The sequence below is a fragment of the Hydra vulgaris genome, chromosome 12 (assembly GCF_038396675.1).
Source record: "Hydra vulgaris chromosome 12, alternate assembly HydraT2T_AEP".
Taxonomy (NCBI): Eukaryota; Metazoa; Cnidaria; class Hydrozoa; order Anthoathecata; family Hydridae; genus Hydra; species Hydra vulgaris.
Window position 1 is genome coordinate 74,738,856 of NC_088931.1, and position 72,089 is coordinate 74,810,944.

The 72,089-nt window shown below is 28.1% G+C and overlaps 3 protein-coding genes across 3 annotated transcripts; all 3 read right to left on the reverse strand.

Moving 5' to 3' along the window:
- Positions 1-3,670: 3,670 nt before the first annotated feature.
- On the reverse strand, positions 3,671-35,902 carry LOC100197345 (N-acetylgalactosaminyltransferase 7). Its single transcript, XM_065814421.1, has 6 exons — positions 35,574-35,902; positions 27,614-27,800; positions 8,470-8,654; positions 8,186-8,359; positions 5,158-5,319; positions 3,671-4,975 (listed from the first exon to the last, which is right to left on the reverse strand). The coding sequence occupies exons 1-6, from the start codon at positions 35,851-35,853 to the stop codon at positions 4,164-4,166; spliced, it is 1,800 nt and encodes a 599-aa protein (XP_065670493.1). The 5' UTR covers positions 35,854-35,902; the 3' UTR covers positions 3,671-4,163.
- Positions 35,903-37,383: 1,481 nt separating this feature from the next.
- Positions 37,384-54,991, reverse strand: LOC100200892 (eukaryotic translation initiation factor 3 subunit E). The gene is made up of 10 exons (XM_065814422.1): positions 54,803-54,991; positions 54,514-54,573; positions 52,202-52,259; positions 52,003-52,120; positions 45,185-45,458; positions 38,932-39,056; positions 38,202-38,421; positions 37,775-37,987; positions 37,543-37,692; positions 37,384-37,447 (listed from the first exon to the last, which is right to left on the reverse strand). The coding sequence occupies exons 1-10, from the start codon at positions 54,893-54,895 to the stop codon at positions 37,421-37,423; spliced, it is 1,338 nt and encodes a 445-aa protein (XP_065670494.1). The 5' UTR covers positions 54,896-54,991; the 3' UTR covers positions 37,384-37,420.
- Positions 54,992-67,448: 12,457 nt separating this feature from the next.
- LOC136088349 (uncharacterized) lies at positions 67,449-71,437 on the reverse strand. The gene is made up of 8 exons (XM_065812047.1): positions 71,413-71,437; positions 71,212-71,295; positions 70,845-71,092; positions 70,436-70,794; positions 70,186-70,352; positions 70,048-70,122; positions 69,545-69,996; positions 67,449-67,811 (listed from the first exon to the last, which is right to left on the reverse strand). Exons 1-8 carry the CDS (start codon positions 71,435-71,437, stop codon positions 67,449-67,451), a joined length of 1,773 nt encoding a protein of 590 aa, XP_065668119.1.
- Positions 71,438-72,089: the final 652 nt, after the last annotated feature.

Here is a 72,089-nt window from a genome sequence, read left to right on the forward strand (position 1 = left end):
CTGCATCAAATTTTACAGCATAGTTTTTCTTAACAATATGTTGTGAAGTTGACTGATTAATTGTAGCAGCTAGTCTCTTGATGCCATTGTTTGAAAGCCCTGTGTTTGCCTGAACTTGAACAAGTTCTTTTATACTAATTGATGGGTTTGGAGGAAATAGTTTTCTAGCTGATGAGGAACCTAAAATAAATGCAGATATTGTTTAATTTCGAAATTTCTAAAATATCTTTTCATGAAAGTTAAACTTTTACCTGCCATTATTGGAAGCATTCTTCCACCTTGTGGTTGACTCAATCGAACAGTGCCATGTGGAGAAGAATCCTTACTTGAAACAACAAGAGCAGCAACTCGTTCAGATGCAACAGGATCCTTGGTTGCAACAGCAACAAGGTTATTTCGCAAAGTGCCCTTTGTGCAATGATGAGGTAATCCTCTTCCAATAATTGAAAAACAGTCAGAGCATCGTTTTTGGACAGTTGAAGATGGAGTATTTTGTGCTGAGCTCTGCAAAAGCTGAGTTTTCTGTTGACCATTATTTCTCAGTTTTCCAACAGAACAAATCAAACAGTCACATTGTGTGTCTTTAGTTTGAGGTCGAATTTTTATAGTCTCAAAATTGTAAAGTGATGGGAGATTGATGTGTTCTCCAGAATCCTTTCTTCTTAAACAAGAACGATACTTTTCACAAATTCCAAGTGGAACTTTGTCATTACTAAAATCGATCCTCTCATTGAGTATTGTTTGGTATTTTTCTTTTAGGAAAGGTGTCAGTTCCCTCTGACATTTACTGAAGCAAAGAAAACAGACAGTTTTCCTGCAGTCTTGGTGGTTTTTTGCTGTATTCGGCATTTTTTTGTAAAATTAGATGTGCGCAGTTTTGCTCTCAGGAATAAAGTAAATAAATCATGCCTTTTCCCGAAATTTTCCCGAAATTCAAAAACTTTCTTATTTTCACAGTTAAAAATAATTTTTATGAAAAGTTAAACAGAAAAACAGAAGAATAAAAAAATATTATTTTTGTTTGGTAATAAAGGAAGCTTATCTTCTTGATATCTTTTAATTTTTCAACTTTTTTTTATGTTTTCATAAAACATAATGCTCTTTATGCTACAGTATGTTTGTTTACTTGAATTTAAAATTATATCTTACTGTAAAAATGCAAAACAAGCTGTCATTTCGAATGTGTGTGTAATCAATAAATTCAGAAAATTTAAACATCAATAACTTGCCAGGACGTTGTAATCTGATTTTAATACTTATATCCAAGTGATCCCCATAGTGTGGGCTATCATTCCACAAAAGGGTTTTCTCGGGTCAGAAAGTCAAGGTTAGAACCCATTTTATAACACTGTGTGGTACAAATGAGGTACAATTATAATTAGTGTTTAATTTTTGTAATATTTTTCCCGCAAATATCAATTTGATGTTATGTTACCAATGTGAAAGTATAATCTTAGGATATATTTTTTTTTGTTATAAAAAAAAAAAATAAGTATATACAATTTTTAAATTTACATTATCTCAGCTTACATTAATAATGTATTACAATATATGAGTTTACAAATGTTTGTGAATATATATATATATATTTTTTATTTATTTATGTTATTTTGTATTTTTATGTGTTTTTTGATTTAAATTCATCTCAGGATATAATTTAAAAAATGGTAGGATGAGATACATAAACATACGCTTTGTTTTCTTATAAATAAAACTCAAGTTTAGCGCAAAATGTCTGACCGATAGAAACCACTCGCAAAAACTTTTGATATTGATTGGTCTATTAAAATTTTACTGTTATTTTCACAATTTAAACAAAAATTAACGCCGTGCAATGCCACTTTTAAAAAAATAATTAAATCATGTTAATATTCGCTTCAAAAGAAGATAACACATCATAAGACAACGAATGTCAATTTCATAATATGAAAGAAATTAACTCGATTAACTGTTTCATCTACAGAAAAATTCATCTCCTCATTGCAAACAGGATCCCTTTGAATTTTATTGTTTTCGCGAACAGCGTCATGTAAACGGGGAATTTCATTAGTAAGATTTAAAAAAAAACTTATGTTAAATACCTATCTTTAATCGTTGGAACGAAAACATTTCGTAAAATAAAAAAAACTATAATAAAAAAATAATACAGTAGAATCTCTATAATTCGAATTCTATGGGGAAAAATAAGATTTCGAATTTGAGAGATTTCCGAATAATAGAAAGTTTATTTTTCTTAAACGCATTTCACGGTGACTTTGCATTTAATCGAAATAGGAGGTTTTCGAATTAAGGAAACATGTTCATATTACTTGATTTAAAAATTTCGTTCATTGATTAGTCTTTTAACTTGTAAAATTACAGAAAACTTTGAGTTTCGCGGGACGATTTTAGCTGTCAAACGACACACAACAAACGTTATATTTTTAAAAGTCATAGACACGTGAAATGTTTACAGGCAATGATAATAAGCAGAGTTAAAGCTTTTTGCCAGAAATAAGTTGGGTGATGCATCCATAGACAGGTTACACTAAATCGATTTAACGTTTTTTTCCAGTACAAAAATATTCACCACAACTTTGAAAAATATTAAGTAATTTAAAGCTTTTAGCCTGAATAAAAAACCCTTTTTATGACTTAACGTTCAATGTAATTTTAAAATCAGAGAAAAAGGAAAACCTTGACCATTATACTAAAATTCAATTTTTTGAAAATTAGTCCAACACAAGAAAAGTATTGCTAAGGGCCAATGCTATGCAAAATGTTTAACCACCTAGCTTTAATCTTGAATTAAACCTTTTGTGTTTATTTTACTAAAAAACAGATGTTAAATGAATTCAGGGATAATTATCTTTTAACAATCTTAACTGAAAATTTGAAAAATTTCAACTTCATTTCGTGGTAAAACACCTTAAACAATAAGTATTTTAAAAACTAATCACCGGACTGAGAAACATTACTTAGATCTTTATAATTTTCAAATCAAGTGGGCTCTTGGTACACGAACTTCCCCTATAGTACAATTACTTCGTTCTTGTTCATTAAACCCTTTTTATCTTATCGCCTGTTTTTCTATCCTTAATGAGAAGAAACACAGCAGTCTTTTATCAGCTTGCTCCATCATTTTTTTGCACCAATTTATAACAGGTTTTTATTGCTGATTTCTCTTATTAGTTTGTTTTTTTGGTATCAATGTACTGAGATTTCTTGCAATGTTCAGACGTAAATTTTGGTTCCATTTTATTAAACGAAAATCTAAAACGACATTTTTTAAAAAACTCATCAAAAAACCAACAAAGTTTTTGATACAATTGAAATTTTTCTTAAAATATAAGTTAGCAGTGATACAAATCGCCCCAAAAGCGATTTATTATAACAAGTTTTTTCAAAGAAAAAAGAGGTTATAATTCTAAACAGTCCAAAAATTATAGTCAACGTGGTTTTTAAGGTTTTTGACAAAAAGTGTAGTCAATTTCAACATTCTAGCAAAAGAACATGTGCGAGACTTAAAAAACCGTATCAACCAGGAAGCATTCATTCAGCCATTTAGGCTTTTATTTCAAAATTATTATTAAAAAAACTAACTTTTCCAAGAAAAAATTCTAGGTACTCCTACTTTCACGTGGTTTGAGAGGTGCAACCACATGTAACTGATTAGATTCATACACAAAGCTTACACAGATTTTGAAATTTTTATTTTTGTTAGATCTTATTGTTAAGTAGAGCTTTTGTTAAAACAAAAAATTTAAAGTAATTGATACTTTTACATGTGCGTTGTGAAAAATATACTGTTTCAGTTAATAATTTATCGAAAAATATTTATTAATTATTTAATAAATAATAGAGTCAGCAAAAATTCTAAAATATTATAAATATTAACAATTTCCCGAACACGCAAAAAATAAATGAATAAAAAAAAGAAAGATCGTTTTATTCAAATTTTGAAAATGGTCATGAAATCAATTGAACGATATTCTTTAAATTAGTTGTGTAATTTATGCTTAAAAATATTCCTTATAATTAATTGTGTAATTTGTTTAATCTTTAACTTTAAAATGTATATAAGATATATTTTCAAATCTAATATTAAAAAAAAATTATAAAGCGCAGTATAAATAAATTACAAACAGACTAGCGGTTATTTCTAATAAATATTAAAAAAAAACTTATTCTTTAATATGCTTTTGTGCCTCAATCCAGTGCGGCCTAATTTCTTCAATTTTCCACTTATGGTGTTCTTTACTGTGGTCACATCTGGCCATATTTAACTTTAAAGTAAGTGAATTCACAATCAGACACATATTCAAACCAGTATGAGTAAAAAATCCCGAACTTGCGTCAAATTTCCAAGGACCACTTGGTGTTCCAGAAGGACACCATTCCATGGAAAGTTCATTTTCAATTTCATTTGATGCTTTTTCATAACGAACACACCATTCACCAGAAGCTAACTGTCCCAAAGTATTTAATCTCCATAACTGGTTTCCACCTGATTTATGGCATCCGGAGAGACCAATACGATAAGGCGGCGATCGATTCAACGTATCAACACATAAATTAGTAGCTATATTACGAACTTCACCCCAATGTGCGTTAGGGGGAGGCTCGGGATACTTTTTTAAAACGTCATAAGCTATTTCTTCCATAAACCATGTAAAAGATTTACAATTCATTCGTTTTTTTAACGCCATTTGTTCAGAAACATCTCCTGTGTCTATGAAACGCGCTAAGGGTTCTCTGGTATAAAAAAATTCTTTGTATTTATCATCAAACCAAACTTCAATTAGTCTTTTATAATTGCGAAGTGATAAAGGAATACCAGACCATTTTCTACCCATATCACCAGAATGGCAAGAAGAGCAACTATGACCACGATAAACATGAGAAACATGAGAACATGGGACCCATAATGAACGACCACCACATTGCCATAATTTAAAAGATAACTCATAATTCTCTCCTCCCCAAATAAGAAGACCTAGATTTAACATAATTGCATAAAAAAATTTACATTTTATAATAAATTTTAAAATTAAAATTTTACAAATTTTACATAAAAAAATTTACATTTTTATAATAAATTTTTTAAATATATATAGAATAAGTAGTTGAAGTTTTGACTTATAACAAATTGACAATAAAAATAATCAAAAACTTTACCAGGATCATACCATCCTAGCTCTTTAAACCAACTTCTTTTTATAGCAAATAAACCTCCTGCATGAGTTGGCGAGTTGTATGGCTCACTATGATAAACTCGTTTACGAGCCTCTTTTTCAGGTAAATCAGTTTCTTTGTAAAGCATACCCCATTCAAAAATACCTGATATTTAAAAAACAAATAATGTGAAAAGATAATAAGAAAATAAAATAAACAAGGAGTTTAAAAAGTCAATCATGCTTCAAAAACTTTAATGCTGACACCTTTATACAAGACATATCTATTATGACCTGGAAGGTACAGACGACATATCTAATATGACCTGGAAGGTAAAAGACGAGGATATTAATAAATCAATTAAAACTTTTTTAAAAACATTTTAAAGAATCTTAGATAGACATGCTCCCAACAAAGTTTTGACAAAAAAACCAATTAAATTTAAATCTAAACCATAGATAACCACATGATATCTTAACCAAATATCATTTATAAAAAATTGAAGATTATCAATACGAGAAATCTACTCTTTGACAAATTTAAGTTTTAAAAAAAGCAACTTACCAAAATAATTAAAAAAACTGTATTATATTTCTTCTTTCAACAATAACCTTAAATAGTATTATAAGAACTTGGAAAAGAATGAAAGAAACTATTAACATCAGACTTGGTAGGGGAAGTTGGGGTACAGTGGATCGAGGGGCACAGCGAATAAGAGGCATTTTGCCAAAGATTAGAATTATGTTTATCTTGATAATGTAATCATTTTATGTGCTCATATATCAGCAATCTGTATTCATAGGTGTTACCACATAATTTTTGACTACCCGTTTCTGGTATGTAATTTTTGTTTTTAGCTAATTAAAGTAAATTTTCTTACCTTCCTTATGTTTGTTACGGAGAACATGGTTGAAATAATTTGAAGTTTTTCATTCAGATTATTGATATTTATGCTTCCTTTTAGAAATTTGGCTTTTACTTTAACAACACTTATGTCCCAAGAAATTAGACCTAAACTTAATTTGTTATGGTAGGGCACAGTGAATTGGGGTACAGTGAATAGGTTGATTCACTTTAATAATCTTATAGATTATTCATGCATTTTTAACAAACAAACAACCTGAAAATTTATTAGTTTCAAGTTATAAATAATAATATTTTAATAAGTTTTTAATTTTTTAAGATTTTTATAAAAGTATAGTGTACAGTGTCTTAACTCTTTCAGCCACAAAGTTATTTGGCTATGCCCCTATTCACTATCATTAATTCACGGCTGTGTTCATTTACTCACTGTGCCCCAGTACCAGGGTACAGTAAATCATGGAACACAACTCACTTTAAACCTTTCTGTGAGCTGTTAAATAATAAATATTTTGGTTTTAGTAATTTCTTATCATGAAGGACATATATCTCAATCCTTTCGCCTTGAAAAAAATTAAATACATATTTTAACTTTAACTCAATTTAAAAAATAAGGAAATCCAACCCCATTGTGGCCCAACTTCCCTACTCGCATTAACTCTTTCAACATCAAAATAAATGATAAAATCATCTCTGATCCAACCACTGTTGCTAATATTTTCAACAATAACCTTACCAATATCTAAGAGAGTCGTATAAATAAAAAAATCCTATTGCAAATTCTTTCTGAAAACCAGTGACTGAAGTTGAGTTGAAAGTCTCATAATGAATCTTCAAAATCAAAAAAATCTGGCCCAAACAGTCTTCCTACATTTATTCTAAGGCTTATTCCAATCATTTCAATGCAAACCCAAAGCAATCTCAAAGCCACTATATTTAATTCTGAAAAACTGATTTAGAAATGGAATTTTTCTAGATATCAGTAAGGTAGCTAAAGTAACAATACAAAAAAAAAGTTTTCTACTGAATTACCCTAATTACCTCCCAATCTCTCTTCTCACAAATATAAGCAAACTATTTGAGAAAGCTATGCACAATAAACTTTACAACTTTCTGGAGAAAGTTAAGTATCTTTATAAAAATGGGTTTAGAAACAATCATTCAGCAAGTTATGCATTAATTGATATAAATAAAAAAATTATAATAGCTTTGGACAAAAATTGTTTACATGTGGTGCTTTTGTCGATCTCCAGAAAGCATTCGATACAGTTGACTATTTCATTCTTATTAGAAAATTGGAGTACTATGGTATTAGAGACACAACACTTCACTGGTTTTCTTCTTATCTTCAAAATAGAACACAATTTGTTTCTATTAATGGGATGGAATCCGAATTTATAAATTCAACAAACGGTATCCTACAAGGTCCAGTATTAAGACCATTGCTTTTCTTTTTTTTAATTAATGATCCTAATACCGCTCTGAAACTTTCCACAGCTTACCACTAACCTGATGAAACCGACTTGCTTTGAACAAACACTTCACACTTTGAACAAACAAATCACTTAAAAAGATTAATAAAAATATTAACCAGCACCTAAATTTCAGATTAGGTGGTATAAAAATAGATCCAACAGTAAAAATTTGCAAATTATGGCCAAAATTTAAAGTTATATTAATCTCGAAACATTTCGAAACATATATCATATTGTTTTTATATCTCATCTGAGATATGCTTGTCAAATATGGGGACAAACCTAGTCTCAAACTTTTATAAGATCTCACGCCCAAAGTAAAGCCATAAAAATTCCCAGGACTTTAATTCTGACCCTAACATCCTCTACTACATGTCAAAGATACTTAAATTATATGGTATATATAGTATTATAATATGCTTTTATTCAATTACTAATTAGGTATAATAATCTTATATGTTGAATAAGTCTATTAAAATAAATTGAATATTATTTATTTTTGATATACTAAACTTCTTATTTTATTATTATAACATAAAATCTTCTGTTCAAGTATTGTACTACTTTTGTTTTTAATTTTTTCATTAAGATGCTCACTTATAAATAGTGCTCACTTATAAATAGTACTTGTACTATATGTAAATATTCCATGAAATTAAAAATCTCAGAATACATTTGATTTGACTTGTTTATACCTCGTGAATGAGAACCTTTTTGATAAACAGGGTTAATGGAAAAATCATCCCAATTAATTCCATCAATAATAGGAGCAGTCAATGTAGTAGGATCTTCTTGTATAGGTGCTATTAGTGGAGGAAGCCAATTACCACCAACTTCGCAATGTGCATCCAGAAAAACAAGCACTTCTCCTGAATAAAAAAAAAGAAACATACATAAAAGTTTATTTACACAAAAGCATTAGCGTTTTACTATATAAAAAATTATATACAAAAAATGTATTATTTTAAATATGAATAACCTGTTGCAGCAATGGCTCCAATATTTCTTGCTCGAATTAAACCTTCCCTTTGTTTGTTTCTCACCAGCTTAACTTTGCTTTGATAATAAGGTTTTTTTATTTCTTCATCTAAACGCTCATGCAAATGTTCTAACTCAGATTTATCATCAACTAATACGATTTCATGCAATAAATGAGGTGGTGTTCTAAATTCAAGTTCATATATATATATATATATATATATATATATATATATATATATATATATATATATATATATATATATATATATATATATATATATATATGTATAAAACATTTGTATACCATATTATTTAACTTGTATACAGTATCAGCTGCAAAAATTTATTGTCAAAAGAGCAATATAATTTACATGATTAATTAGAGACAAGTGTATGAAGGCATTATGTCGCAAAAATACAAGTTTCCACTTTTTTACCCTGATAACGGCTCTTCTCACACAATTAGAAAATACCATACAAAAATGTGCTAAAATAACATATTTATTGTGGATTTGTGTTCACAGTGGAGTTGTTACACAATAATTAATCTTTAATAATTTATTACATGGATATAGGTGCTAAGGGACTTTAATACATTCATTAATAATGCTATTTTGATTACTTTATTGCTCCATAAATATTTAAACATCTTTGCTATAAAAAATATCTACAACAAAATGTGTTCAAAACTTTAACTATAAATATCTCAGTTTTATATTGGAATAACAATGCTTTATTATGTTACTGCAAAACTTATCATAATGCAAGAATTAACATAATGCTTCATCCACTTATGTCTTCAATTGTATTTAGATGTCTCATAATTCAAAAAATTAGTTTCTTTTTACTACTAATATAAAAAACATGGTTACATAGTTTCTTCCTACTATTATTATAAAAGTGTATTGCTTAACTCTGTCAGTCTACCAAACGAATACAAATGGAGCCAAATCAAAATTCATTAAAGTTGTTTCACTTAATATTCTCTAATGAAAAGTTAAAAACTATAACTATAGTAAAAAATTCTTTTTGCGTGCAGTGTAAATTAATTTTTTTGTGTGTGTGAATGTTACAACTTTTGATTGGAAATACTTTATTAACTTTGTTATTTAATTTATGATTGATGTTTATCAAAAAATTGTTTTTTATCTATAAAAGTTTTATGTTAATTTTTCAAATAAAAGTAATAATAAATTTCATAATACGTAGAAAATACAACGCTTTCAAGGCACCGACCTCAAATAGGACAAATAAAAAAATTTTAGAAATATTTTTGTACAATCTCATAGTAAATGAAATTTTATTCATAAAATTCAAATTTTAATAAAATATAAATTACAGTTCAAACGTTATGACCAAAAAACGTTTAATTCCTCCTCCCCTTCCAAAAAAAGAGGTTTTAAATTTGACATGACCATAACTTCTAAAGCACATAAGATTTTTTTAAGAAACTTGAAATTTTATAATGAATTTCAATTTGGTTTAAGAAATTACAAAAATATTTTACAAATGCACATGTCCCTCTCTCAACCAGGGCAGGTGGCTTCAAATTTTGGGGTTTTTTTGTTCTCAGACTTTAATCACAGTTATTTTTTGGACACATCTGCCTTTTTATAACCATATGATACCATGTGATTACATGACTTTGCATACAAGAGATTTTAGTCTTCAAAATGCCTGAATATCATCAGGCCCTTTATTAATAGACATTTTTTGTTTAGCTTCACTTTTTTGGGCACATTAATCACAAAAATGCTGATGTAGCTTGAATATTTTTTTTTTTTAAGAATTTGTCCTGAATAGTTAAGTTATAGTTATTACAAAGAATTGGAGAGTGGTCATTTTAAAACAGAAATAAAAACATGGTCAAATCTACTTAAATTTAGTGCTTAAAAACAGGTATTTTGATAAATTAAACGAGAAAAAAAAAAAGGTGTAATTTGACAGTTTTGGCTATATCAAAAGGTTCTTTTAGATGTTGCTGATTTGCTGTTTCTGTTTTTTTAATAGGTTTATTATTTAGAAATGTTCATAATATTGTAAAATTAAAGTTAGAAAGCTCATTAATGATGTAAAATTTTCTAATCCTGAACAACCTTGACCCTATGAACACATTGAATGAATTATACATTTTTCATGCATCTTTTTAAGGGATAATAAACAATAGTATATTGATAAAATGAAATCTTGTGGATTTGGAAACGTTTTAAATGATGAATGTCACAAAATATATTTCGTTCGATAACAAGGATTAAAAAATTTTTGTAATCTAGAAAAGCATTTTTAAGATACTTATATTTGGAGGTCTGGCTTGCGTGAGACTACATCATACAAAGAGATAAAGACTATTTGTTATTATCATGAACAGGTTTTAGGACCAATATTTCTACTAAAGAATGATAAGTGTTGTGATGTTTGAAATGAAAAGACACAAGAAGAAGGTTAAAGGTAGTGTATATATATATATAAATATATATATATATATATATATATATATATATATATATATATATATATATATATACATATATATATATATATATATATACATATATATATATATATATATATATATATATATATATATATATATATATATATATATATATATATATATATATATATATATATATATATATATATATATATAAATAAAATATATATATATATTAACTTATATATACATTATATAAATTTATATAATATATATAAATTTAGATGCAGAGTATAATGTTTATTAAAAATTAATGATTTTATTTTAGGTCAAACAACCATATCTCTTGAAATGGCTCGTAACCTTAAATCCAAAAATCTGGACTGTAAACCAGGATGGAAATTTTGTCGTTCATGTATTCAGTTTTCGTCAAATTGTGATGAAGTTTCTGATAATGAAACGGAGTGTGAAATTGATGATGATGAAACATTTGTTAAAGGTAAATCTTGTAATAAAACAACAGTTAGACAACTCTTATCAATTGGAATCTCACCAATTAAAGTTCATGGTGTCACAAAGCATCAAAGAGTTGTAACAGCAAAAAGAAAATTAGTCAAATCCTACTCAAAAATGGAAGGAGTAGCAAGTGCTTATGGAGTAAATATAGATAACTTAAGTGTTGCCGCAACTTTTCCCAGTCATCCTACAAATAAAAAAAAAGCAAATGATCTTGATCATTTGACAATTTTAATGAAAGAAAAACTTAAAGTTGAACCATTAAAAAAAAAAAATTCAAATATTAACACTAACACCTGAATCTTGGTCTAGAAAATACGCTTCAGAATACTTTAAAGTTTCTGAACATCTTATACGATGTGCTAGGAAACTTAAAAGTGAAAATGGAATTCTTGCTATACCTGATAAGAAAATAGGCAAAAAAATACCTTACTGCTTTGGTTCAAGATTTTTTTCAACAAGATTGTGCTAAGGTTAAAAGTGATCCTCAACAAAAAAAAAGATTATTGTTGAGCAACCTTTATGAGCTTTATATTGATTTTAAAAGTAAATACCCTAATTTTAAAATAGGATTTTCAAAGTTTTGTAGTTTGCATCCAAAATGGTATATTAGTGTGGGACCAAACGGTACACACTGTGTTTGTATGTGTTTGTATTTACCATCAAAACTCAATATTGCTTGTAAATGCTGTTCAATGGAATGTTACATACAAAGATTTAGTGTCAAAATTAGTTTGTGATACAATCAATAATGAATGCATGGTTCATAGATGTGCCAAATGTCCAGGTTATGATAACTTGAAGGCATTTTTAGATGAGGAGTTAATTGAGATTGACGAAGAAGAAGAAATTCAATTTAATCAATGGCAAAGTACTGATAGATCACAAGTAATTACTCAGATTAATTAATCAACTAACTTCACATTCATATATTGTTAATGCCAAACTCGCTATTTAAAAGAGCTAAAAAAAAATTTAGGTTACAATGAATGTATTATACAGGCAGATTTTGCAGAGAACTATTAATTTGTTATACAGGATGAAATACAAATTTATCATTGGAATAAACAACAATCTACACTACATCCTGTTTTTATATATTTTAAGGAAATTTCTAAGACTAATATTCAGCATAAGTCGTTCTATTTTTTAAGTGATGACAATGATCATGATAGATGCTTTGTGTATGAATTTCAAAAGAAAATTGTAGAGTACATTAAAGAATATTTAGTTGATATCAATAAAATTTATTATTTTTCTGATGGATGTTCTGCTTATTATAAAAACTATAAAAACTTTATAAATCTATGCCACTATAAGGAAGATTTCGAGATTACAGCTGAATGGGTATTTTTGGCAACCAGCCATGGAAAATCCACTTGCAATAGCATAGGTGGTACCATTAAAAGAATAACAGCAATAGCAAGTTTGCAAAGATCATTAGAAAACCAAATATTGACAGTTAATGATATGCTTGAGTTTTGCATCACCAATATCAAGGGGCGAATTAAGTGATCGCGAATTGAAAATTCCGTAAAAGTTTCTGGTCTTCAAATTTTGTTTTTCTTGAAAACTATTTTTGCGCATTTTTTTCGGACCATTCATAAAAGTTTTACAAATTTAAAGGCCAGAATTTTTTACGGAATTTTCAATTCGCGATCACTTAATTCGCCCCTTGAATATAAACACAATCATATTTTATAAAATGACCAAAGAAACAGTTAATTCAAGGCGACAGCAACTAAAGGACTGATTTGAAACAGGAAAAACTGTTCCAGGTACCAGAAGTTATCATCATTACATACCCATTTCAAAATTTGAAATGAAAGCGAACATCAATGCGTTGACAGATTTATACTGTCAAAAGCAGCAATGTCTGATGTTGTAATTGTATCAAACCTAAATAATTTTGTTGCATGCAAGTACGATTCCTTTTGGTGGATAGGCCTGATTACAGAGATAATTATTACAACAAATGATATTCAAATTAAGTTTATGCACTCTCACGGTCCTTCTCAAAACTTCATTTGGCCACAGAGAGATGTTTGTTAGGTACGATTGTCAAGTTTAATTGCAGTAATCAAAGTCCCAACAACAAAATCAGGGCGAATATGACATTGATGTAAATGATTATAACACTATAACTGATAAATTTTACTTTTTTTGAGTTTTTAATTTATAAATTTTGTATATTACTTTTATTTCTTAAACTTCTTTGTGAGTGCTCTATTTGTTTTGGAGCCTTTTTTTTTTAAGTTTGATAAATATGAAACTAATGTTATATAAGTAATAAACTTAAGTATATTTGAAGATGTTTTGAAGGCCGCAATCTGATTCTTTGTAATAACGCCAACTAAACTATTTAATACAACCTCTGAAAAAAACAACTAAACTTGTTATATACATCTGCATTTATATAATTCTCCCCCTTTGAAACTATAATGTTTTAGGATCAGATTCTATAAAATTACAAAAAAAACAGAAACAGCTAGTCAACAACAACTAAAAGAACAGTTTGATGTTGCCAAAACTGTTTCAGTTACAAAACTGTCAAATTACACCCTTTTTTTCTCATTTAATTTATCAAAAGGGTTATTCCATATGAAATCACCTAGTTTTTCAAAAGTGCCCCAGAGTACCACCTCAAATTTGCTTCAAATTTTGACCACCCACAGCTTTTATGAAAAAAATACAATCCTGAAAATTTTAGCTTGATTTACCAAACCATTCAAAAGTTGTAATTGAATTAATATTGACCAAAATTGGAAAAATTTGAGTATCTGGAGCTTACAGTAGATTTTTTGATTTTTACCAGATCATAACTTTTTAAATAAAATAGATGATCACCCGAAATTTTTTAGGGTAATAGTTTTTCACATCTATTTTTGTAAGTGTTTTTGACTGATTTTAAACAGTTTTTGAGTTCTTGTACCTTAAAGTTGCTAAATAACACAATATTAGAAAGAATTTTGTAAAATTTAATGTGCTACAGTCTAATACCAACAGACAAGCTGTGCCAATTTTTTGTTACTTTTGAGTACTTAGAGTACCCGCTTGTGGAAAAAATTAAAGTTGTGCGTTAAAAGTTATTTTAGCACTTGCAGCTGCCTGTTAAAACTTCACTTTTTTTAAAAAATACGATAAATTACATTAACTTTGTACAACAACTCAAATCTTCTTCAGCAGCTTCATCTTGACTACTTTCTGTAACTTTTTCAAGTTTGAATTCATTCATACAGTTAGTAAAAACTTTTTGACCAGGTTTGATTTTAAATTGATTTGCTATTGATATGTTAACTTTACACAACCCCTTGATAGTTTTTTTCTTGTGGACTTTAAATGGATCACAACAGTATTTTTGAAGTGCTTCATATCTAAAAATATAGGCATTTTCATGGTGAAAACATATCTCCTCATTTGGTTAGAAAGTGTATCCTATCCTTTGCATTAAAACCTCAATATCAGTATCTTTTAGTCTTATTCTTCCTATCATTCTACAATATGACATTTTATCACAATCTTCATTTAAAACTCTTCCTACACAACATTTCTCTGACATTTCTTACTAATCTAAAAATATTAAATTTAAACATGTAACATTATCTAAAAATAAACTTTTTTATGTATAAATGTGATTAAAACTGTCTAAAATGCTACCAGTAAACTATTTCTACATATAACTATTTTTGCATACACAAAACTTTTACTTTTTGGTTCTTGCAATATTAAAAACTAAAATAATAAAATCCAGAAAATACTGAGCAGATTTAGATTTTAATACAAACTTTAGAAGCAATTGAATTATTTACACTCAAATTATAACCATGTGAAAATTATATCATTTTAATTATGTTAAATGCATAACATTTAACAAATACATATTATAAAATCACATCAAATAAATTAGATTAAGACACTGACAACTTTATTTTATGAAAAACTGATTATATTTATTTAGGGAAAAAATAAAATATACACATAAGTCATAGGGCTACAATCATGTCATAAGATAGAGTATAGGTCTTTAATTTTTTTTTGGCGATTGTCTATGTATAGAACTTTGCCAGTAAAAGTTTCATAATTTGTTTTAACTGTCTACGCTACTTTCTATGCCTACAAAGTTAATGTAATTTATCGTATTTTTTTAAAAAAGTGAAATTTTAACAGGCTGCTGCAAGTGCTAAAATAACTTTTAACGCACAACTTTAATTTTCCACAAGCGGTTACTCTAAGTACACAAAAGTAACAAAAAATTGGCACAGCTTGTCTGTTGGCATTGGACTGTAGCACATTAAAGTTTACAAAATTCTTTCTAATATTGTGTTATTTAGCAACTTCAAGGTACAAGAACTCAAAATCTGTTTAAAATCAGTCAAAAACACTTACAAAAATAGATAATGTGAAAAACTATTACTCTAAAAAATTTCAGGTGATCATTTATTTTATTTAAAAAGTTATGATCTGGTAAAAATCAAAAAAATCTACTGTAAGCTCCAGATACTCAAATTTTTCCGATTTTGGTCAATATTAATTCAATTATAACTTTTGAATGGTTTGGTAAATCAAGCTGAAATTTTCAGGATTGTATTTTTTTCATAAAAGCTGTGGGTGGTCAAAATTTGAAGCAAATTTGAGGTGGTACCCTGGGGACCATTAGGTGATTTGATATGGAATGACCCAAAATACCTGTTTTTAAGCACCAAATTTAAGTAGATTTGACCATGTTTTTATTTTTGTTTTAAAAAAGACCACTCTCTGATTCTTTGTTATAACTATAACTTAACTATTCAGGACAAATTCTTAAAAAATAAAAAAAATAAAAAACTGAGCTACATCGGCATCTTTGTGATTGGACTCACCCCAGTAAAGTTGTGGAAAACATTTAAATTTTAGGTGTTATGTTCGTTTTTTAATATATTAAGTTGTCTCATTGGATTCGTTGGCCCAAAATATGTAAAGGTACAAATTTTCAGCTTTCCAACACACATATAACAGAAACTAGGATCAAAACCATTTTTAAAAATGGCAGATTCTTGTTGGTTGGAGGCAAACTTAAAATAGCTATATCTTAGGAACCGATTGAACTTAGACAATAAATTTTTCAGGATATTCATAATTTACTAAAATCTTTAAGTGGTTTAAAAATCAGCAAAATCTAAGGCTTAGGGTTGCAAGCCATGGATGTTTTCAAACGGAATCACCCTATTGGCAACTACTAAAATCTTAGGCGTCATATTATGCTTACTTTTTAAAAACTAGTTTGAATTAAATTCATCAAATAATCCTTTAAATAAAAATAGACAAATAAAATAGAAAGAAAAAAATTTCAGGAAAAGTTGGTTTTCTCAAGAGTTCAAATGTTGTTTGCTTTAAAGTTTGTCAAAAATGTTTTCAAGTTATTGGTAAAGGTGTATGCCATAAATGCTACCCTGGAAAGGAATCAAAGAACCTGACAACTTATCTCTTTAATAAAGATATTAAAGCAAAATATTTATAAAATATATTTCTTTAAAAATTAATAATACTATTATTTAAAATCTGAATGTTTCTTGTTATTATCTCATTTGTAAAACCAATTTTTCACAGTATTATTGTTTAGGTGCAAGGCTAAGTAATGACCAATATTCTGAAAGATATATACTCAAACAATGATATGGAAAAAAGTGAAATGCTGTTTTCCACTGGTATGTTATAAATCTTGCTTTCTTTGTATATATTTGTAAAATGTTGTGCATTTCTAAACATTTTTGTCAACTATAAAAGTGGTTATAAAGTCCCCAAAACTCTAGGTCAAACTAGTGTGAAACAGACAGAAATACTATTTTCAGAGTTTAACAACCTGTTTGTTTGCAATTGACTCAGTTCAAATTAAATGTTCTCTTGAATGCCTACAGGCAAAATGGAGTTAGGTTTTAAAGTAATATGGAAAAATAAATTGGATGATAAAACATACTTATTGGATGATAAGATACTTAAGAACTTCTATGTTTTAGAAAATGTTTCTTTGGAAGATAAAAAGAAACAGATACTAAATCCTGTAAAAAGAGATTTAGTTTATGTAAAAGATATAACAGAATATCTTGAGTTTGTTATTGAGCACAGAAAGCAGGATCTCCTCAATACCTTTGTAAAAGTTGGCATAGATTCAAGTTCGAGCATTTGATTTTTAATACAATAGATGAATAATGAAAACTATAAATTTAACAATAATGAGTAAATAAAAACATTTAAGGTCATGAAAATTATTGCAAACTTATTCAACCTAAGCCAATACGTCACTGATGGGAATAATAGCGTCACTGATGGGAATAATAGGGGAACTTACTCTGGAATAAATTCCGCTCTTGTATTGGCATATTATAAAGATATGCAAGAAACACATAGCAACCTCAAAGTATTAATTAAAAAACTTTGACTTCATACTTGTAAATATTCTCTGGCATCAGACCTCAAACTCATCAACATTTTGTGCGGAATTTCGGTATTTAAATTACTTAAATAACTACAATTTATTCTTTAAATGAACTATTTTTTTAAATCTATAAATATTTATAAAACTTAAAAATATTTATAGACCCACGGTGGAAAATACACTTGTTCCTAATGTGACAGGAAAACTGTTCTGAAATCTGGTAATCTCAGAAGTTTTGGAGGATTAGATAACTGTTTCCGCCAGTATGCTGATGCAGGTTTTCCTGAGAAACTAATGATGAATTTTAAGGTTATTAGTTTTTTAATATATTTGTAATCTAATGAAGAGCTTTTTATACAAAACTTAATATTGTGTTTCATTTATTTTCACTCAGAATTTTGTGAAGTCTTGTCATATAAAGGAAGAAGATCCTGAGAAGCTAGTCATAAGTGTAATACCTTTACCAGAAAGTTATCTTCTTATGGGTTTGGTAAATCACATTTGTAATTATATTAAACCTCTTTGGGCAGATTTAAAAAAAAATAGGTTAATAACTTTGGTGTTATATGGAAAAGTTATCATGGAGGTACATATGATGGTATGTTTTCAAGAGCAATATTGAAAAATATAGACAGTCTTGAATTAGTAATTCTGATAGAGCTGTTCTCTTTAATTGATACAATTATAGGGATCAAGTTTGACAGAGTTGTGACTGGTACATTTAGTGAACCACTAGATCTACAGTATCACAAGCTTATCCAAGACTTTACTAAGAGTTTTGAACATTCTCAAACATACTGTTCAGAAGTAAGTAAGATATAAACTTATAATGTTTAATAACTTCATTTTCTTGAAATTTTTCTTCATACACACTTATATATTTTAGTTCTTGAATAAAAGCCTCAGTGTAAAATAGAAAGTACATGCAATAAGTTCTCATTTCATAGATATGTACAGCTGCTCTCTGTCAAGATATAATGAACAATCAACAGAGGCCTCGCACCAAAATATGAACCCTGTTGTAAATAGATTTAAATTAACTGTCCTTAGCTAGAAGCACAGTGAAAGAAGTAAACGAATTGCTGAAAATTTTTCCAGCATGAAGTTATTGAGCTATATTTTATAATGTGCATATGAAAAATACTTTTGTAATTTCTTAAATCAAATCGAAATTCATTATAAAATTTTAAGTTTCTTAAAAAAATCTTACGTACTTTAGAAGTTATGGTCATGTTAAATTTAAAACCTCTTCATTTTTTTGGGGAGGGGGAATAAAACAATTTTTGGTCATAACTTTTTAGCTGTAATGTATATTTTTTTCAAATATTAATTTTATAAATAAAATTTAATTACTATAAATTGTACAAAAATATTTTTCAAATTTTTTAAAAGTATAAAAAGTAAAAAAGTGCCATTTTTGTTTGTTTATGTGACACAATGGTCGCAAAAAGTGACCAACGGAGCCGTCCAGTTACGTAGACCTGGGAGATGTGAAAATAAAAACAGATTGTAGGTGGTGTCATTGAATAAAAAATAAAAATCATAAGAAAATATAAAATGTGTGGCAAGACTTTTGTGAAGTAGGAAAATGTAGGCAGTCTTGAATTAGTAATTCTGATAGAGAATAGACGATAAGGGGGTATGGGGAGGAACAACTAACGCTCTAGTCACTCTGAGTGTTGAATATATGCAACAAAGAACAAATATTTGATATACTGATTTTAGAGACTGTTGATGTCTACAGGTGTGATGGTGTAGTGCATTAGTATGTAACGTTTGGTCGTCTCGTCTGGTCTCGTTATGTTTTCGTTCACTTTCAAATCGGGTGAATAGAAAGCTAAACACACTCACTCCTTGCGCTTATGGGCTAGCACATCAGAGCCAGACGTAAGACCTACAGAATGGATTTCAATTGATCGAATGCACACATTAGTCACCGTAGGCCACAAGCCATCGCTCTTAGTCAAAAGAGCTACTGCCCCGTGCTGGTGTGGAATGATGTGCTATGGAGTGAGATTTTAGATCCGAGCACATAGTCAGCGAGCGCTGATCCGACGTGCATTGTGGAGCTTCCAAATGAACGTGTGCGTGAGTGTTAGCGTAGCCATTAGGTTATTGAGCGCCGTAACCACATCCAGCGGGATAGCCTAATGTCCATTTTGTCGTTTTATGACTAAAATTAATATAAAACTTTTATAAATAAAAAAACCAAATTTTTGATAAGCATCAATTTTAAACTAAATAACAAAGTTAATAAAATAATATAGATTATAGTTTTCATTTTATAAACAAAAATTCCAAGCTAACAAAATATGTTTTAAAAGTATAAAAAGTAAAAAAGTGCCATTTTTAAACTTATTCACTAATCTAAAAAAATATTCTTAGTTAATGCTTGTTTTTCTAATTTATTACAATTAATAAATACTTGTTAATAATGAGACGTTTTTGAATAAAAAACTTTTTTTTTAAATAAAAAATAAAATCATGAATGTTTTAATGAGATGACAAATAAAGAGTTGAAAGAGAGTTTAGTTGCGCCTAAAAAATAATAAGAAATAGAATGCTGTTGTTGCTCACAATTTGCCAACTAGTTAAAAAAAAATTAATTTTATTGTTTATCACTCTGCAACACTAACAATTCAATGTATAAGTAAATTAAATTTTATTATTTTTTTGGTGAATTCAATTTATGGACAACCCCTTTAAATACTTTTTGAATACATTAGGTTTTAAGTAACTGTACTGTTAGAGTTTCAAGATATTTGCATGGAATATTAATACATTTCATAATATAGTTATAATGGTGGAGAAACTGTTCTTATACACCCAGTAAGTTGGGCTAAAACCTAAAAATAAAAGTGTCGCCTAATTACTTGGCTATTGATGCAACATGAAGATTTATGACAAACAAAAAAAACATGTGGTTACCAGTTTTAGCTGACCCACTTGAGGTTATAAAGTAAAAATCCTTAACCTCTTAATTTTTATTAATAAAATGCTTAATATTTGTTTGATGTGTATAGATTTTACATTAAAAAATTTAAAATTTAATTTTAAACAATCCTTGACATTTTCTTGTAACACCTATATTTAAAAAGTTATTTACAGATAACTAACATCAACATTTCTACCAAAAATATTCTCATTTAGTTGTTCTTCAGATAAAATATAAATTTTCAATATATTTAGCAATGTCTACTAGAAAAACAGCAAATAAATCAAATAAATACACAGTGAATGAGTGCTTTAAACTTCCCACTTTAAAACAAGTGCTTGAAAGATGTTTTAATTTTAAAGACTATAGAAAAGACAGTGTTCAGAGAGATGTTAGCGTAGAACTATTCAAGTTATGATTAAATTATTGTTTATCCAATATCTGTCATAATATTCTGTCAATACCAAAGCTCAGGAGTTACATTGAAAATTTTGATAAATTTGTGAAATATGACAAAAAGTAAAGAGGACAAAAATATGAAACAGATGCAGCAGATTTTATAAGAGGCAAATCAACTATTGAATGTACATCACAAAGACCACAAGAAAGAAGCAGATATTATACAGTAGTTTCTATTAAAAATAACACATGAAAATTACAAGTTTTATGAGATGAGTATAACATCAAAGTTTAGACCTGAACCTAAATATTTACTTGAATACACAATTCAAAATTCAAAATTATATTTAAAAAACCTTCCCGGGAAGCCTTGTTCATCCACGCTTAAAATAACTTTTTTAGACAACTTGATCAATTTTTTATATAAAAAGCATTTTAAGAATTTGCGGCAAAATAAAGCTATAAGAAACTAGAGAGAGTAATACAGCAATACTTGAAGAAAGGAAACAAAGACTGTACGAAATAGAAAATCTAATTAAAATTAGTTTACAAAAATTAAACATTAAAACAATGTTAAAAGAAAAATATCCCTAAATATTTTACTTTTTCTGTTTTCTTATTTTTAGGATGTTTGTTATTTTCCATTACCAAAATTGATAAAAGTCGAAGAAAAAAGCAAATAAGAATATAACGAAAACAAAAACATTTTTTGATATACAATTTTTTTGCAAACTTTTTTAGTCAGTATGTTAAGGAAATACTTTATCATTTGTGCTATAAATAAGGACAATTTTAAAATTTGTTTTTCAAATGTTTTAGCTAAACTTTACAGTTTTTATCAATGCACAGAAAAGGGGTCATCCAAGTACGTACACTCATAGGGGGAGGTCTTCAAAAAGCGTACGAAAGGGTATGGGGGAGGGGGTTCAATTTAAAAGTATATACTTCGTTTTTTTATTTTATCACACTTAACCAGCTAATAAATAGAAAAGTTAAAATTCTCACTAAAGATCCTAGTTTGCCAACATAAAAAGATGTATGGTATAGGGAGTAGAGGGTATAGTTGCCCTCTACACACGCACATGCATGGGCGCCCGCAGGATTTTTTGATGTTCCAGACAGGACACTTTCACACATTGTGCAAACTCCAAATGCCATGGCTAGTGGGACGGAGGCCCCCTAAAACAAACATGTCATTAGGGTCTCAAAATCTTCCAAATTTTATCTCTAGGTTTTGATAAAATAAAAAGTTCTTTTGCTACAATAAAAAGGTTTTGCTAAAATAAAAATAATTAGAAAAAACGCACAAAAATTGCTACTTCTTCCCCACCCCCTTCAATTAAGGGGTATGGGTAGCCTACCCTTGGCACTGATTTTTAGGCAATGTTTTCAATATTACTGATCTAGCGTAAGATTTATTTTTTACGGACTTACTGAAGAGGGGTGCCTAAAAAAATCCGCCTTAAGTATAGTTAATTTTTATTTGATCTGTCATTAAAACACAAAAAAGTACAATAAGACTTGAGCTGGACTCGAACTCCGGTCTCCACTACAGCATCTTATACCTTTAACCTCATGGCCAAGCACACACATTGCTAGTTAGGAATTTAACTTTATTAAAATTAATATTTGTATAACTTGAAGATGTTTTTTTAATTGGGATCCTGTGCCGCAAACAAAAAGAGCTTTTGGGTCGTATAAAGTATCAAAGGTACCTCCACCTTTTTTTTTTCAATAAACTCTTTTATTTGAGACTTAAAAGTATGCGTGACAACAGAGGGATGGGGATGCGTGAGTCAAATTTCAAAATTTTTGGCGTACATACTTTATGGCCAAAGCGAGAAAACTAATTGCTATTTATTTGCACAAAAAAAAAAAAAAAAAAAAAAAAAATTTTTTTAACAAGTTTTTTATGTAAAAAAATAAAAAGTCGTTAATACTTATATTTAAATACAAATTAATTGGTTGTTTTCACTACCCCCATGGAAATAGTCTGCACTTTAGCTGCATTATCTAAATCGAACATTTAAAATTTAAAATAGTTTATTTCCTAATGAACTATTGTTATTGACGATAATTTTAAGGGGCCTATTTAAAACTTTTTTTTATGTTTTTAAATACATTTTTTTAAACAGAGCAATTGTTATGTTTACTATTTCTAGTAATTTGTATTAACATTGGAAATTGGACAATACCAAAGAAACAATTTCAGACATGTATCAAATGTGGTAAATATGTGATAGAAGAAACCATGTTGTTTTTTTATTCAATTTATTTTCTAATTTTTTAATTATTTTAGTATTAAGAAAAAAATATCAAATACAGCAAAAGCATTTTTAAAAACAAAAAGATGTCAAAACGAGTAAGAAAAAATTAACAAAATTTCTCTTGGTTCAAGTGTACATAGTAAATCAGTTTTTTAATTATGCAGACTGATAAAAATCGTGAATAAATTGCACACCATATTAATTGTTGCTAAATTTTTATAAAAGATGTTTGTTTTTTTATCAACTTGTATCAAAAAAACAACAACAACCACTCTAAAAAAAAGAATACAAAAGTTGTATAAAAATTAAAAAAAAAAAAAGTTTTAATTTCCTTTTTTTAATTATTAAATTTTCTAGTTTATTTAATTAAAAATTGATATTTCGTTACAATTTTGTTTCCTTTTTTAGGATTGTTTTTTTTTTTCTTATTAAATAAGTTTAGCTTTTTACTGCGAATTATTGAAACGCTTTATAAGTTAAGATGCAAACTATCTAAAAAAATTACTATAGGCATGTATGAACAAGACATGGCACTGCAAGCACTTCCCAGGAAGGCTTGTTTATCACATGTGTGGGTAAGGATATTTATTTAGATTTTCTGTTTTCAGAAGCAATAAAAGTCATGGCTACTGCACTTCTAAGCTAGTTCCTGAAACAGGAACTTAGAAGTGCAGTAGCCATGATTTGAAGCCAGATTCCAAAAAAATGTTATTCAAAAATCTTAGTTCAAAAAAAGCTTGGAAACTGTGTTGCTAAAATGTCCAAGTAATTTTTAATTAGCAATGATTTTGATCCTGATTGTAGATCTATTTTTCTTCTACATAATACAAAAAATATTTTCAGGTATTAAATAAGTAATAGAGATGGTGCAGCTATTGCTTCTGCTACATTGGTAGATTTTGGAGCCATCACCAAATGACAAAATGCAGTATGTTAAGAAAATATTGACAAGCAAGTATTTCTATCATAAAAATTACAACCAAATGCCTATCTACAATTATTTAGTTATAATTAATTATCTATAGTTTATAACACCAAATAAATTAAGAGAAAAGGAACAATTGCGGGCAGAAGCATAGAAAGAAGCAAAAATCCAGTTTTAAAAGGTCACTGGAATAAACAACAAACGTAGGTAAGATGTAATTATTATTAATTGTGAAATTAACGGGCAATATCACTTTAACACTGCTGGAGGATTATTATGTCATCACTGGTGAGCCAATTAAGTAATACTAAGTAAAAAAACTAAACTACTTATATTTAAATAATATTATGTACCTATGTCATTATTAACTTTTCTTTTCAGATGAATTTGATCACATCACAGCGAGAAGTGTCAAATAAACAAATATATATTATGGAATATTCAAAAACTACAGGAAACAGAGTTTAAAACAAGTCTAAATTTAGTAAAAGCATGCGGAATAATCTTAAAATTGGTCATTCACATGGTTCCATTAGACACTCGGAAGTGTTTCTAGGAGTTCTATTACAGTGGGATATTTGCAGTTTTCATTTTATCTTACTGTTACCTTAAAGTCATGTTTCTATGAAAATTGTGGAGCTATCAAAAGCTTAAACCTTTGAAAAATCTAATGCCACTGTCGTTGGACACAATCACAGAGACAGAGTTATTCAAAAAAAAAAAAAAAAATTAGGTCTACAAAATTAATTAAAAATTTCAAATCAAAAATTGATATTAAATTAATTACCACTAAACTGCAATTATAAGGATTTTATATATTAAAATTTAATTCAAACACAATATAATTAAAAACAATATAATATATATTAATATATAATAATAATTTATATATTAATAATATAAATAATATGATATATTAATGTCCCTTATCATATTTTTGTAATATATACCACTATTATAATATATAAAAATAACTATATAAAAATACAAAAAATTTATATTTTTTGCAATAACTTCATAAATATAGCTTTTAAGAAAAAATGGTATTTCAATAAAATGTTTTAAATTTAATTCTGCATAACTTAGTACATAATTGATCCTTGTAGACTAATTTTGCATTTTAAACCCATAAAAATGTTTAAGGTCAAAAGTTTTACATTTTTAAACTTAAACCCAGTTTAGATAAAAATAATAACCACTGACTTTTTTTTATTCAAAAATATGTTTTACATACCAAAAGGCAGATATTAGGAGGGGACATTTTTTAATCAAAATTTATTTTGATTTTAAAGTAAAAGAAAAAAAAGTAAAAAATAAATTAATGTAAACCATTAGTTGTGTTGAGTAGATAAGATTTTTTAGTATCTAAGATTTAGATAAAAACTGAACTTTGATAATTTTTTAATTTAAGCTTAAAATACTATAAAAAGCCATCAAATTGACTTAATTATTAGAATCGAGTTATTTCACATCTTATTAAAGTTAATTTTAAAAATTTTAAATTATATACTGAAAGAATCAAATATAATTAGGATTAACACTGTTAAGTCTCCTTTTACTATTTTAGATTATATAATAGTTCTTTAAAAGTGCTTATTTAAGTTCATTATTAGTATTAAGTTAAATGTTTTATCCAACTTTTGAAATATAATTCTGAATGTTTTGACTTATTTTGAGTTAAAAAAAATGTGACAAAATTTACAATGAATAATAAACATGTTGTATACTGTTGCTATAGTGTAACAAACATCTTGTTGAATTTTTTATCTCAAAGTAAATATTCAGAAATTAAATTAGTCTGAAATAACAGTTCATTCACAATACTATAATAACCCTTAATAAGTAAATATAAATTCAAAAAATATTGATTTAAATAGCAACTGTTTTATTACACATTTTTTTACTTTAGACGTAAATAACACAAAAAGATGGTGTGAAAGTTTTATAATAAAAAAAAAAAAAAAAAAAAGCTGAAAGGAACAAAACTAAAGACTGCACATTTAGTGAACAATAAATTACAAATAAAACATTTTTATCTTTTTAATATTAAATAAAAATTAAAAAATAAATAAGTAAAAAACTTATAAAATATCTTCAAACATATTGTAAATATTTTTTTTCATTTACATATAACTACATATATATAACTTTTTAATGCTATCAATTACTTATGTTATATATTAGTTTTGCTTGGCTGTCAAATACTACTATATGACATGAAGGGCAAAGTTGATTTTCTGACTTTGTTAAAGCTAAAAACTATTAACAAAGGGATAAATGTGCATTTTTAGGTAAATATAATTTGAAGAGTGCTTTATGACAATAATTGTTTATGACAAGTGTACATTGTTTTCACCATTAACTTTTTCTGCTTTTAAACATGGTATTACTGAATGATTTAGTAATATATTGAATCCTAACAATGGTTTGGTCTTCTACTAAAAGTTTTTTGAAGCTATTGATTTAGTTTATAATTATATTCTACATGTTAATAATATTATTGAAAAGCTAATAATTATTCTTGCAGATTACAAATTTGAATTAAAAGCTATAGAGAAAATAAACTGAACTTTATTACAAGACAATTCAAACTATTGTGTATTATAGTTTTTCTGTAACTGATAATTATTTGTTATATTATTAACTATTTGTTATATATATATAAATATTTGTTAAATATCAAGTCTTTATTCAACTATGATCAACTTTGTAAATTTTTAGTGCTTCCAAGTAAACGAAAAATGCAGTCTATAACTTTTATATTACAAAAATTAAAGAATAATAAGAGTATTTTTTGTTAAAGGGATTCCTTAGTACTATGAAGTTATTTTTTATATGAAACTTTTTTCTTAATTAAACTGTAATTAATAATATTGTTAAAAGTTTTATGATTTCTAGATAAAAAAATTTATGCTTTGATATTGATATGTGTACAGATTGAGTGTTAAGTATTTGATGCTCATCTTGAGGCACTTAGAAAAATGTGAGGGTGAATTAGTTAATGCCGAGGATAAACCTATACTGACAAATAAAGCTCTTTATGAAACTCATTATTAAAGACTTAGCATTTTCGCTAGCAAAGTCAAAAAAAATTTGCATGTCCTGTCATAAAGTAGTCCTTGTTAGCCATTTTAACTGGATTGTCTAAAAATATTTTTAGGAGATCAAAATGTAAACTTTGATAAAACAAGTTGATCAGTTGCTACTTTGAATGCTGATAAGAAGCTGCATAACTTACTAAAAACATTACATACCTGTTTATTACACTGTGGACAGATCGCAGCAAAGTACTCCAACCTTCATTATGGAAGATAAATATTACAGAAGAAGAAGGCAAATCATTAGGATATAACCAATGTTTACACTCTTCTTCTCGCATATCAGGAACAACTCTATCCAAAGATATTTCATCTGATACCAATTGATTAAAACCATAAACTCCTAATAAAATTATTTTTTTTTAATAGGAGTTTATTCAGTTCAAAAATAAAGTATTAAATAAAAGTTTCTGCATTATTTTCCCTACTATCATTAAGTTCAATCTTCATTACCCTGATAATAGCACACTCAATGTTTTTTTCAGCACATTAGTACATCTTTATTTCAGTATTTTATCGATTATTCTTGTGTTTTTCAGCACAGAAATTATCAAAGTTTATTTTAAAGAGTAATAGGGTCATAAAAATCAAAATTTTTCAACAATTTAAAAAAAAAGGGAAAAAAAAGAGCAGCCTCCTTAATTATAAAGGCCCATCAAGAAAACAAAAAACTATTCATAAAAAACCAAACAACCAGCCTGGCAAATTGCTTAAAACGACTGGCTTTTATATGAAACATTGGTTACAGAATGGAGTAAAATAAGGTTAAATAAAATCACCATCTGATTAAATTATGAACAACCTTTTGTTTATAAATATATTAACTTTATTAATTATTCGGTAGTGGTGTGGTAGTAGAGAGCTCGCTTTGTAAGCAACAAGGTTTCAAGTTTAATTCCCACTGCATTCTTGGTAGCAATGCGCTTAGCTTTTATTTCTATCCACATAACTTTTTCATCAAGTTTCAAATTTCATAGTTAAATGGTTGGGAGAGGGTTAAAACTAATTTAAAACAAAAATTTGTAGTCTTTTCCACTGTAATGGCCCCTAAGCTTTGTAGAATTGAATACAGTAAATTTTGTGAGTGTATATATATAATATATATACACACACATAACTCTAATATATATATATATATATATATATATATATATATATATATATATATATATATATATATATATATATATATATATATATATATATATAAATATATATATATATATATATATATATATATATTAGGGCTGTCCAAAAAAATTTTTTTTTTCAGATTTGATTGCATAGTTGTTTATTTTGTGCCATTTGACATAGTAATTAACTGTGCAAAAAATCTTTCCAATCAGATAATGTTTAGGGGGTGCTCAATGACCATAAAGTTTTACGAAAAATGTGAAAAACATGGAAAAAGTAACTAAGTTCCACAAATTTCTAAAACCCGGTTAATTAGATTTTTCAGATTTGATCAGTTTTAATTATCTCTAAATATTAAATTCTGAATACAAATTACAATCCACATCCACTTTAGACTGGTTTATTAGCAGAGAAATTAATGAAATAAAATACTGCAATACGACTAAAGTTCTGCGGTTTTTGTTATATCAGAATTTTTCCAAAATAAAACACTAGGATTTTTGACTCTTTGTCATTGATTAAAATACGAATTATAAACAAAAAAACATATGAGCAATTAACATTTAATTATCGTAATGTTATAGTTCGTGCAATGTTAATGCTAGCGAGAACTATAACTCTTCAGAGTACACTTTCTGGCATCTGGCACTCGCTTTCTGTGATCCTCAACCACCTGAATTAACCTCTGCATTTCAGATTCATTCCTTGTAATCGATTCATTAAACATCGACATTAAAGCCACAGATCGTTCGGCAGCATCATTTACTACTTTCAATGAATATACTAAATTTTTTCCTTCTTGGTATTCTGGGGAATCATTTCAGGTAGCTGGATTGTTGTTGAACAGAAAATCAATATCAACCTTCATTGACCGCAACACACTTGCTGAAACTGATGTCACCAGCATGTCCAGAGATTTCTTCTCTAGACTTTCAATGTTTTTTAATTTGATCAACCTTTCAGACCAGTTCTCACCGTGAAATTTCATGTTGGAAATCATTTTTTCGCTTCTCTTCCGTTTGAAGTTTGTTTGAAAACAAAGCTAGTGGAACCAATTCTGGTGAAAGGTACCACAAATGGTTTTGAAAGTTCTTGACTGCTGCTTCGGAAATCGTTTTATTCACAACTGCAAACTGCTTAAGTTGCTGAAACAGAAACAAGTCATTAACTGGAGCATCGCTGGCATTTGTGCATGATATCCAAGATTTTACATAAACCAGACTAGCAAATAAGCAAAATTCACAGAGATTTTTTTCCTCTTTTGTGGTCAACTTGAACTCTTCACGAAATAAATAAATCTTAAAACAATAAATAACCTTGGCCATCCAGCGAGCCATGTGATAAGCACCAAGGATCTTGAAATGATAATTTTTCTCTTCTTGATCAGGCAGTTTTCCAAGTATTAACAGACAGAGATCCATGATTTCTTTGTAGTCATCCCTTGGCATTTTAACATGCAGGTTTTCTTTGAGGAATGCAATCACTTCATTTTGTAGTTCTTGCACCAGGGGTATTTTCATTCGAATGTCATCCAGAGGTTTAAAATTTCCTTGATTAACTTTGGGCCAATATTGCTGAAATCTCTGGAAAAGAGGTATGTTGGGACCAGATGATGGTCCAAATAGTGATCCAAACACTCCTGCTACTATGATCTCATGAACATGGTGTCTGCAAGCGAAATATAACAAATTTCTACCTATATGTTTCTCTAGAACTACACATGCACCATTTTTGGAGCCAGTGTTAGAGGCTGTAGTATCAAAACTCATTCCAATAACATCACCAATTATGTCCCAGAAATTAAGCAGATGAATAACTGCTTTTGCTTGGGCTTCTCCAGTTCCAGCTGATAGTTTTGCTATTCCAAGTATTTTGTCAACATTGTGACCTGTCACACCTACAGATAGCCAGTCAACATTTGCTTTAGGGGCTGCAGAATTTGTACGATCTATCATCAGTTTGCCATCCCAGTGGACGATTAATGGTGGTTTGTCCAAATCGCAGAATTCAGTTCGAACAGTGGCTTCAATATTTGATCGATGATAGGTTCGTTTTCTACGGACTGTAGAACGTGACAATGATCCATCATCGAGGTTCTGTCCACCAGCCCTTGCAATTGCTGCTGCTAGTATAGTAAATTTTGTGTCAGATAGATTAATTCTGTCTAATGTTGATGAAACATCAGGCGAGTCAAGAATTGTATCTAAGATACATTGTCGTTTTGGAGTACTTGCTAAACTTGATTCAGCTGACCCTGAAGAACTTGCTTTACCGACTTGTTGTCTGTAATAAACAGGGATTTCTATCTCAAAATCTCTATCAATCATTTTGTCATTATCAACAGCATCGTTATCGTTGTCATCACTATAACTTTCGTCATGTAAAGGTTCAATAACAGGAACTATTGTACTCGCACCAGATTGTCTTTGCTCTTCTTTTAGCTTTCGTTCTCTCTCTGCTTGTTTCCTTGCTTCATTTCTTTCTTCTAATTTTGAAAGTTCTTTGTCCTCTCCAAACATCACCATTTTTCTCTGACATCTCTGATCCAATAAAAATTCTTTATCTTCTTCAATTCTGATCATGGTTTCAGCATCCTTGTGGGCAATGTCAAAAAGTAGGCCAACGGTGTCTGTAAATGATTTCTCTCTCGATTTCTGACAATCTGGATTTTTTTTTTTTTATTAATTTAAATTCCTGGACTAAAGTTTTCAACTTTAAGACTACATTCGGATGAAATGCTGTCGGAATACGGGCTTTATTCCAAATAATAATCAGTTCATCAACAGCTGTTTTAAGACTTTCAGGCACTGACTTTTTGGTTGAATTAAGATGATAAAAAAATGTTTTTAAAACATCAGATGTTAAGGGAAGAACTTTATCTGGAAGATTTGGCTCTGGTTGTCCAATTAAAAAGATTTTGGTTTGAAGTCGTGTAGAGATAGCAACACGAGATGATGCTGCCATTTCAATGATAACTGAAATATTATGAGAAAATCAAAACTCAATACCATATTATACAAACTTATCATTCAGTTGTTGGTTTATGCAGCTGCAGCAATATATTATAATAATTATTACTAAAGAAATTAAATAAATATTTTCAAATTAGAAATTATTATTATCTGCACTTAATAACAAACAATACACTTCCAGACTTCCATGCTAGTTTTCTGTAATAGGTTACTAAGGTTAGGTACTATCAAAATATTAATACATTTGTTGTCAAACTGAAATTCCAAATAAAAATAATATTTATACTTGTAAACCTTTTTATTCTGTTTGAACAAATTCTAAATTGAGTTAAATAATAGTATTAAAATTATGAATACAAATTTTAACAAAATGATATAAACACAGTTGTTTTAAACACTAGCAGACATTTTTTAGTCTGGTGCCCTGATGACAGTTAATCTGCTGCACTTTAATTAATCTATATAGCACGCAATCAGACAATATTTCAGTGGAAAAAATCTAACTAACCAGGTTCTAGAAATTTTTGGAACTTTGGAACTTTTTACACGTTTTTGACGTTTTTCGTAAAACTTTATGGTCATTGAGCACCCCCTAAACATTATCTGATTGGAAAGATTTTTTCCACAGTCAATTACTATGTCAAATGGCACAAAATAAACAACTATGCATTCAAATCTGAGAAAATTTTTTTTTTCCTGTGTTCACATGAACAGCCCTAATATATATATATATATATATATATATATATATATATATATATATATATATATATATATATATATATATATATATATATATATATATATATATAAATATATATATTAGAGTTATGAAAAATTTCCTTGTCATAAATCGACGATGTTTTGTTAGAAAACATTGAAAACATGTTATATTCCTCTAGGATGTAAAAAAAGGTCACCCTGCAATTAAAATTACAAATCGTCATTTAATCATGTGACTGCTACTACTAATGTGTGGCTTTGCTGAAAATCATTTTAAACTTGTATAGATTAGAAGTATTTAGAACTTTATAACATTTTGGAAAATTCCAGAATATTCTAGAACAATTTAGAACATTCTGGAACAATTTAGAACATTCTGGAACAACTAAGAATATTCTAGAACAATTTAGACTTTGTGTATATAGCTGCTTATCTAACTTTATAGTTATTACAGAAGCAACACATCGCGACATACAAGCCTAGCGATAGTAGCATTCAAAAGAACAAGGATGTCTGGACCAATAATCTGGTAGAATCTGAAGACTCTCATAAAAGAAGAATGGTCCCTTTGGAAGAATATTCACTGGAAGAAAAGTGCAGAATGCCTCTCCAAAAGCAAATTATCTGACACTACCATTTCTTTGGACCAAAAATCAAAGGATGAATAGCGCGAATAGCAGAAATTTCCAAAGAAGTCACCAAATTGTGGAGTAATAAACTGAATTTTCTTCATGTATTGGATCAAGTTATACGAGCAAAGCTTGATAAAATACTGAAATGGAAACGGGGAAATTACAAAACAAGGAAGCTACAAACGGGGAAGCTACAAACCCCTTGATGAAATTTTTGATATTACTAAAGTGGATGGAACATGGTTATCTTCCGAGGACAAGCGATTGTACCATCTCCAAGTGGAAAGCAAAGGAACAGTGGGATACTCTACAGGCCAAGCGGCCAGTAAAGAAACAATCCATCCCTCTAAAAGACAAGAACTTGCTAATAGGTCACCTAACTCATCATCTTACTATCCTAGTTTAGTGATTCTGACTCTGAGACTACTCCTACACCAAGCAGAAAAGATTAAAAAAGCAAAATTGCAGTCAACTTGGTGACCTACACAAGAGTATCAACAAACAAAGCTGCTAACATATGCAAGCAATTGGCTCGTGAAGGCATTGACATCCCAACTCCATGTCAATCAGCTATTTACAAGCCTACAATCAAAGCTGAGGAAAAAAATGATTGAAAAGTTGCATATGGAAAGTTGGTCCTTATTAATGCCATCAACGGAATCGATTATCAAGTGGTTGTCCATAAAAATAAAAAGAAGAGAAATCAAATTGGATGTCCTGGGCTAGGTAGATGTCGTGGCGCCTTGGTAGATGCTGTGGCGCATTTGCGGCCGTGGCACAGAGGTTAGAGCACTTGCTTTAGAAGCAGGAGATCCAGGTTTGAAACGAACTCAGGATATATTTTCATGTAGTGGTAAGGAAAGAAGCGTGAACTTCCTATTTAAATGCACTTCCAAGTTCTTCAAGGATGTAGAACTTGGAAGTAAAACACTATCGCCGAAAATCAAATATCCATTTGTATCTCAACTGTTGAAGGAGTACAAACAACTGAAAACACAGTTTGATAACAGAATAGAAGTAATTCTTGAAACATCAGGCTGGAGAGATGATATGAAATTTTTATTTTATTTTTTGATGAAAAAGTACATTTTCCATTGATCAGGTTTCAGAAATTACCCAACATCAGCAATGCAAGGTGGAATTCCAGAGCTATACTAGCGATCCTGGCCTTCATTTTAATTCCTTCAACAAGGACAGTTCTGCAGAGATGTCGATTTATATCGTATGGCTGGATAGACCATTGGTTTACAGACCAACTGTACAACAAAAATGACTTTAATAACTTGGCTGAAGTACTCAATCCATACAAAAAAGATTTAAGCTCTTTGAAAAATCACAGGAAGCGAGAGCCATCCATACTACAGATCCCCAGAAGTAATCAATGTGCAGAGCGTGCAATCAAAATAATGAAGGAAATGTATTCGTCATGCAAAAATAAAGACAAATTGCACCTTCTATTTCTTCTATGCAACAAGCAGGAGCAAGAGCAAGGTCAACAGTCTGAGTCATTGTTGGATTGAAAATTTATAGCATTACATGACTATGACATTCTAAATACATTTGAATACATAGTAGTACTAGTGTCAAATTCGATTTTTCAATGGCGGGGTGAACTTTTTTCAAAAGATGCGCAAATAATAGCTCATTCCATTTTAGGTAAAAGTTCATCAAACTACAGTACAGGATTATGGGGTTGAAAAAAAGTAATAACCCTAATATATATATCTTATACTGCTAATTTAGGTGAACAGTGTGATGCCATACTGAAATAGCCTGTTGCCGGGGGCTTCGGTACATACATCAACTGACAAATAGCCTGACTCACAGCAGAATGCTGCTACATCAACTGAGGGTTTGGGATGGGGCAGCAATCTTTTCATTCATTATTCTTTGCTTTCTTCTTCTTTTTCTAAAAAAAGTCGTATTAATTTAGATAAGCAAAAAAAAAAGAGCAAGTGCTCAAATAAATATGCTATAGTATATATATATATATATATATATATATATATATATATATATATATATATATATATATATATATATATATATATATATATATATATATATATATATATATATATATATATTTAAATTTATACATTTTATAATCAAATGTCAACCAGCAACAGACATTTAAAAACAAAGCTTTTTTAAAAACAACTTAGGGGGTCAACATAAGTAAAGAATCAACCATTCTGAACTGACAAGAATTAAGAGTTATTAAAAAGTACTGGTCAATTGTTAAACAAAAATGAAAGAAAAAAAAAACTATGCAGAAAGATCATAAATTTGAAAATGCCATTTAAAAAAGCATCAAATAGTTTTGATTTTTGTTCTCTACGCAAGATAATGGGTACAACCAAAGCAAAAGTTGGAAATTTTATTAGATGCCTACAGAAATAAATCATTTTCCTTGAAATATTTTACCTTTCTACATTAACGTAATTAATGTATTAAAATTATTGCTTAATTCTATATAAAAATTGATAAGTATCTTTTTTTAAAGTTGATAGAATACGGTAAAAATAGAAGTTTTCTAAAGATGTGCATTTCTTTGTGTGTGCGCGTGCGTGTGTGTGCATGTGTGTGTTTGTGTGAACATGTATTTTATGTTATATTAAAATAAAATTTTTATAATCTATTCATTTAAATTACCTTTAAGCCGTTCTTCTTCTTCTTTTTGTTCTGGTTTTAACCTATGGGGTTTTCCACCTTCGCCTGGACCGCTTTTAACATCTTCATACTTTTCAAAGTTACCTAACTTATTGTCTGAAAGAAATACTGGTTTACTAGAAAATAAACTTTGTTTTGATAGAGAAATATCTGCATTAGATTGATATGACGGTTTGAGGTGGAAATAAGTTAAGTACACTATAAATCCAACAACTATAGTAAGCGTAATAAGTTTCTTTAAAGAAAAACGTATAGTTCTCATTGCCACAAAAAAAATGTATATCTTCTCTAAAAAACAATGAAAAGTCCGATTAAATTAAATAATTTTTTATTTTAATTTCTAACGAATATTTAAAATTAGATTATAATAATTATTATAATACTTACAAAAGGAATTTATAAACTTTTATCTGCTATTAACAAAGTAAATATGTATAATAAATTATAATACATTACAATTAATATAATACAGAATGATAAATTGTATATAAATTTTTTATCTAAATTTTTTTTTATAATTTTATTAATTTGACTTTTTTTTCATATAAGAATAAAATATTTCAATAAAAATAGTTTTATACTTTGTTGTTATAAGTTATAACAAACTAATGTTTTATTATTTGACTTTTTTTTCATATAAGAATAAAATATTTCAATAAAAATAGTTTTATACTTTGTTGTCATAAGTTATAGCAAACTAATGTTTTATTATTTGTGCATTCACTGATTTTTATTATTTGAATATGCTATTTTTAAACCCAGTTTATAAAATTACACTGTACAACTAATTTTAAGTTTTAAAAAATTCATTAAATCCAATATATTTTTTATACTAATTCAACTATGATGATTTAAAATATGAAGTCAGTTGATGTCCATCACCCACAACATTTTTAAAATATTGTGATTTCCTTTGAATGGCACGTCAAGGACATTGTTATGTAGTTCTATGTATACACATCAATTGATTCACCTAACAGCTTGTTTTACACATTGATTTTTTCAGAAAGTATTAGATTTTTTTTGATGTTGTACAGTGTTAATAGTTGGTTAGACTGGACAACATTTAACCAAAAAAAATGAACTACAAAAATCTCTAACTGAAATAATGATATATATATATATATATATATATATATATATATAAAAATTACAACTGAATAGCATATAAAATCAACATTTTATTCTGTATTATAAGACAAACAGTGGTTCCTTTTTGATAAACATGAAAAAACTTGTGAATTTAATGGAAGTAAAATTTCATAATATGCCGAACTGTCGGTTAGTTCCTTTTTGTTAAATGTCATCTAATTATCAGTTTATTAGTTCCATTTGTCAGTATATTACATTTATTTATAAGTCAAGATAAATTATAAATAATTTGATTTAATTTAACATAATTAACAAATTTGTCAATTAATTTGTTAGTTAAAAATCTGTCTATTAAAATATCTTAAAAATAATTTAGTTGTTAAGTATAAATAATATTACTTATTATTAATAATTCATTAAAAAGTTCTCTTAATTTTATTAAAAAATTTCATCATAATTTTTGAAATCTTAAATTTTAAGACACTAAAATACTATTATTAAATGAATGCTGGGCAAATAAAATATAGATACTTAAAGACTTAATACTCTTGTATGCTGTGCTAATAATTTTATATAAATATATAGTGTTAATAATATTGTGGGGAAACCTGTTGTATGTTTGATTTGGTTCATAATTTTAAATCTCTAAAGAAAATAACTTTTTGACGATAATGGCAAAAAAAAAACAACAACAATAAAATGAGGCAGATAAATATTTTCTATGATAATTTACTATATCAAGCTTCGTAGCCACCCCAAGACACCTAAAAATATAAAAAATTATCATTATACACAATTTCTAAATCACAAAATAAAAAATTTTGTGTTTAAAAATAAGAAAAATTATATTTAATCATACTGCAAATGGTTCGGTATATGGTCCCAACTTTGAAGCTAACTTTTTATCTATGCTTTGGGCTACTGTTTGTGTTCTATACATAATTCCCTTTGTTCTTTCAATTACTTGTTGATGAACAGCAGCAGCTTGAGTACCCATGACAACGTGACCCTTAAAAACATTTTAATATTCAGTTTTTAATTTTTTTAATAAAATGTATTTATTTAAAAAACAATAAATATTCATAAAATACCTGTTTTGAATCTATTTTTGCATCAAGTCTTGCATTTCTTATTAAATTTACAATCCATCTTTCCGCAGCTTCAGGTGACATATTTAACTTATCAGCTAGCATACTTATGCTAATGCATTGATGTATTCTGCAGAAAGTTTCAAAAATAAATAAACGAGCATTTTCAATGAAGTCATCAAGACACGCAATAAGAAAAAAATCATTAAGTAGCACCTAAAAAAAAATCTGTAAAATCATTAACTGAACTGAAAAAGCATAATACACATTATGTTTATAAAAAAGTTTTTTAATACAAGTGCATAAAAAATGTTTTTATTAGTTCACCCTAAAGTATTTTATACACAAAACTTTCTATAGAAAACTGAAATTTAAGTTGAAAAATAAGAAAAAGCCATTAGGATTTATTTATATCAATAACTCAACTTACAGTTTCACATTCTAGTAGTTTTTTTTGAGCACCATCAAAATCAAAATTAACCAACAAACATTCTAGAAATTCTGTAATAGGATCTCTGTAAGTGTAAGATTCTTGCTGAATCACTTTTACCAAGTCTTTTAAAATTTGTTTTCTGCGCTTGTTTGTTATCACCGCAGTTGTTAAGTACCGCAATATATGAGGACAAGTTGTTTGGATTGCATTTAAGTAACTAAATATACAAAAATCATTTTTTATCATTATCTCTTATAATACTATCAAACACAAAGAAATATAAAGGCTGAAGTTTATGATTGATCAGAGACTCTAAAAGTGAAAACTTTATAAAAAAAAAACTGTAATAGCTTATCATGTGAATATTATTATTAGCAAATATTCCAATGATGATTAAAAACGTCAGAAAGTAAGCTAGAACTAGGCTTTTTAAGCGGTTTTCAAAAGGAGAGTTTTTGTTTTTGAAATATTTGAGTAAACATTGTACATATATCAGTGAACACAGACATAAATAAAAATTTTAGGAACAAATTTACTCCTAATAATGTTTCTGATAAATTATCGCTATATGCTGGACATTTTTTAAAAATAACTATTAAAAGATTAATCTTGGATTCTCAGACTCATGAAATATTAGAATGACTCAGCATATTTTTTAGTAAATAAGGATAACAGTGAGTTTTTTTTTTACAAAGAAATAAAATCAAAAAATAAAATTATTAATAACCTTGATTGATATAGGAACATATCTATAAGCAAATCTCTTCCTTTAGCATGGTTGAAAAAAACAAATAAACTCCAATGAATCAACCATGTTCTTTGCTGCAACAACTGGAGAGGAGCTGAATAATGCTAAAGCAAGAACGTAAATATTCTATTCACAAAAACGATTCTTTTAAGTTATGATTTTACATGTAGACATATATAAATAAAAGCTATCTTGAGTCCAATTTTGGCAAAATTGACTTTTTTGGTTTAAAATAGTCCTTAGGTGCACCTCACAAAGTATGGAACTGAAATTAATTTAACTTTTGCAACTAGGAGTCAAATTTAAATATCTTAGTTCCTAAAAAAAATAATTAAGAGACATCTTTGCTGCAAAAATTAAAAAAAAAACTACTTTAAGTCCATTTTTTGGCATAAAAAACAAAAACTTTTTAAGTTTAAAATACTTAATAGATATAATAAATAACTGAAAACAAGTAGATTAATACAAAAAAAAATCAAAAGCAGTGATTAAATTTTAAACTTTAAATGTCTTTTTCTCAGAATTGCCAAAACAGACTTAAGATGGTCTTGTTTTGCAGCGTCAATTTAATTTGCAGAATTTTGTCATATTTTATATAGTTTTAAAATTATCTCAAGTCCATTTGTATAGTCGCTTATCATAAACGTACGTTTAAAATACTTAATAGATATAATAAATAACTGATAGATATAATAAATAACAGTTTAAAATACTTAATAGATATAATAAATAACTGAAAACAAGTAGATTAATACAAAAAAAATCAAAAGCAGTGATTAAATTTTAAACTTTAAATGTCTTTTTCTCAGAATTGCCAAAACAGACTTAAGATGGTCTTGTTTTGCAGCGGCAATTTAATTTGCAGAATTTTGTCATATTTTATATAGTTTTAAAATTATCTCAAGTCCATTTGTATAGTCGCTTATCATAAACATACGTTTTTTATTTTTTATTTGTTATATTATAAAAAATATTAACATAATCTATAAGTATTTTTGAAACAATTTGGTTTAATTAAGAAGATCAAACACAGTGATGAATTATATATATATATATATATATATATATATATATATATATATATATATATATATATATATATATATATATATATATATATACCTGAATATATATATACCTAAATATATATAGGCCTACTATTTATATTTAGGCCTCCTACGCAAAGACTTAAGGGGTAAACAGATTCTATTTGTTGACCAGTCTCGCACCCCTTCTTCATCTATTAGGCTGGCACAGATGTAATTTTAATACATTGTTTCCAATTTAGGATGTTGAACGCTGGATCTTCTTGATTCAATGCATGGGTTTTGCTTGCGTCTCTGTTTTATTGACTAGGCAACTCATTCTATTATCTCCTAATGAGGGTCAGCTTTAAACCTCAGTTTTATGGTTCTGAGGTCGGCTAGTATTCAGGTTTCCTGAACTCTATGAAAGCTCTCAGAGAGGCTGATTTTATCAACAGCTGAAAAATATCAAAGTATTAACAGTGCTATGTTGCGCATGGATGGTGCCCTTGTTTGTACTTTTGGTGTGCATTGCCGAGGCCATTTTTTGGAGCCCTTTGTTACGGCTTAGGGTTTATTAACAGTAATGATGCAATTGCTTGGGCAAGACAGTGTTCTGAGTACTATCTATGCTTTGAGTCAAGTATTCAATCTAATTTAAAAATGAATAAGGTACCAAAAACTATAAAACACAAAAAACCATCATCATCACCAAGTTCTCTAAACCTATCATTCACTAATACTCGTGGTCTTCGAAGTAACTTTTCTTCTGTTGAGTATTATCTCTTGCAAAGTTCACCAGACCTACTTGCTCTTTGTGAGACTAATTTGAGTTCAGCTGTCTCATCTTACGATCTTAGTGTTGATGGTTATCTTCCTTTAATTCATAAAAACTCCAATAGTCACATGCTTGGCCTTATGAATTACATTCATAAAAATTCACCCATTTGTTGTGAAACTAGGTTTTAATCCACAGGTGATTCTTTCGTGTGCTTTGGTTTAGCACCACTTCACTCTATCGCCTTTCTCTTTGTTCAATATCGCTCATCTTTATCTTAAGACTGCAGTCTTTTTGATGTTATTTCTGATCATATTGACCAAGCCCTCTCTCTTTATCCATCAGCTAATATAGTTGTTGTCGGTGACTTTAATGCTCACCACTCTGAATGGCTTGGCTCTAGTGTCAGTGATTCTGCAAGCAGAAAAGCCCACAACTTTCACCTTTCTCAATCCCTAACTCAAAAAATCAACTTTCCAACTCGCTTTACAGACAACTCGCTTTCCAGACAACCCGAATCATTTACCTTCTCTATTCTTGTTTCTGATCCTAGTTAGTGCTCAGTTTCGCCATATTCACCCTTAGGTGCTTCTGATCACAGTTTGATCTCTCTATAAAACTATTATCTCATTCTTCTTCATTATTAGAATACCCCTCTTACAACTACCTTAACGCTGACTGGGATTCTTTCCGTGATTTTCTTCGTGATGGCCTTTGGGTAGAAATTTTTGTCTTTCTGTTGACAAATGTGCTTCTTACATAACTTCGTGGATTCAGGCTGGCATAGAATCTTTTGTTCCTTCTCGACAATTCCAGGTCAAGCTGCACTCTCCTCCATGGTTTTCCTCACATAGTGCTGCTGGGATTTGCCAATTGAAACTGTTACTTCCCTATCTATCAGCAAAACAATTCTCCAGAAAACAGACGTCTGTTTATTACTGCTAGAAACCATTGTAAAAAGGTTTTGTCTAATGCCCGCTATTCTTAGGTCATAAAATCTCATATTTCATCATTAAAATTAGGCTTTCGCGACTTCTGAAGAATCTTTAATAGTATTAATAATAAGGGCAAATTAATAATTCCACCTCTCTTGCATGGTTCAGACTTTATCACCTCACCTAAAGACAAAGCTGAATTGTTTGCTAAGAATTTTTTATCAATATCATCTCTTGCATTCTCTAGTTGCGTTCTACCTGATATAGCTGTCAAACAGGTTGATCCATTGCTGGACATTCGTATCACTCCAGCATCTGTATCTAAAGTGATTTCCTGCTTAGACTCTTCTACAGCTTGTGGCCCGGACAACATACCTGTTATAGTCTTGCAAAAGTGTTCTCCGGAGCTGTCATCTATGCTTTCAAAACAATTTAATAAGTGCATATCAGTCTTGTTTTCGAGCCTGCTGGAAAGCGGCACCTGTTATCCTTACTTTCAAAAAATCTGGAGAGCGATCTGATTCGTCTAACTACTGTCCCATTAGTCTCCTTCCTATCATATGCAAGGTTTTTGAATCTTTAATTAACAAACACATAATTTCTCATCTTGAATTTAATAACTTACTTTCTGATCATCAATATGGATTTCCATCTTCTCATTCTACAGCAGGTGTGCTAACAGTTATAACCGATAGGTTTTATCGTGCATTAGATAAAGGTGAAATGGTTAAGGCCATCGCTCTTGACATTTCAAAAGCTCTTGATAAAGTTTGGCATGCTGGTCTTCTCCATAAGCATTCTTCTTATGGTGTATCTGGCAGCATCTTTGCGATTATTAAATTCTTTCTTTCCAATCATAGTATAAAAGTTGTCCTCAATGGACAGCACTCTTCTTCTTATTCTGTAACTTCAGGGGTTCCTCAAGGTTCTATCCTTGGCCCTATATTCTTTTTAATTTACATTAATGATCTTCCAGAAATTCTCACATCTAAGGTGGCATTGTTTGCTGATGATACTACCATTTATTCTTGTCGTGATAAGAAGCTAACACTCTCTGATTGCTTGGAGGGGGGATCTGAGCTTGAAAGGGATCTCACTATTGATACATCATGGGGCCATAGTGACTGGTGAACTTTAATTCAGATAAAACTCAACTTTTTTCACCTAATCGTTATTGCAATAATTTAGAACTTTCTATATTTATGAATGATAATGTACTCGACAAGTCATCCACTCTTCATCTTTTAGGATTAACTTGTACTTCAGATCTTTCTTGGAAACCATATATCAAATTAGCATCTGCTAAGGTTGCATCTCTTTATTGAGCTTGACACTTTCTTACTTCGGATTCTATTCTCTATCTCTATAAATCTCAAATCCGGCCTTGTATGGAATACTGTTGCCATATTTGGGGCGGATCTTCTAATGATAACCTTTCTCATTTAGACAAAGTGCAAAAATACATTGTAAACATAGTTGGACCAGCTCTTGCAGCCAACCTCCAGCCATTATCACATTGTCGTAATGTTGCTTCTATTTCTCTTTTCTACAAATACTATAACGGGCTAGCGTCTCTTGTACCATCTACTAAAATTCATTCTTGCGTTACTCGCCATTCAATTAAGTCTCATCCTTTTTTTGTGAATGTTCCTAAGTGCTCCAAAAACTCTTATTTGTCTAATTTTTTTCCATGAACATCAGTTCTTTAGAATTTGCTTCCTTCATCTTGCTTCCTGATTCATATAATTTGCAATCCTTTAAGTCATCTGTCAATCGTTATCTTACTCTACAATCTTTATCTTTTCTCTTCCAGTAACTTCCAACTTTAATTAGTCCAACTTCAACTACTTTTAAATATCAGGTAATACAAATCTCTTAATACTAAATAATTTATTCAAAATTTTTGCAGGATTATAGACACAGGGCATCATCAGCATATAATACAATAATAATTACTAATATTATGGCAGTTAAATAACAAAACTTTTATTTTATTAATATTGGTTATAGCCAATATCCAATATTTTATTCAATCATCCAATATTTGGATATTGGTTATAACCAATATCTAAACCAAACCTCATTCTAATCATGATCCCAAAATTTTAAAAGCAATATTTAATGGATAAATAGCCTACTCAATATGCAGGAAAAATCATTTAGAACATGAGATAAATTTTTTTATTAAAGTGTTAACTGAAAATGGGTACAATGAAAAAAATGCTTAAAGATATTTCTAAGAGATATTACCAATATCTCGCATTCTAATGTGTACGTAATGGGGTGCCAATATATACTTTGATATCTTATTAAAGATATATCATTTTAAACCAAGACCTAAAATTTATATATATATATACACACACACACACACACACACACACACACACTCTTTGGCATGTAGCAAGACAAAATTAAGTACAGATTACAGAAGACTAAACCATTAAATTTAACTAAGGAAACTAATTAATTTTGCTTGTTTTTAAAAAAACCACAAAAGTGCAAATAAAAAGCAAGAATCTTTTTAAAAACATACAGAATGTTTTTTTTTTTAAATAAAAACATTATGAATGTTTCAATTTTTATTCTTTACTGTTTATATCCATCGACTGACAAATAGGTAGAACATGAGAGGAGTATTGCTATATTGACTGACAAATATGCGAGGAGCTACTTTGACTAACAAATAGGTAGAACATAGAGGTATAAAAAAATTATAAGTTAATTAGTAGTTTTCTTATTTGGATAACAAGTTTGAAAAATCAACATAAATAAAACCCTTTAAAGATGCCATTTTTTGGTAGAATTACAAAGAAATGAGTAATTAAAAATTATTTAAACACAAACAAAACTAAAACATTTCAGCAGTTAATTTATTTTTTCTGCATTAAACCCTAATAAGTTGCAACATTTAAAACCATGTTTTTTTATGTTTTATTTACATAAGTTCATCTAACTATATGGCTTTTATGTATACTACCCATTATTACAGGACCCAAACTAAAAAAGATTTATAAAAATTAAAAAAATTAGGTATTTATGCCTTTTGAAAAATAAATTAATCATAACTTACATTAGTTTATGTTTCATTATGAATTGTTTATAAAAAAAATTAAATTAAAATAAGATAGATTTGGAAAGACTTAAAGCTATTACTTCCCATTTTGGTTGGAAACTTCATTTTATGGTTTTGAAATTTTATTAGAATAAAAAAATAATAATAACAAATGTACCAGTATAAAAACATTTTAAAAGCCTGAGTTATATTGTATATTTTTTACTATAACAAATACTTTATAAAAATTACTTTGTTCATATAATAAAGTAAATTTACAATTGTTTTTAAATAATTTATCCTACTAAATATTTCTCAAGAAAAAGAAATACTATATATTTTTTTTTTTAATTATAAAAAAATAATTTAAAAAAAAAAAAAAAAAAAACTTTAACCATGAAAAATTCTAAACCATTTTCTTATTCATAGAATGACTTACATCTCCATCAATTATCTCTTTTAATCTGTTAATATCTTCCAGTGCAGCATCCCAATTTTGAGTTAAAATTTCGCATGCTAATTTTCCCCATACAGCTGAGGTAGCATTTTTATCATCATCATGAACCAAAACTCGATAAAAATATAAGTATTGTGATGCACCTGCATAATTGCCACATTCATATTGAAATTTTGCATATTGGTATAGAGTTGCGAGATTGTCAGTAGTAATTCCAAACTTGTCATTTAAATACTTAAACAATACTGTACCATCTCTATAAAAAAACAGTATTCAATGGTTTAGTTAAGGTAAGAGTTAAAAGTCTAAATTAAAAACATAAAATTATTCATTGAATAACTCTGAGGTAACAAAGTCATCTTTAGAGCTCCCAGAGGCTATGCAGAATCCCTCAAGCTTTATCTTATAAAGCTTTATTTTATAAAGGTTCTTTTGGATAAATTATTTTAATATATTCTTTAAATCATCAGCAAATAATTTTTGTTTATTATCTGATTTAAAGTATTAAACTTTGAGTGCTGGTAAATCAGTATTTTGCATAATATAATGCAAACGTTGTCTAAAGTCAGAATCAAAAATAATAACAAAAAATGTTTATTATTACGTCACATAAGTTGCTTTTAACAAATGTAATAAATTAAAGAAACTGCACCAAGGTTTAAATTAAGATCACAACAGTCAGATGAGAATTCGTGATTGTGAAATTAATTCATTAAAAGAAAACACGATCACTGATTTTTAATTATTAAAAAGAAAATTCTCAAAAAATTAAATAATTTTTTCAGTTAAAACATTTTAATGTTAAAACTACTTAGTTTTAAATTTAATTATTGTTTCATTAAGTATTTATTACTATTTAATTAAATTACTATTTAATTGTTTCGTCAACTATCTTACTATTTAATTGCTGTGTAAGCATTGAATTCTAACTCCAAGATTTTTATTCGACCTTTTCATATGGTCAAAATATTTACAAAATGATAAAAAATGATTAAAAAATTTACTCATCTAAAATTTTTCTTATTTCATTTAAAGTAGTAACATGCACTGTTTAGGAACTAAAGTGAAACACTTAAAGAATTTATTATTGAATCCATATTGATGATCAGAAAGTAAGTTATTAGATTCAAAATGAGAGATTAAGTGTTTGTTAACTAAAGATTCAAAAACATTGCTTATGATAGGAAGAAGTTTAATGGGACGGTAGTTAGACGAATCAGATCGCTCTCCAGAATTTTTGAAAATAGGGATAACAGATACCGCTTTCCAGCAGGCTGGAAAACAAGACTCTGATAAGCACTTGTTAAATAGTTTTGAAAGTATAGACAACAGCTCCAGAGAACACTTCTGCAAGACTATAACAGGTATGTTGTCCGGGCCACAAGCTGTAGAAGAGTCTAAGCAGGAAATCACTTTAGATACAGAAGCTGGAGTGATACGAATGTCAAGCAATGGATCAACCTGTTTGACGGCTAGGTAGAGCCCAACTAGTGGAATCAAGAGATGATATTGATGAAAAGTTCTTACAAACAATTCAGCTTTGTCTTTAGGTGAGGTGACAAAGTCTGAACCATACAAGAAGGGTGGAATTTAAGATTTGCCCTTATTATTAATACTCTTAAAGATTCTCCAGAAGTCACGAGAGCCTAATTTTTGTGATGAAATACAAGATTTCATGACCTGAGAATAGAGAGGTTTCATGCCCTAAGAATTTATCAAAAATTTATGTTTTATATTAGAAATTAATTAACTGATAATAAAAATAATTAATAAAAAATATATATTTTTTAAAATAAGTTTTTTTGTTTTGTTTTAAAATAACTATAAAAAGTTTAAATTAGTTTTTATATATTTTTAAACTCCTGTCTTTAATTTTGTAAACATATCTGCAAAAGAGTTATGAGCATTTAATTTATAAGAAAATGTTGAACAAGATTTAAATAAGAAAAATGTTTTTTAATAATTATATCGTACTTTATCAAGCTTTATTTTTCTAGTTTTATCTGTTGATTTATAAAATGAATAAAAATATCAAAGTTTAAATCATAATTTTATATAAAAATAAAAATGATAGGTTTTATATGGTTTTATATTAGGCTTTTATATCATAATTCAAAATTAATATAAATATTTTTTATTATAATATAAAACATTCATTATTCCCGGATTATGTATTGTTCAGTTACTTAACATTATTAACACAAATTATTTAACAGTTAAAAGTTTTATATTTTTTTACATTTTTATACATTTTTATATATTTTTATATATATTTTATATTTTAAAAGTTTTATATTTTTAACACATATTATTTAAGAAATTAACCATCGGGTGATAAGAATTATATAATGATTTTTCCATACTTTCCTAAACATTTGACCTTCATTTAAAACCATTACATGTTGAGGAAATAATATTAATGCTAACAAAAACAGATCTTTTTATAACGCAATGCAAGACTCGAAATAACAAACTTTTTTGTTCTCAACAATTTGTCTGATAAATATCCCAAGTATGGCAGACATGTCTGATAAAATCTAAAGAAGTGGGATAGGACGCCATTCCTGATCTTGCATAAAATATTTTGTTTTTACAACGCTGCACTACATTATATATTTATTTTTTTTTTACATGCGCTGAAAATAAAAATAAAATTTACAAGATAACTTATCTGAAAAAGAAAAAATCTAAGCTAAAACTTGAAAAGGAAAATATATTTATATTAAATTTTTAGAAAATTACTATACTATGGGAAATGCTTTATTATATTAATTTATTATTGCTATATAAATGCTTTATTATTATAAATTATATATATTACTTTATTAAATAAAGTAACAAATTATTTCTAATGATTTTTTACAATAAACCCATTTTACTTAAATTATCAACAAATACTTTATGCAATTACATTTATACAAATATGTAGTATTTTATAAATATTTTAACTTATTGATTAATTTTATTAACACTTTTAATAGCGAAAAACTTTGGCTCAAAAAGAAACGTTATGTAACAACTCAAATTTAATAGTTTAATAAAAAGTACTGGTTTCTATAAGCATTAAAATAACTATTACATTAAAATTTTCATAAAATAAATTTAAAAGGGGGTTTTAAAAGCTGAATCATTCATTTGAAATTTATAAAAACCATCAAACAAAAAATAAAATAAATACTAAAATATAAATTTTTTTAAATCATAACTAATAATAATAACTAATTGAAAGGTATTAAAAAATGCATATGAATTATGGATTGGACAAAATGACTGATAGATGTTTCTTTTTTACCAAACAAGCGCCGGGCATCGGACATCCGATTTGTATTTGGGGCCCTGCAATCTAATGCTACTTAAATTAGGCTAAATGTCGAAATAAAATGTAGTATTTATATATTTATGGGCCTTCAAATGAAGTATACATGGTAAAATTCTGCAAATTTAGGCCTTTTAAAAAAACCTTGCATTGGTTTTTTGGAGCCAGCATGCCACTGTATGGTGAACTGGGGGGGGGGGTGAATGCACAGTCTATACAGTGATACTAAGGGTAAGACTAAAAAGCAAATTTCATTTTTTCAGAAATGGCATAGCGGCAAAAGATGAACTTTTACTTGCATTAACATAAAATAATAATACTTTTTATTACAAATTCAAAAAAAAACTCCCCTACCAGTGCAGATGAAAATTTGGTCCCAGCTGTCTAAAAATGCAAAAAATTCAAGTTTTTGCATTTGTAGTAGGGGCAGGTTCACTTAACAAAATTTAAAAAATACCATGAAAGTTATTTTTGCAGAAATATCTAACTGATACTTGCAAAATTTTAAAAGGAAGATAAACAAATGAATATGTAATTGTTCAAAGATGTTTTTCATTGAGAAAAAAAACATCCTAATTTTAATATGAATTCTTTAAATAAAGTCTCTTTGAATACAGATCAATTTGTTATAAAATGTTATTCAAGTTATAATTTTCTCAAACATGATAATTGTTGAAACAAATACCACCAAAAAAGCTAAAAGTGATAGTTTTATTTTTTATAAAATGATCTTTTTATAAGATATAAGAGAATTAATAATTGTTAACAAAATATATTCTAGTCTTTAAATGGTAGGTTAATATGTGTAGTCTTTTAAATAAATAAATAAAAAAAACCTTCCATTATTTATCTCTTTAATAAATCTTAATTACACTAAAATTAATACTACATAATAATGCTACTTAATTACACTAAAATAAATACTAAAAAAAAAAATACTACATGTGTATTTCTTGACTTGTGACAATTATTGTTACAAGTCAAAAAACAATAGTCACTTTAAAAATTAACCATTAAAAACAGTTAAAGATCTTTTAATTTAATTTAAAAACTTTATTTCAAGTTGGTTTTTACAAGATAGTTTTAGTTGATACTAAAACTAATTTAAATCAACAAAATTTAACTCTATAGACAGTAGGGTGCATTGAAAACCCGAATTTTTTAAAAATTGTCTTGTAATAGCTCTAAATATATGCGATACAATAAAATATCACTAGAATAACAAAAAATCTTGAAAATTTTTTTTAAAGTACCCCATTTATTGGGCACTTTTAACAGTTGAACATTTATTGAGCCCCTAATATTCTGGGAAAAAAACTCTTCAAAAATAGATCAACCTGGTACTCAAAAGAAGTGAAATTTTATAAAAAATTCGAAAATAATAGTTTTATAAAAAAACATATTGAAAAATAAAATTCTCAATAAAATTTGTAAAAATGAATTTTTTTTATTTTAAGTTAAAAAACCATAGTTATTATGCAATAAAAATCAAAATAATTCTTACATGAAACAGATATTATTTTTGGTCTTTTTATAAAACTTTGCTTCTCTTGAGTACCAGGTTGACCTACTTTTGTACAACTTTTTGTTCTAAAATATTAGGGACCCTGCAAATGTTCAATTGACTTAGGGCACCTCTTAAAATATTTTTTATTCCAAAAATTTTTAAAATCCAGTGATAACATTTTATATCGCATATACTTAGAGCTATAACAAGACAGTTTTGAAAATTTTCTGTTTTTCAATGCCCCTAATAGACAGTACACAAACATATAATTTTCATTAAAAAAAATATAACTGTTTCATATAAAAAAAAAAAAAAAATGATATGAAAATTTACATTTGTTTCAATTTAAAAAAAAATATTTAAAATAATACTATCTTAGCTGAAGACATAAGTCAGTATAAAATAAAACAAAACTTTAAAAAGGACAAATTTTGCAAACGTAATTATTATCATACCAATTCTTGATATACTTTTTGAACACCTATCGACTTTTTGCGGACCTGGTCTCACTATATAGAGTGTTCCAGAGCAAGGAGACTCTATATAATGTACAGCATGAACCATTATATATGGAGCCTTTAGGAGGAAGAATGAGTTTTTTGCTACAACGGAGTTTATATGTTAGATTTTTTATAGTAAGAAGATTTTTCATAAACATTAGATTTAGACAATTAATTTAAAAGTTTCCATCATACGAAATCTCAAATTTCTTAGATGGATTCTTGGAATATTATCAAAAATTTAATAATTCATCCAGATATAAATCAAATCTTTTATAGACTATACTTAGAGCTTTTTAATGAATTCTATTCATTTGTCGCCTTTTATTGAACAAATCATTCAAATTAGAGAACAATAAGAAAAGTTAGACAAAATAAAAGCATTAAACAGCAAAATAGATTTATCACGGGATAAAAAATTTCTTATGCATGATAGAGCAAAACATTTTCCATTAGTTTTACTGCATAACTGCTTAATGCGCTCCCCATACTTTAGATCTTTATCAATTGTTATACCAAGTAGTTTTACCTTATCGGAGGCAAAAACCCTTATATTACCTATTTCTAGCGATAGATTTTTTGCGTTTTTTAAGCCAACTAAAAGAAATTGAAACTTATCTGGGTTAGCAACCAACGAGTTTAACTGACACCAATTGATGGTATTTGGTGCAAATGAAAAATAACCTCCTCAAAGCTATCACAAGCATAAATAGTGTTATCATCAGCAAAATTACAAAGTTCTGTATCTTTAATAAATAGAAATAAATCATTTATAAAGATATTGAGCAAAATAGGTCCAAGGATGGACCCTTGAGGCACTCCAGATAATATATCCACCCAATTTGAGGCAAAGACCCTATTTTTACCTTTTGTTTACGGCCACAAATATAGGATAGCAAGAGATTAAGACTTTCTTTTGAAAGATTATGCAACAGCACTCCATAGCACATGCATAATGTGTTTTTGTAATATTTTCATAGATTCTATAGGTTTATTCAAAAAATCTTAAACTAAACCTGAGGGAAGCAAATTTTTGATATGCTTTATACAACTTATAACTCTGTAAATGTTTTTAATTTAGTTAGTTCAAATTTTATTTCCTTTTTTTTTTTAAATAAAAGTACTTTTATTTTGATAATTTTATTCAAATTAATTTAAATAAAGTTAATTATTAATTTATCTTTATCTCTGAACAATGGGAAAAACATAGAAACACTGGTTAGTTCAAATTTTATTTCCTTTTTTTTTAAAAATAAAAGTACTTTTATTTTGATAATTTTATTCAAATTAATTTAAATAAAGTTAATTACTAATTTATCTTTATCTCTGAACAATGTGAAAAACATAGAAACACTGGTTAGTGTTTCTATGTTTTGCACACCATTGAAAAACTACTAGAACACAGTAACTTAATTAATGTTAAAATTGCAATAATGGAGTGTTGATATTTTTGCAAAAGTTTTAGAAAATATTGTACCTTGCACTTGCAGCTTCTACTTGAAAATCTGGATCTTCAAATGCAGTTGTAATAGATTCAGTTGCAGCTTCTAATTCCTTCATTTGGTGGATAACTTCTTGACGCTTTTCAAGTAATTCTATTGGTTAAATAATAAATTAGGTATATAAGAAAAACCTAATCTCAAAACAATTTTGTGATTTAAACATAAATAATTGACCTTGGGGAACCTCCTCAACTTGATGAAGTCTTTGATATTCATCTTTTACAAAATCCAACTACAATTAAAATTTAAAGAATTGGTTACAAAGTTTACACAGCATATTCTGGTTACAAAATGTATTTATATTAACTTATTTCTTTTAAAATAATGAATTTTCAAAATTATTTATAATATAAGTCAATAAATTCAAATTTAAAATAATCCTGTATAAACAATATTAGGTACAAAAGTGCAATCTTTTAATCAATTTGCCCATCTTAACTTAGCTTTTACGCAGAGCACACTTAAAAAAACTTAAGTGGTCATATTTTTTTATTAACTTTTTATACTAATTACACACTTCTGCATTAACTTTTTTAAATTCACCTTTAACAATTTTTTTTTTAAGGAACAGAAAAGGATACAACACAACAGTCTTTTCAGTGTTAGCCCAACATAAACAATGGTATAAGCTTAGCTTTGCTTTTAAACGATATAACATTTATCTATCCAAAATTTAGAAAAATTAAAAAAAGATTTTAAAGAAAGGTAATTGTATTTAATGGGTAAAAACCTACAACAAATAAAGATTAAGCTACAATAAATAAGGAGATAATTTATCTATAAATCAAAATATCCATGCTCCTATATATTGAATATTAGGTACAAACGTGCAATATTCAGGCACCTATATATTTTATTTTTCTTTGCTTAAACTAAGAGACTAGTTTTAAATAATTGTTTACATTATACAGAACAAAAATATATATTATTAAAATATTGCTAATTACTTGGAATAACTTTTCTGTTTTTTGCGATTTTTAAAGAAAACCTGTCTTGGGCCTAAGATTCGCTAACATAGCTACATGCTTGAAGTTGAAATTTGGAACACTTATCAATGAATCTCTATTCTATCATATTCCTACATCATCCTGGTGATTTTTTTACTATAACTCAATTTTTAATGCATTTATACTTTTAAATTTATTTCTTTTAAATATAAAATATAATATTTTCAATGGATATTTGTAATTTATTGAAATTTCAACCGTTTATGCAGATGAAAACATAAAAATTATTTTATGTACCTCTTGCTATGTTAGCGAATATGTTTTTAAACTTGGCATGTTTAGCACTAAATTTGTTTTTTATGTTAATATTGTTTATATTTTGAAGCAATGACATATATTAAGTCACATAATCTTAAATGCGTTACAAAATCACACGCTAGTTTTATTTTGGTACATAATTAGGCTCATCAATTTTGTAAAATTCTCAATTTCTCAATTCTCAAACTTAAATATTTTTTAATTATGCCTTTAATATCTTCAATATTGATAAATACATTTAATTTACAGTCAAATGTGTTTAATTAAAAAAAAAAAACATTTTATGTAATATATGGCAATTATGTTGTCTGACTTAAATAATCCCTCTATTGATTTGCATTAGGTTTAAGTAAAACTTTTTGCTCTAAAAATGGTCTAACAATGTCTATATTATATATTAAACAACATAAGTATATTTTTTTGATTATTTTTGCTAAAAAGTAACATTAAATTTTTTCAAAATCAGCTAAGTTTGTTATTTCTACGTGTTTATTTAAAAATCAAAAAACTTTTGATATTTTTTTGAATGTTAAACGATAAAACAATTTATTGGTGTATATATATATTTTTTTTATATTACAGAAAAAAATTATCTGTAATATTTCAAAATGTATAACAGTTTTATTATTATAAAGTATCTGTAATATTTCAAAAGCTATAAAGTATTCTTTTTAATTTTTGATTTTAATTAAAAAGTATTCTTTTTAATTTTTGATGCCATACATTAAATTATAGTATATACAATGTACTTTATAGCACGATATTAAATAAAGATTTCTGTTTGTCAATTATCTAGTTAATTTAAAAATAAAAAACCTTTTTAACACCATGCTATTGAGAATTAATTAAGGGAGTCTACAAAAAAGTTAATTTCTCTGTGCTTATTTTCCTTAAACAAATTTAGCTGCTTATATCTAGTGTGTATGAGTGAGTTTATATGTATGTATGTATGTATATATGTATGTATGTATGTATGTATGTATGTATGTATGTATGTATGTATGTATGTATGTATGTATGTATGTATGTATGTATGTATGTATGTATGTATGTATGTATGTATGTGTATGTATATATATATATATATATATATATATATATATATATATATATATATATATATATATATCCTGAGCATACTATGTAATAACATGGATCAATACAATTAACTACATTTATTTAATGAAATAAAGAAAATTCTTAAGTAAAATATAAATCTACCATATTCGTTCCTTGAAGAAGTTCCAGACGACCTTTAAGAAGTTCAGTTTCATTGTAGATCTGTATGCAAAATTATACATTTAAAATCATTTGCACTATTTAAACATAGAAGCTATCTAACTATTTTACTAATATATTTATCAAAACTAATTTCTCACAAGTTTTAATTTTTAAACTAAGTAAATAAAAACTTTAACTTAAAATGTTTTGGTTAGTAAAATATTTGAATTTTGTAAACTTGTACGTGGGCATTTTGGTAATATGTAAGAATATATATATATATATTTACTTCTTTGCTTGACAGAAACTCTAAAAGAGGAAAAACCAAATGTCTATCTAAGTAAGCTCCAACGCGTGATGTCAAATCATATTTTTCTGCCATTTTGAAAGAATTCGATGCGAAGATGGGTTAAATTCCCCACGATCTCAGTATTTTGGTTACCGTAAAAATTATGGTAATTAACGGTTCTGAAATAGAAGAAAAATAAAGATATTTTTTTATAAGAAATTTTTTATTTTAAGCTCTTAAAAGTAAGGTGTAATGCAGATGATATGAGCAAATAAATATACGTAATTTAAAGCATTTTTTTTATAAAGAATTGATATTATCAGTAAATATGTAAATTATGAGTTACAACTGATTACATTGAGAGAAATAATGATGATAATTAATAAAGAAATAATTAATTTGTGTAAGTTATAGTGATTCCAAAGTAAAACAAACGGGCGAAAAAAGAAAATAAAGGGAAAAAAATAACAACTAAGCATAATAAAAAATTTTTAAAAACTTTATTTTATCAAACACACACACACACACACACACACACACACACACACACACACACACACACACACACACACACGCACGCACACCCACACATACACACACACATATATATATTATAAAAATGATTTTTATAATATATATATGTTTTCTCAGACAAAAAGCAATTAACATTCTTCAGCGCCGTGCTGTAACTTTTGGGGGCCCTGTGCAGAAACTAAAAAAAAAAATTTTTTCTTTTAATTTGTAGTAATTTATGGTATTGGAGAAGTTTTTCTAATTTATTTAATTGGGGGCCCAGTGCGATTGCACTTGTTGCACTTGCGATAGTACGGCGCTGACATTCTTACCATTCTTTAAATGCACAGAATATGGATATTTGTAATTTGGACCAGGAAACCAATTGCATTTCAATATTCGGCACTTATCTTGTTCAGTTACCTGACGTGTTAAAAATGCCCCAATGTCTATAGGCAAACAGCTATCATCTTTTGTCGCGGGTATTGAATCTTCTTTATTAATTTCTCCGTTAGTTTTACTTAAAATTAGCAGCTTCCATACCAAATCCAAGTTCTGGAGAAAAAGGACTAAGTTTCATTGTAATTTGATTATTTTCAGCCCCGCCTATAAATGCACAATTAAATCGTTCGGATGATGACACCGAAGATAAAGGCAAAACGATAGGACCTGCATGGTTCTGTATTGGTAGAATTTTAATTATTTTGACAAAATAGTCATCTAAAGAGCTTGTCATCTTTACAGAGTTGGTCAATGTAGCTAATAAAAATAATTTCATTAAAAATAGTAAAAATCATTTGTCATTTATTTATTTGAAATAGGGGAAAGGCGCCTATGATGGCATACTTAACTTTGAAGCTTCATTATTCAGTATCCTGAAGACCAAAAATAAAAAGTTTTGAAATGGAAACATTCCATGTTACATCTAGAACAATAATTACCCTGGGAGTTTTATTAAGTTTTATTTTTTTTATAAGTTATTCTTATTGTAAAAAAAAGCACAAGTATGCCATCATAGGCAACCACTGCTCCTATGATGGCATAGGGGAGGATGGGGCTAGTTAGGATTGAGGGTAACTTAATGATTTCATTTAACCTTAGAGTCTTCCCTCAGAAAAGCCAAAAAAAAAAAAAAAAAAAATAGTAAAATCACAATCTTAAATATATGAAGGAAATAAAACTACAACAGCACATCCCCAAATCGATTTTTGTTGATTATAAAAAAAACAATACTTGTGCACAAGGGACGTTTTTTCACTAAAACTAATGTAAAGTCAGTATAGTCATGTAGGTCCAATCATTTTTTTACCAAAACCAATTTTAATGGAAATATGACCGGTATGCCATCATAGGCGCTATGCCATCATAGGCGCCTTTCCCCTAGTATTAAACACACTTTTTACTATTAAAAAAAAAATTCTTCGTATCTCACTTACAACTTGAAGTGTATATAAGTGGAATATAAATTGAAATGTTGCAACTTCAATTGTTGAAAAATAAATACTTTTTTATTGAAATTTTAACTACCAAAAACGGCATCGCGTATATAAATTATACTACAAATTAAAATTATATTAATAAAAAAAAATTTACCATTAAAACCAAATCTATATTTTTTTTTTTAGTTAGTTTTTATAAACAGCTTAAAAAATCTTTTTAAATAGAACGATAGTAATTTTACTGTTTTTATTGTTATCTAATTATATAATAGAGTGAATTAATGATCGTTTTTCTTCGATTTCGTAAAAGTGTTAAAAATGCAAGAATAGATTTTTTTGTAATGCTATAAAATAGTTTTGCTTTAGATTTAGTTTTTGTTTTAGCTTAAAAAAAGTAAATAGTTTGCTACAGAATAATTTTTTGTATTTTTTTTTTTCTTTTACAAATTTTCTTGGGGGAGGGGGGGTAGTTACCCCTTACACCCCCCCCCCCCTTCCTCCTCCCTTCTTTGCATCCGCCACTGGTTTGGTGCGGAACAAATCGAAACAAGGTTAGGAAATTTTGGACAATTAATGTGTGACTTTATATCATTATTCAAATTTTTATAACTTTATAACTTAATAAAGAATTACTTATGAATGATTATACACGATACTGCATATATATATATATATATATATATATATATATATATATATATATATATATATATATATATATATATATACTTTATATATAACATATATAGTATATATACTAGTATATGACATATATATATGTTATATCATTTATATTCACGGTATATATATATTCATATATATGTTATATATTTATATTCACGGTATATCTTATATTTTTGAGGGGGAAATTAAGAGGCTGGTTTTGAAAGTTTTGGACCGAAAATACACTAAAATATTTTTAAAAATATTCTTCTTCGTGAATTTACTAACTTTTAAAGAATTTATATTCAAAATGGTCAACAAATGGGCTGCACTAAAATGTACTTCAAGATATTTAAGCAACAAACACAAACAAATTGCATCTTTTCATTTTCCATCAGAACAAAACTTAAATCAACTTTGGATACGATTTGTTAATAGTTCAGATTGGACACCAACAAAACGTTCTGTTTTATGTGAACTTCATTTTGAAGATAAATAGATAATTTTTTTATTTTTTATTTTTTTAATTTTTTTTTTTAGGTGCCCCAAGAAATCCTAACGGTCTTTTCACAGAGCACCGCGGAAATGCATTCAACCAGGAAATTCACGCCTCCTTTCTTACCATAATGTGAAAATATGTCCTGAGCTCGTTTTGAACCTGAATCTCCTACTTATAAAGCAAGCGCTCTAACCACTGCACCAAGGCCGCAGTAATTAGAGGTAATAAATGCACCCTGAATTGGATTGGATTCCAGTTTCTTCTAAGTATTCTTGTGAACCTTTGCAAAAAAAACGAACCTTTGCAAAATAAAAATTTCTCGAAGTCCTCCTAAATTGAGAGTATTCCAAAAAGATTAGTTAGAAATATTAAAGAAAATGATACGATTACAAATCTACATAATTTGAATGAAATAGTGGCACCACTAGGGTTTCAATTTAAACGATTTGAAAAAGGTGTTGTATTTTATAATATAGTATTTAATGAACAGACATTATTAAATAAAGTTCAACAAGGAGCTATCGATTCTATAAAGGCTTTAAAACTTCTATGGGAAAAAGGAAAAATTTCTCCTGATTGTATTATGATGATAGATGAAATGTATTTACAAAAAGCAGTACAATATCAAGGAGGAGATTATGTTGGTGCTGATGAAGAAGATAACTTGTATAAAGAAATTGTCGCATTCATGATAATAGGACTAAAAGAATCTATTCTATTTATTGTTCAAGCAATTCCAGAAGACACATTCTCTGGAAATTGGCTGTATTATATTTTTAAGGTTGTCAGCCATTTTTTTTGTTTTAACAAAAAAATGGGGACAACCTTAAAAATATAATACACTAATGCATTCTCATCATTAGTTACAATGTTCAAGTCAGAATTTTATTATTCACCCACAGAATCATGGAAGGAAGACATATTTGTTTTATGATAGTGTGCATTTAGTCAAAATTCTTAGAAATAATTTATTAAAAGGTAAAATATTTGTTTTTCCAGACTTTAAATACCATAATGCATATATGAATATTGATTGTCCATCAGGATATATTAGTTAAGATGATTTGTTTAAGATTTACCATAATGATAATGATCTGAAAGGTAAACTTTGTAAAGCTCCAAAGCTTACATATGAGGTATTACATCCTGGAAATAATAAACAAAGTGTGCCACTTGCATTAGCAATTATACATGAAACTACAATTGCAGCTTCAAAAAACTATTATCCAAATCGAAATGATGTTTCAAATTTTTTGGCTATTTTTAATACTTGGTGGACAATTGCTAATTCTAAACAAAGGCATTAGGAGACAATAAAATGATATTTTACCAAGCTCTGGCTGATTGTATCAATCAGTGTTCCTTTCACCTGCATTCACAACTCAAACTGCATTAGCCTTTGTAAATACAGAAATCAGAAAGAAAAATCAGAAAAATCAGAAAGAACTTTGTCATTTTGTTCTTAAATTAATGAGCATATAAACCTCTGGGAAGAAAACCAATTATCAGATATTTATCCTTCCTTGACATTACTTGATGAACTGTTTTAAAATCAAATAAAAAAATTATGGAAAGTTCCCTTGATTATAATAGTTAAGAAGTGACAATAACTAAGCAGGCTATGTTACAAAAAAATTGTCAAAAAAGTCTAAATGTTAAAACTGCAAAGCATGTTTGAAAGCTAGAGACATTGATCTTGAAAATCACGTGGTGGACTATTCGTTCTATCCAAACAGCTTGCAGAATTGGTTTGTAGCGTATTTCCTATTTTGGGTTTAATTGAGAATGAAATTTCATCTCTATCAATTCCAGTCATTAAATCATCAACATACCTGTTACATAAGTACGCACCAAGAAGCAAATATGTTTGTGAAAATCATGAAAGTTGGGGAATCGCGTTTTCAACAAAAATTCTTGTTAATGTATTTTTAATTACAAACAAAAACTATCGAAGGGTTTGGTTTCCAATTATAACTTTAAACATTTAAAAAGAGGCAAAGAAAAAAGTGAAATTAAAATTGCTAATATGTCAGTTGCATAGCATTTATTTATATAGTTTAATATAATTTACCTATTGTTTGATTTCTTTGAACTACTTCTTGACATTTTTTTTAAAACGTTAAAATATACATGAATACAGATATATATTATAAATAAATATAATATACATAGATATAGATGTATATTGATTAGAATAATTTCTGTGACAATTCTCCAACAAATATTACACTAATGTTTTTTAGTTTTTGATATTTATTTTATCTTAAAAAGTTTATATAATAACAACAACTGCCACTTTTACATTGAAGAACTTTAAGTTAAAAATTAAGAATAGAGTTGCTTTTTAAAAATATAACATTCTGTGCAGTCGTTTTTTCAGTAAAAATCGGCCTCTTAATTTCCTCCTCAAAAATGTAAGATATACGGCCGTGAATATAGTAGGCCATGGTTATATATATATATATATATATATATATATATATATATATATATATATATATATATATATATATATATATATATATATATATATATATATATATATATATATATATATATATATATTTCTTTGTTAATCCACCTCCTCAAGGCCAAGAAAACCACTACAAACGAAGAGGCTACTTATTTGTGATATAACCCTCTTTCAAATCTATAATTCCGAAGCACGAACAATGCTGTTGCACGGAGAAACGAGTTGAGCGCGGTACAACAGAGGTTCCGAGTTCGATCCCCACGATCGAACTCGGAACCTCTCGCTTATGAAGTGAGCGCTCTACCACTACACCAATACCGCATATATACTATATATGTTATATATATTATATTATATTTTGTATATATATATATATTTTTTTTTGGTACGTTTTTTATTATATAATAATAGATTATGGTAAGTTTTACAGTACCTAATTTGCCGATTTCAAACTTGCTAATCCAAATCAACCGAGTAAATATGTTGCTGTGTATTTTACGTTATAGTTTTATTTTTTTGTCCATAGTTTATTCTTTAGTATTATAAAGTTTATTTTGTTTGAAATGGTAAATTGCTTTTGTTTTTGGTTTTGGTCTAACCTACCCAAAGTATCTCAATCTCGCTTACAGAATGAATTTTTACTTGCCCAATGCATCTAATTTTGCCCGCGTGGGCGAGATTAGATTTAGCATGTTCTATAAACTCATATTCCAGAGATTCAATTGAAATTTTCTTTGAATCATCGATGAACTATTTTCATTGGGTAACTTTCATGTCCTGGACGGTATTTTGATAGATAACTTTCAGTTCCTGGACCCCGTACGTTACCCGCGACTAGGATTAGAGTTAGGTCACAAATTTTAAAGTATAGTTTTAACCATAAGTTAATATAAGTAGCTTTTGTAAATTTTGAACATTTTGCTCAATTAATTGAGCAAAATGTTCAAAATTTTTAATATTAATATTAATTAATATGACATTTTGTACTATAATCTTATTTATCTAGGTCCTGTCTTAAAAATTTACATGAATGAAACAAGAGGTAGGAAATGTAAATCATCATTGCGATTTAATAGGGAGTCTGTTGGAAAGACTGGTTACAACAGGGATTACAAAAATTTATAAGACAACTCATCGTCTTGATGGTGTAACTCCTTCAACTTCTTAAAGTAGCGAACATGACATTTGTCAAATAAAAAGCTACCAACACATAATTTTTCTTTAGCTTGTGTTAATAATAATAATCATTCAATTGATCAGTGAGTCACCGTTAAGAATCGGGTTAAAATCATAAAATGGAGTAAAGAAAATATGATGAGTACAATTAACCACATTTTCAATACGTAAGGCAGCAATTTGTACAATGTATCACTTACAACACTGAGAGACAGGCTCTCCGCAAAATCGCTGTTGGAGCAAAACCAAGAAGAAAACCTACTCTAAAATTTGCTCTAGAAAAAAGACTTATCAATTATGCTAGCAACAGGGCAAAGTTGGGAATAAGTCACAGTTCTAGGAAAGTCACAGTTCTTAAATAATACCGGGAAACTTGCCAGAAATCATTAATTGAACTTTAGGAAAAAAATTCCAAGTTACCAGTAGTTGCTTTTGATTAAACGTTGGCAGTCAACATGGGCATAGATTTACTTTGCGACAATCTGAGAGAACAGCCTCAGTGCGGCATCAGTGCATCACAGCATCGGCATCAGTGGATAAAGTAAAAGTGTAAAAGTATTTTAGTGTCTTGAGTGACGTCATGGTGAATAATGGTTTGCGTGGTAAACCAGAATCCATTTTGCACATATTAAACTGGCTTCAGCCATGTAATCGCACCTTATTCAAGCCACTGAAAGATTATTATGGCTCTTCAGCACAAGATCTTATGGGTCAGTTTCCGGGAGTTATTACTTATCTTTTAAATATAGCAGGTATATTTGCTTTAGCATGGGAAAAAGCAATGAATCCAAAAAACATTTTATCTAGCATCAGGTTGTGTTGAATATATTCAATCAATCCTCAGGCTAATCCAAGTGATGAATATTTTCCAAAGTATTAACACTCAGTTGATAATATTTCAGCTAATTCAACTGTTGGTGAGATTTCAATAACTAATGGTACTGATAAATCATTAATTAGTATAAATGAGAATGAAATGTAAATGAAGTAAAAGTACTTGAGAATGCAATAGAAAGAAATCTACTTTTAAAGTGAATGATGAATGATGTAATAACTCTATCACAGTCTTTACTAATAATGGAAACTGAAAAGTATCTTGCTTAGTTGAGAAACTACAGCTATCGGCTTTGATCTTTCTTGCTACAACTGGTTTGTGACCTGGTGCGCACTGAAACGTTTAGTTGTAAACAACATGTCCAAAAATATACCTAAAATATATACGGTTAGTATTAGCTTATTGTCGAGAGGCTGAATAAGCGCAAATTTTATAAGTGAAAAGCGTTGCAAAAACTAGCACAAGAGTGCACTGGCATATGTTTGAATCGGCATAAATGCGCCAAAGATTTTGCAAACATTGGCATAAGTGCAAACTAGCATAAATGCAAAGCAGTTGCAAAAAATGGCATAAGTGCAAATTGGTATAAGTGCAAACTGGCATAAGTGCAAACCTTGACCCTGGGCACCACAAAGTCTCTGTGAGGGGCCGTCGGTACGGGCCTGGTAAGCAAATTCTTTGCTTTAACTTCTCAAGAAGCATATTTAGCAAAACTGAATATATTTCTAGGATAAAATCTACAGGAAAGAAATGCGAAAACAACTGCAACTTACCAAGCTGATAAATCGACTAAAGGAAAAAGAAAAATAAGCTGTATCGGCTGAGAAAAAAAAATTGTGCCGTAAAAGGTTAAAGCAACAACAAAAAAAGAAGTCAATTTCAGTATTTTCTGTATCCTAACCATTGGTTGATACCATAATCTCATTAGTGAAATTAGATAATGTTTCACATGTAGAAAATGCTTCATTAAGGATATTGAACAAAAAATGAAAAGGGATAAAAAATTACAAAACCGCAGAAGTAAGTTATCGAATAAAAAAGGGGGAAAATTGACAAAAAAAAACTGCAATAAAGAACAGCAATAAAGAGCTTTTTGTTTGTAATTTAATTTCCGAAAACTCTTTTTATATCATTCGCTATTTATTTTTATTGTTGATGTAGGTATTTATGTAGAATGAAAACTCCCCTTATATAACGTGTTTAACATGTTCTGTTTTATATTGTAGAAAAGTATGTAAAAAATGTTATAATTAATTCTAGGTACAAAGTTTATTTCAATTAACTGTTTATCAATCTTTTCTACTTGTCATCTATTGTTGGTTGGACAAGTTGATTTCTATTGTATTGAGTATTAAAAAATGGCGTCCGACAGCACATGAGTTTCGACTAAACACTTTGTTCTGGGCCAGCCTTCAGTTTTGAAAAAAATCAACTTCTTGTGGTGTTTGTACACTCTATGACTACTAATTAAGCAAACGAGATTTCTTTACAACAACAACTTTGGCACAGAAAGTTTCTAGTTTCTACAACACAGCAAGTATCCCAGCAATTGATGAAAAGAGTGTAGTCAACCGTAAACGGAAATTGATTGATGAAGTTAAGGGTCTTGGTAAATATCCCAGTTCTAAGAAGACATCCATTACTTACCAAGATTGTCTGAAATCATTACATAACAGTAAATTTAATCCACGCTAAGTGGCTGAAAAAAGCAAACAGAACTATGAGATTTTTTTTTAATTTTTTAGTAGGTAAACATGCATATGACATAGATATATATTATCAACGTACTTTTTCATCATCACATGGAGGAAAAATTCTAGTAAAACTTTGAAGACTCGTCTTTTAAAACCAAAGAGCGGAACGTTGAATACTTAAAATTGCAAAGTTTACTTTATTCATTTTATTATTGTATGTCGGAGCTCAGAAACCAAATGCTTTATTCAGAAAAATTACGGAATCTTCAAATAAAAGAAAAATCAAAAGACTTTTTTTGTGGTGACAAGCAAGTACAAGCCATACTTGATAAAATTACTGAACACCTAATTAAAGCTCAATTCAAAGTTCTTAAAAAATCCTACTTTTACTGAGCCATTCACATTAATTAGCAACTGGGGATGTGATGGGAGCTCCGGAAACAGCACTTATAAATAGTGGTTTACAAACTCTGATGCTACTGGTGAGTTTCTCTTTGTATTTTTATAAGTTAATCTAAAAAAAAATCTATTTACTACAACAGAAAATTCAAAAGCAGTATTTAACTTATTTTAACATCTAGAAAACTCAACAAATCTCAAATTTCTAATAAACAAAATCTGATACTCTCAATAATAGGTGGAAAATTTGTAAATGCCTTGACTGACACAGGTTCCTAACAAAAATGTTACATATGTGGTGTAAATCCTAAAATGATGAACGGTAAATTAAAATGCTTGGTATTTAAAAAAAGAATGGTTTTGGTCTGTCTACTTTGCATGCATGGATTTATTCTTTTGAGTGTTTTTTACACGTTAGCTATATATATATTTGAATATATATTTAAATATAAAAAATTGGCAAGTAAGAAGCGATAAAGATAAATCTTATGTTCAAAAATGTTCAGAAAATATCAAAAAAAAGTTTAAAAGACATATGGGCTCTATGATAGACAAATCAAAACCTGGCTTTGGGAACACAAATGATGAGAACACAGCTCGCAGGTTTTTTATGAAGAGTTAAGTGGTGATGTTACGGGATAAGACGTAAATTTCATTAAAATTTTTAATATTTTATTAAGAGAACTTTGGCTATAGTTTATCATGAAATTGAAAAACTTTGTTCTGAAACCAAAGCTCTTTATCTTAATCTATATTTGTGGAGCTAAGTTACCATGGTGCCTGTTACTAAGCACAAAATCCTGGTACTAAGCCTATTACTGTGCAAAAAGTACTTGTATATAGCACAGAAATTATAAAAAAAGCCTTCTCTTAATCGAAAGACTATTGGAAGAGTCTCAATAAACCCGCATTGAACATTTTTTTTCGACTCCGCAAACATCATAAAAGAAAAAACTCATCTCTTTCCACAAGTATAGATTTGCTCAATATGCTTTTGATTACATCAGATTCTGTCATCAAGAATTGTCAAATAAGAAAACCATTAAATTACCGTTGGAAGTTTTGAATTTAATTGTCCCACCTGTAATACCACTACAGCTAGTCGGAAGTACAGTTCTGTATGACGATAAGATTATTTAGGGTCCGATTCTTCGGATAGTGAAAATAACAATGGTTTATTCAATAATAATTGTTAAGAAAATTTCATTACATAACTTGTGTGTTGAAAATTTAAACTTAAAGTATTCATAAGGATCAAAAGATAATTAATATTAATAACGTCCCCTATTTGTAAATCATACATAATTACGCTTAAATGCGCATTTAGAACATATAATTTTGTTTGATCAGTTTGCAGCTAACACTTTTCCGTAAAGACAGCAATGTACAGATATACAAGGAGGATTTTTTTTTTCTGAAAAAAGCTCTTCATTCTATATTTTTACCAAATTTTTTTTGTTCACCATCGGTTGTTGCAAAATATTTTCCCTTTCAATTTTATTAGTATTTTTTAAAACATGCATTGTAAGTTTTGTAAACGCTTCACCTTTTGTTGTAGAATGAAAGAAGTTGCAAAAAAAATAATAAAAGAAATTGGCCAAGTTTATCAAGTTTTTGATTTATCAAGTTCCAAAATCCATGATCAAAACCAAGTGTAATATGAGGCCTAAAAGCAACAAACTGGGAATTGACTATAAGTGGTATTAGGCAAGGATCGATAATTACTCCAATCATATTTATAATCTATATCCATGACTTAGTGCTAAGAGGAGTGGGATATAAGTACATAAAAAGGATCCAATACCCCTTCCCCTATGCATACACTTTATATGTTGAGAAACTAGGATCTTCAGTCAAAAAGTTAACTTTTTTATTTATTAGCTGGCAAATTATAGCGAACAATGAACTACTTTTTTTTCATTTTTTTAAGCGACCCTCTACTCCTAATAGCCATTTCTGTTAATTTTTAATTTTTATTATAAGAAAAACAAACATTAATTAACTAACTTAGTGCGTATGTACTATTATATTAAACATCTTCCCTTTTGCCATACGCTTTTGTGCGGTATTTGCAGGCCCCTCCTTTCTCTTCCCGAATGAGTGTGAGTACTTTATGGACGACCCCTTATTAAGTTCATCACTCTCTACCATGTGACTTAAATACATAAACTTTAAAGTTCACAAAAAATTTTCTCTTTTTTTTAACCAATTTTCTCATTATGAAACTAAACTTTTTAAAGTAACCACACTTGTAAGTCTACCATTATTATATTAATAAAACTATCGGAAGCAGGTATCACATTTTTTAATGCTATAATTTTAAATGCAGATTAGACAATATTTCATCTTTCCAAACATCACGAACATTGCGTAAAAAGTCAAACGAAAAAATGTGTGACTTTTCGCAAAAATACAAGCAAATTGGTAAAAGTTTTCCGTCTTAAAACTATTTGCATCTAATTATCTAGTAACTTTTCTTCTAGATAAGACATTTTCAATATTTAAGAACGCCATTTTGAATAAAAAATATACTTACACATTTGCCAAATGAGCTGATAATTAAAATTTAGAGAGCTGTTTTAATCACCTACAACATACAGAAAAAAAAGCTTATACCTAAAAGCCTATGTTCTATAAATCTGATTAATGTTGATTAGACCTACATTACACCAAAAATCAACATTACCACACCCTACCTTAATATTGTATGTGTTTTAGTACAGTTTAACATTTAAATTTTTTCTTCAAAATTCTAAAGATTGTTTTTCTATGTTTAGGTATATCTTCGGAATTGGTTCTCAACAAGAGCAGTGGCGGATTAAGACTTTTCGGGGCCCGGGGCTATTTAAAAGTAGGAGGCCCCGTTCCACTAACAACGACAAAAATGAGTAAAACAAAGACTTTCTTGAAAACGCTATCACTGATATTTATTTATATACAAATTTTATATTTATTTTATTGAATTAAGTTGAGTGATTTTTTTCTGCTTTTCTTCCCCGCAAACTCTGCAATCACATCGCTGAAATCCAAAGTTTCTAATAATTTTGACTCAATAGTTAATCTTGCTATATTACTTAAACGACTATGGACCATTGCTGATCGGTGCATGTTCTTAACTCTTTTAAGAGTAGAGAATGATCTCTCAGCCTCGCAATTTGTTATGGGAATAGTTAGAAACAAGCGATATGCTATATAAACATTTGGAAATACATCAATAATATCGGTTTCAACAATCCAGTTTAAAACATGCAGAGGAATCAATGTGTTTTCAGTCTCAGATTTATCTTTTTTATGCAAAAAAAAACCCGGAGGCTGCAACTTTAATAATGTTATAAATTGTTCTATTTTAAATATTTCTTGTTTATATAAACGATTTAAATATATTTTCTAACATTTTAAATACAATTTTATTTGCAGATGATACCAGCTTGTTTTATTCCAATAAAGATAACAATATATTATTCCAAACATTAAACAAAGAACTAGACAAACTAACCCAATGGTTTAAATCAAACAAGTTATCTTTAAATATAATTAAAACAAATACACTTTATTCCATCGCCTACATAAAAAATCAGATATTCCCTTAGAACATCCGGACCTTTTTATTGACAATCAATTAATAAAGAGAGAGCAATCAATAAAGTTTTTAGGCGTGTTTCTAGACGAAAATGTAACCTGGAGGGAACATATAGGTGTAGTTGAAGATAAAATATCAAAAAATTTAGGTATGATGTACAAAGCAAAGCAGTTATTACATCGATCTTGTTTAAAAAACATTTACTTTTCTTTTATTCATTGCTACTTAAGTTATGCGAACATTGCTTGGTGTAGCACTAACGCGACGAAAATAAAAAAATTGCTTAGCAAACAAAAACAGGCTATAAGGATAATTTCAAACGTAGATCGCTTCTCACACACACAAACACTATTTAATGAACTCAATATCCTAAATGTATATAAACTAAACCTCTATCAAGTTCTTATTTTCATGTTCAAACTTGATAAAAATATATTACCAATCTTATTTTATTCAATTTTTGAAAAAATAAATCACATATACCCTACTAGATTTTCAAAATACAACTACCCTACTAGATTTTCAAAATACAACATTCAATCCAAAACTTATTATTCCGCTACTAAATTCTCTATTGTAAACCGAGGACCAAAGTTGTGGAACATAATATTAAATGATGAAATGAAAACTAATTATTCTCTAAACCAATTCAAAACAAAACTTAAGCAATTACTTTTGTTAACTGAAAATGAATTAAATTTTTTCTGATAAAACTTCTTTATATTAGAAATCAATAATTAATAGTTAATTAATTAATTACTTTAGATTATTAATACATAATTAATCAATAATTGTACATATATTTTTATCATTTTAAATGATAATCTTCTTTTTGAGAAATTTATTTTTTATTTTTGCGTTATTTATTAATCTTTTACTTTTATTTTATACTGTTTATTTGCTTTTACTTAATTGGCAATAAAAAGTATTATAAATATAATTAAATAAGTTAAACTATAAAATGCTCTACCAATAAAATGTTTTTATATAAAATCATATCTTCTTATTTTTCAAACCAATTCTTAAATGTTATTTTTGTCATTTAATATTTTAATAAATTTTGTTTCTTTTATTTTACAAAGGAATTGTTATATCTTATTTTTTTAAAAACTATAAATTTAAACGATATGCGATATAAATTTTCTTTTATAATATATATCAGAGATATATACATTGAAACTATATTTTATTGTCAAACTATATTTTGTCTAGTAATGACGCATTTTTTGGGGCTTAATGATAAGACTAAATTTGTCTTCTTCTAGCCCCGGTCATGTAATTATTTTTTTATAAGTTACGACTGTAAATTTTTTTTTATCGACAAAAGTGAAAATAAAAAAAAATAAAAAAAAATATGAAACTATCTTCTAAATCATTTTATAAGAACTTTTTCAATTTTTTTCACGCTAACTTGCAATTCCATGGTACTAATAGTTAACAGCTTCGATAGAAATCCAAATAACTTATTTACGTGGTTGTAACCATCACTTGTTATAGTTAATTGTGTCACAAGTTTGTCAATAATGACAAAAAATATATTCACTCGAAACTTGTCAGATACGCTTAAAGAATCAACTTGGTTTTCTCCGTTGCTCAATTTTTTAATTACCTTTCTTTTGTTCTTATCCGAATAGTCTTTTTCAATAAACGAGCTAAGTTTTTTTGATTCATTCTCAAATCTCGTAAAGTCGTTTCGTAAGTTTTTTACAAAGTCAATTAGTGAAAGTAACATACTGCTTGCTGTATGCAAATCTAATTCAACTTTTTGAAGAAATTTGCTAACTGCATTAAACCTCTTAAGTATGTGATGCCAAAGTACAGCCATGAATTTAAACTCTAGCTTTGTGATCTTATTTAATAAATACAAAGCTTCATGACGAGTACCAGATTTTTCTTCTGTATCCTCAGCTATATGACATAGCGCTGCATGAATCCCATCAAAATTTTCTACTAAACTTTATGAATCTGACCTACATGACCATCGCGTATCTGATAGGCGCTTGAGTGTAGCATGATTTCCTTTCAATAAATCCCATCTATGTGCTGAAGCTACAAAAAATAAATACAAACTCTGGAGAATGCCAAAATAGTTGATAGAATTGATGCACTAACTAACACTGCACTGCCCTAATAAATTTAAGGAATGTCTAGCGCAGGGGATATAAAAAGCCAATTCACTCCGCTCTTTTAAACGTCCTTGTAATCCAGAATATTTACCAGACATATAGCTTGTATTATCGTATGCCTGTCCCCGACAATTGGTTATATCAATATCATATCTTTCCAGTAGATCTAAAGTGTCAGTAATCAAAGATTTACCGTCGTGGCTTTTAATTTGTAGAAAACAAAAAAATCATCATACACGTGGCCATTTAGATAATAACGGAATATCACAGAAAATTGATCCACGTGAGAAATATCAGGAGTCGAATCTACGATAATTCCCCAGTATTTTGCTTTTTTTATTTCGGTAATAATGTGCGTTAAAACCTTTTGAGACATAATATCAATTAGCTCTTCACAAATAGTTTTAGACAAATAATTTATATTACCTTTGCCTTTATTTGCAAAAGTGTCAAGGTGTTGTTTTAAAACTGGATCAAATTGAGTCAACAGTTCTAACATGCCTAAGTAATTTCCGTTATTTGACGATTCTATAACTTCATTATGGCCTCGAAATGCTAAACCTCTCCGGCTAAAAAACGAATAATCGCTACTATTCTATTTAAGATTGCAGACCAATAATTAAATTCCCTTTTAATCTGGCTTACCATATATTCATCGACATGAGTATTTTGTTTTATGAATTCTATACACTTAATCATAAATTGAATATGCTCCTTGCTGTTTTCGTGGCCGAAAATAGTTTGTTTAGCTTTTTTCCAATTGTAAAAGCCACTTTTGACAAATACGTTGTCGTAATCGGTTAAAAACAACTTGCAAACATAACAAAATACACATCCAGTGGATTCAGAAAACATTAACCATTTTCGGTCACACTTTTCGCCATTATTCATCACTTTTTGAAAATATTTAACCGAATAATATCTGTATTGGTTTTTGAACATCCGCTTCGAAGATTCGAAATTAGAGTCTTTATTTTGAAAAAAGCATACCCCTTGTTTAAATACTTCATACGTTCATTTTCCTTTAATTGTAATGGCCATAAAGCAGGGTCTTCGTGTAGAATGGTATCTAGGAAAAAAATCATGATAAATAAGCCTAATAAAAAAATAATAAGTGACAATTTATAGAATAAAAATATTAACTGCCTAAAAAGTAAATTGTTTGTTTAGCAGATGTTAGAGGTGTCATTAAAGATAGTAAAAATTGGAGTACCTGAGTCAAGCTCATTATTATGCATTGTAGATTCAACACTTTCAACTTCTTAAATTTCATTTGAAGGACCTTGGCAGGCTACCTCATTTTCCGTGTTATTGTTTTCATCTTTTCTTTCATTGTTTTTATTATTATCTACAGTTTGTGGAAATTGCATATTAGTTTGGTTTGATGAAAAATAATTTGTCGTTTTCGGAAGTTTAGCTACCATTTCCTCTCTCTTTTTCTTCAATCTTCTTTTAAAAGCTCCACTTTCATATTTTCTTAGCATTTTAATTATAACTGTATAACCTGAAAATTGATAAACTGTTCTTTTTTTCTCTTTCACGAATTTAGCGCTTCAGCCATTAAATGCATTCACACAAGAACTTTTTTGTGCGGAAGTACAAAAGAATTGTAGAATCGCAATCGTTAATGCATTTTCAATAACAATATAATTATTATTATTATTATTTCATTTATTTAACACCCAATGTAATTTACAAGGTAAAAAAGAAAAATAAGAAAGTTATTTCTTGTGATTTTCACTTAAGAATTTTTTCTTCCAGAATTTGTTTAAAAATTCCTCTTTGCTCTTTCGCATTCCAGCACTCTATTGCATGTTTCAAAGTTTGTTCAACTTCGGAGGGAATTTCACTTTTAGAAAGTGCTATTTTTATCTTCTTTTTATTTTGAAT

Excerpts from the sequence above, each read along its gene's own strand:
- LOC100200892 (XM_065814422.1), bottom strand. The coding sequence starts at position 54,895 with ATGGCAGAAAAATATGATTTGACATCACGCGTTGGAGCTTACTTAGAT. Across the intron at positions 39,057-45,184 it reads AAGAGATAATTGATGGAGAT|CATTATTCAGCTCCTCTCCA; the intron begins GTAAGTCATTCT and ends TTCTTGCTTTAG. Across the intron at positions 38,422-38,931 it reads ATGTTCCTATATCAATCAAG|TTACTTAAATGCAATCCAAA; the intron begins GTTATTAATAAT and ends TTGTATATTTAG.
- LOC136088349 (XM_065812047.1), bottom strand. The coding sequence starts at position 71,437 with ATGCATAATAATGAGCTTGACTCAG. Across the intron at positions 71,093-71,211 it reads ACAATTAAAGGAAAATGAAC|TGATGAATAATGGCGAAAAG; the intron begins GTATGAAGTATT and ends ATTTTCAAAAAG. Across the intron at positions 70,123-70,185 it reads ATTAGGGCAGTGCAGTGTTA|CTTCAGCACATAGATGGGAT; the intron begins GTTAGTGCATCA and ends TATTTTTTGTAG.
- LOC100197345 (XM_065814421.1), bottom strand. The coding sequence starts at position 35,853 with ATGAGAACTATACGTTTTTCTTTAAAGAAACTTATTACGCTTACTATA. Across the intron at positions 8,655-27,613 it reads GTCCACAGTGTAATAAACAG|AACACCACCTCATTTATTGC; the intron begins GTATGTAATGTT and ends ACTTGAATTTAG. Across the intron at positions 5,320-8,185 it reads AAAAGGTTCTCATTCACGAG|GTATTTTTGAATGGGGTATG; the intron begins GTATAAACAAGT and ends TTTAAATATCAG.